This window comes from Oryctolagus cuniculus, chromosome 1 (assembly GCF_051225735.1).
Source record: "Oryctolagus cuniculus isolate XC-2025 breed Fujian yellow rabbit chromosome 1, ASM5122573v1, whole genome shotgun sequence".
Lineage (NCBI taxonomy): Eukaryota > Metazoa > Chordata > Mammalia > Lagomorpha > Leporidae > Oryctolagus > Oryctolagus cuniculus.
The window spans coordinates 190,106,556-190,178,644 of NC_142867.1; the positions used below are offsets into that span (position 1 = coordinate 190,106,556).

Genomic DNA, 72,089 nt, shown 5'->3' on the forward strand with positions numbered 1-72,089 from the left:
AAAAGGAATGGGATAACTGGAGAAGAGCTGGTTTGGGTGGTGGGAGAGATCAATCTTCCACCAAGACCACAGGTGTGTGTCTCACAGACAACAAGCATCTGTCTCAAAGTCAAACAGCTTCTTCTTTCACAGCCCCATTGAGTCATTTCATCTCTCCATCCTTGTCCAGCTGGATTTCATCTACATGAAATTCAGCAATGAGTTGGACAATCCACTAGGTTTGCCAGACCTAAGAAAACTGTGCAACACCAATAAGAAATGCATTCTCCCTTCATGAATCTTATTTATTGGTCCTACTTGACTTTTATGGCTAAGATGACTTCAATTTAAAATAGCCCAAGTTCCTCTTGACCATTCTTCCAAGATTACAAATATCCAACTGTCCTCTGATATTGCCTTGGCAAAGTGAGAGAGCTTGGTCAGTTACAACTGGGGGAGCTGCTTCTGCATTCTAAGCCAGTAACTGCCGCAAGGTCTGGCTAACATCTGCCTCAACCCCCACTAGTCACTAGGCATGCTCACTGCAGCTCACAAAGGTGATCCTTTAATTTATACTTCATGTAGATGAAAAAATAATGTATGCATTTCCCCTGACCTGCAATTCTAGAAACTTATCCAAAGGAAATAATCATAAGTGCATATGATGATTTGATTGCAAACTCATCTGTTAAGGCCTTTTAGACTGGGAGGAGAAAAGAACAAAAAATAGACGGACATTTTGAGTGCAAAACATTAAGGGAATATTTAAATAAATTGCCATATATGCACATAATGGAATATTAGACAGTCAATTAAAAAGTTATAAAGGCATTTTAACAGCATGGAGAAATATTTGAAAGACATTGTAATAAGTTTTAAAAAGTAACAGAAATGCATATGTTTTGTTCTCAGTTTTGCAACATCTATCACATATATTTACATACATATGTATATTTGTATACATGAACACAATTATAAAGACATGAACACATGCTCAGAGACAAATGACCTGGGAAGATATAAATATTGTTTTCTCTTAAGTAGAGAGATTAAATATATTTTTCATTTTCTTCTTTGTACTTTTCTATATTTTCTAATTATCTTTTGAAACTTTTGCAATCAGAAACAAAAAGAATGTTAAAGGGAAATTGGCCATAAAATAGATCATGGTTTGGGAGTAAGAAACTATTAGGGATGACAAGTCTGCTTTAGAACACTTACTTCATAGGGCCAGCGCTGTGGCACAGTGGGTTAAAGCCCTGGCCTGAAGCGCTGGCATCCCATATGGGCTCTGGTTCTAGTCCTGGCTATTCCTCTTCAATCCAGCTCTCTGCTAGGGCCTGGGAAAGCAGTTCCAGATGGCCCAAAGTCCTTGGGTCCCTACACCTGTGAGGGAGACCCAGAAGAAGCTCCTGGCTCCTGTCTTCGGATCACTCAGCTCCGGCCGTTGCAGCCATTCCAGCAGATGGAAGACCTCTCTCTCTCACTGCCTCTACCTCTCTCTGTCACTCTGTCTTTCAAATAAATAAAACAAATCTTTCAAATAAATAAAATAAATATTTTTTAAAAAGAACACTTACTCCTTCAGTACTAAAGGGCTACATTTTTTATTTGTTTGAACCATGAGATGGTCAATCTTTTCACCTCCTGCCACAAGATGCCCGATGGCTCACTCACCCAGTCCTCTCCCCACACATTACCACCTGCCCACATCCACAGAAACACAGACCCCAAGCTACAGATGCCTTCACGGAAACCCTATGTCTTGCTCATCTTGCTGTAAAGCCCTCATTGCCAACAAGTTGCTAGCATTTTGAGACTGAATTTATCAATTTTTAAAATTTATCCTTTGTCCACAAAAAACTACATCTGGATAATTGTAGTTGCACATTTTATGACCCACTCATTCCCTACCTCTACTATCATTTTTCTTGCACCACAATCCCTTAATTTTTTTTTAAATAAACCTCTTTTAACTCCATTTTCCATGAACTATTTTAAAGATTTATTTATTTGAAAGGGAAAGTGACAAAAAAAGAAGAGGCTGTGAGAGAGAGATGTCCTGTCTCTTGATTCACACCCCAAATAGCTTCGACAGCCAGGTCTGGGTTAGGCTGAAGCCAGGAGCCTAGAACTCCGTGTGGGTCTCCCAAGTGAGTGGCAGGGACTCAGCACTTGGGCAGCCAGGTCTGGGTTAGGCTGAAGCCAGGAGCCTAGAACTCCATGTGGGTCTCCCAAGTGAGTGGCAGGGACTCAGCACTTGGGCCATCCTCTGCTGTTTTGCCAGGCACCATAGCAGGAAACTAGACTGGAAGCAGAGCAGCCAGGATGCAAACCAGCCCTTGTATATGGGGTGCTGGCATCACAGAGGTTTCACCAGCTGCATCACAGCAACAGGCCCCTTCTATTCATTTTAATAGCTTCCAGGAAATATCTTTATGTTCTATGGGACAGTCATGATGAAGCGTCTAAGTTGTTTCAAGCTAAGACTCCAAGAGTAGACTTAATCTGAGAAAAGTTTGGGAAATCACTATTTATTCATTCTACGGTTCCCATTTAACTTTTCTGGGCTGAATATTCTCTGCTCTTTAAAAAATGTATTCACTTCTAAACAAGGGCAAGAATTTCATTTTCCTAGGTCACCTAGCCCAATTCAATATTCTTTGTTGTTATGCTCAATTATAAAATGAAAAATTGGAAGAAAACCCAATTTTATTATATAATATAGTCACATGAGCCAGGTTATAAAATGTTAGTCACCATTTCCTTCTGATCATGTTTTCAAGCTTTGTACAAAAGTAGCTTTGCAATACTAAATTTTGTTAGTAGAACAGAGTGTCTGGATTATTTCTTCCTTGAAATATAAGTGAATCTAGTAACTAAGAATTCTTAAAAGGTGAATATCGCATTGAAAGTCATACCACAGGAGCAGAGAACCATAATCTCTTTGATATAGGGCCCCATATTTCAGACATCACTACATATGGTTGGATGAGAATTTTAAAAGAAATAGCTTCTCTTTCTCTCTCTCTCTCTCTCTCTCTCACACACACACACACACACACACACATCTCTTTAGGTAAAGTGAGATTCTTTTCTCATTTGAGGATTAAGTATCGAATGCAAACTTTCAATTGTTTAGCCCATAATTTTCATTAATTACTGTCTGTAACACAGAGTGCTGCTGGGAAATTAAAACATAAAAGCAGTGCACTTTTTTTCCCCTTGTATTTATTGAGCAAGAAAAAGAAATGGAACAATAAGAGATACACTAAGGAAAAGCTCCCAGCTTGTAATATATTAAAGGCATTATTTTAAATGTGCTTCTTCATTCCTCTTGGGCCCGCCCTTTCCCTGAACACAGAATCAACACAGCCTACACGCCGCAAATGTTCTCCAGTTTCACAGCAGCCCTCCACACATCTAGACCTGCTTTTCCACAGCCTTTCTTTTTACATAGCTAAATTCATCAGGGACTCTGGGAGGAAATCATGTCATATTGAGACAATTAAGTTTTGGAATTCTAAAAATAAAACGAAATAAGGATAAATGTGTTGGCAACAGAAGAAGGGTTATTTGGAATATGAGTTTTCAAAGGTTCCTGTCTGAAAGCTATAAACTCTAATTAAAACTGATCTCCACCTAGGATAATCCATCTTTTCCCCCGGTGTTTCAGTTGCACTCTAAAACAGAAGTATAGATTAAATAAATCTGAGTTACGTGAATTAAAGGCATTATATATAATTAACAGCATCTGAAAATGACAAATATATCCTAACCTTCTCCAAAAGTACTCACAGCATTCCCCAAATTCCCCAAATATCACGCCCTTCTAAGCTCACATCATTTTTGCATCTTTGCAGTTACAGCTCACATCTCCCAAGCATCTCCGTCTAGTTTTCCTCCTTGTCAGATGACAAAGTCCCATGACTGATGTTATTTTTTCTCCCTGAGGAAAATATTCATTTTATATATTACTTCAAGCTTTTACACTATCTTTGTGCCCTGAATTTTTTTATCTGAACCTCCAGGTTTCTATTTTCTTTGTCCAATTACTACTTCTCCTTGGCTCTAAGATCTTTCCCAACTCCTCAGGGAAATGTGCCTTTTTCCTGAGCAGCTGCTTGTGCATTTGTTGTTGTCATTTGTTGGTATTGTTGTCCTTTGTTCTGTTTTCCTTGAAGCCTCCTTGTGAAGAGAATATATACAGAATCCAAACTCCCTCTTCGCAGATCACGCAAAGGTAATACAACGAATTCTTGAGAGTCTGAAAGATCTGGATTCAGAACACAGCTTTATGAGTAGGCAAATTAAATCGCCTCCCTTAACCTCAATACCCTCATTTGTAAAATGGGGATTCCAGTAACTACTTCCTAGTGTTGTTGCCAGGATTTGACGGGAGGACATGTGCAAAGACGCCAGGATGCCAGAACACTTCCAGGCATCCCGTAAGTGCTCCCTCTTCCCCTCTATTAATTCTCTTTTTGTTCTCATTAAATGTTAAATCAAGTATTATTTCTTTTGACTACAGATTTCAAGTAACTCATACTTCCTGTAACTCTCTTGAGATTTCTTGGCCTGTACCCTCTGCCTCCCCTAACTTCATCATTTATATATACTGCATACAGGTTTTACATCTATCTTAATTGCTGGTTAAGACATAAGATCTTACTCTATCCCTGCTAGAAAACATTCAAGAAACAGTAAAGAAACACCATCATGGTTTCTGAGTTTTGATTGTTGTCTTCTTTTTCTTCATTTCCAGAAGTCTGGCTAACTGAAATCATTTCAAACTTGAGTTCAGCACTTTTCCTGAGCAAGGTAATCAGTATTTACCAACACCAATTTGGCATACCCCTGCACAAATGTGATATTCAATATAAAAGTGGGTTACAAGAAGCAAATAATCAGAAATTGTAATAAAGTAGAAGAGGGGAAAAATTCTAATAGAGTTCAGGACCACAAATGAGCTGTCCAAATCTATTGTTTATACATGGGCTTAATTTCACCATAATTGCTTGCTCAGCTTAACATAAATCCAGGGGCAGTGTGGGAAAAGGGTGGAGGGAGCCACTTTCCCATGAAGAAATATAAACTGGAATTCAGAGATACAGTAAAAAAAAAAAAAGTTCAACTCTCATCTGACTACATGAGCAAAATTATTTCACTAATGTTCTTTCTGATGTATGTTTTCTCCTTTGTGACAGCTGTAGACAAAATCCACAAAAACTAAAAGGTATCTTTTGCAGCAGAACAAAACAAGCAGTTTGCTCTTCATAACAGGTTGAGAAATGGTGGCTGAATCACTGGTGTCATCAAAGACAGAATATTGCTGGGTTTGCCAGTCTGCCCCACACACTATCCCTCTTATTTGGATGTAACCAGTGTACTCACAGGCCTCTCCAGAGACAGCAGGGAACATGCAGCTTCTGTCTGAACAGTGCTGTGTATCTCTTTACTTCAGATCTTTGAGTTTCTCTCATTTCAGGTCATACAAATGTGACCCAGTGTGACAGGCATTCAAAACGGACGCTGGACATTATCCTCACCACACCCTGCCCTCCCCATTCCCCCACCCACCTTATAATAGCCCTCTAACTATAAAAAAGAAAAAAGAAAGTTGAGTAGTACACTTCTAATCCTGTGTTCCTTGAGTCTACATTTTCTTAGAGTGCAAACAGGATGCCTTGGACTACTGATATGCTTTCCCAGCTGCCAATGCACAGTGGCATCCTCGGGGGGAGGAGTAAGGTCCCTGTTTCCTTGTGGAGCAGCCCCTCCCTCAGATGCTGTAGCTAAACATCCTTTGTCACTGCGAGCCGCAGCCCAGCTACAGTTTGGGCTACCAGATTGGGTTTTGCCCTATTGGTTGTAGAGAAGCAGCATGTTTCTTCTCCATCCAGCTCTTTAAAGACTTGAACTTTCCTCTTAGGTTTCTATTGTTGTTAAATTTAACATCACTGGGGCCAGCGCTGTGGCGTAGTGGGAAAAGCTGCTGCCTGCAGTACCAGCATCCCGTATGGGCACCGGTCCTAGTCCTGGCTGCTCCACTTTCGATCCAGCTCTCTGCTATGGCCTGGGATAGCAGTGGAAGATGGCCCAAGTCCTTAGGCCTCTGCGCATGTGTGGGAGACCTGGAGGAAGATCCTGGTTCCTGGCTTTGGATCAGTGCAGCTCCAGCCATTGTGGCCAATTGCAGAGCGAACCAGCAGATGGAAGACGTCACTCTCACTCTCTCTCTCTCTCTCTCTCTCCCTCCCTCCCTCCCTCTCTCCATCTTTCTCTCTCTCTCTCTCTCTCTCCCTCCCTCCCTCCCTCCCTCCATCTTTCTCTCTCTCTCTCTCTCTCTCCTCTCTGTGTGTAACTGACTTTCAAATAAGTAAATAAATAAATCTTTAAAAAAAATTACACCGTCAATCTTTATAGCCAACACATTCAGAAGACATGAACCTTCTGCACCACAAAAATATTACATTGATTCCTTGAGTAATCCCAAGGAAATCTATATTTGGGAGATAAACAGCCCTAATCCTTTCTATCCTATAAATATTGCTTCCAGTGCAAGCTGAAATACAGACTCATTTGTGGATTTCCAACAAAAGAATCAGCTTTTGTAGAGCTGAGTTTTATCCCAATTACCAGATCTCCTTAAAGAGAGCTTCCTGACCTGAACAACCACACTTCGCATACATAAAGGTATTTCTTAAGTCAGATACATCCACAGGTTGATAACCGTTGAGTTAGATTCCTAAGTGGAGTCCATAAAGAATTCACTGTGGAAGAAGGCCTAGATCTAACAAAGATGAACTTAAACCACAGAGCTATATCTTCAATGCAACTGTTGTAAATTAATGGTTTCCCACCACAAATGATCAATTTTATTGAGTGGCATCATAGATTCTAAAGCCAGATGTGCTATGTATTCAGGTGATAACAGAAGATGAATGTTTTCTGCATGTATCTTCCTGAATTTGCTCTTTATGAAATATGGGACAACTTTTCCCTTTGCTTTTGAGCTTATCAAAACCAAAACCAAAATACATAATCCATTCTTTACATGAAGCACATTCTGAATTCACTGAATTTTTTTCTATATTATAAATGCCAGGCTTTACATTTCGTATTCTCTAAGTCAAGATTCTTTGTAGTCTGACCTAAGCTATAAAGGAGATAAAACCGAGATTTCAGATACTGACTTAACACTGCTAAAAGGGATGGGGGTGGGGAGGTACTTGCTTCTCGAAAACAATTTGGTGCCTTAATTTTCCACAAAGTTCCCATCAGATGTTATCAAATTCAACACACTGCACAGATGGGAAAGACTGACTATTGAAACAATTAACTATTGTGAGTCATTTCCTCAATCTGCTTTTGTTGTAGCCAATATGTCAAGTGGTGACAGACACTGTTAAATTTCACAAGCTCTCCTGTCTTCTTGGAAACAGCATAACACAATTGACATAGCTCAGCTGGATAAATCTGCCAGACTAATGGTGGGGCCTCTCTCCTGTTGATTTTCAGTGCCAAAACCCAAAGATACTATGTAGAGCCCATTCAACAAGAAGAATACAAAGTCCATTTTATTCTGTCTGAAGACTCCTGCCTGATCACTTGCTGGCTCCTAGAATCCCTTTGTATTGAGGCTAACATGAACAAAATAAAAATTTTTTATTCAGTCTCCACAGTCTCAGAAAAAGACCATTATGGGGCATGAGTTGTGAGTTTCAGCTCTCAGCGACCTGGTGGACCACTCACTACTTTAAACAACTTTCAGATGATCAAGAGCTACTGTTCCAAATAAAACTAAACCAGACCAGTCTTGGATATATAACTGTACTACTCACGCGCATCATGTCATTTGCATGTCTAAAGATGAGGAAGGTAAAAGCCATGAGGTTTCTGTCGCATGATGGTCTTATTCCAAACAGGAAAAAAACTCCTGGGCAGCCTCTCCAACACAATCTTCCAACTCACTAACCAGTCCCTTAACACTCCCATCGTGTGCATGGCACACAGTCTACTACCTTCTAGAACGCATTTCTAACCAACTCTGGAAGAAAGCACAACAACTCCTCAGGCACTCAGGTTAGCCAGGAGCCAGGCCAAGGCCCACTCTCCAAGAACAGAGACGGGTTAGAGGATCTGACCCAGCTGCAGCAGCCAGCTCCAGGCGGATGACGAATTACCATTGCAGACATACAACAGCAACACCCAAGCCAAGATTGGACAGTGAACCTAACAGCTGGCATGCCAGAAAAAAATCAATAGCAGGGATACTGGAACTCATCAGAGAGACTACACAAACACAGCAAGAAAAAAAAAAATCACACAATCACACTGACTGGTCTCACTTAAAATTCATGACCACTGCTCTCAAATGGGTCTTTAATGTTCCTGGGAATCATACTACAATTCTCTAGCTTATTTTCTCACCCACTCCCATAGATGTTTTTTCACAACTCCCCACTTCTCAAACTTCTCCAATTACACCTGTCCCCTCCATTCAGATGACTTCCTTTCCCTTTCATTAAAAAAAGTGAAGCAACGAAAAAAGAATCTGCACAGATTTCTACCACCCTCTCTACCTACCCACCAACATCCGTATTCAGATAGCCTGGTTGTCCACATGCAAACATACTCTCCAAACACCTGTCAAAGCTAATCCTCTTCTCTGAGCACTTTTTTGATCTTTTGTTGTTTGGAGGCAAAATGGACTGAAAAACAGTTTGTGTACACCCAAAATACATATTTAGATCTTAACCCCCATTATGGTGATATTAAGAGGTGCAGCCTTTGGGAATTCACTAGGTTGTGAGAAGAGCCCTCATGAATGATATTAATATCCTCGTAAAAGAAGCCTCAGAAAACCCTCTCCCTCTCTTTCTACCACACGAGGATATAGCAAGATGGGCATCTACATCACAGAAGTGGGCCCTCCCCAGACCCCAAGCATGTCAACACTCTAATCTCCAACTTCCAGCCTCCAAAACTGAGAAAAATGAATTTCTGTGGTTTATATGCCACCAGGTCTACAGTACCTTGTTACAGCAGCCTGAACTGACTCAATCACGAAGGTATGTATCCATCAACTCACCAGCCCCCTTCTCTACCATCAAATCCCCCTTTCCACTGGGCCTTTCCCTCTTCATACAAACGTGGTATTAACTCTCCTATCTTAAAAGAAAATCTCCTATGTGTATATGTACACACACACAATTCTAGAGATTAACAGATCTTTAGAGAGCATCAGCTCATGGATCTCAAGCCCGAATGCACGTTAGAATCTCCTGGGGAGCTCTAACAGGAACAGCAGTGCCAAGGCTCCTGTTTTGCAAGAGGTTCTGATTCAGCTTGTCTGGGGTGTGATCCGGACATGGGTATTTTGTGCATTTCACATGATTCCAATATGCATCCAAAGTTGAGAAGCACTCGTTTAGCCTATAATTCTTGTTAAATGAAGTAACAAAAGTCCAGAGAGGTAAAGATAATTCATCACACTGCAGTGACAGAGCCAAGAAAAAAACCAGTACAGCTGATTCCCAGTTCAGTTCTCTTTTGTCAACATCAGACAACATGTGTCTCTGCCCCTCTCTCTCTCTTTCTCTCTCTCTCTTGCTCTCTCTCTGCCACACACACACACACACACACACTTATTACCAAAGAGCTCTGAATATCTCCAATAGGAATTTCTCATCTCCACCAAGGATCCTGGCCTGTTCGTCTTCGGTCACAACAGGCGACCCTGAAACCAGGATGCTGAGAAGGTGAGTGTCACAAGGGACATGAAGGAAACTCTGCCCTGGTACCCACAGCAGATGTTCCCGAAGTTTTGAGATGGTGAGGGCCCTGGGGGAAGGAGCCGAGGAGCAGCATGAGGTACAGTGTGATAAATGAAGCCGTCTCTTTCCTATTACAGGAACATAGCAACTTTCAAGAAACAAATCAGAAACCTAAAGTGATTAATTGTGTGGTCTGCAATGAGCCTGTTGTGTTTGTGAATCCCTTTGCTCGGCAGACCAGACGTACTCGTTGCAGAGAAACACCTGGGTATGATGGACCACGTGACTTTCACAGTAGCCCAGTCAAAAAGGATGAAGAGTGGTTTTGTTCACAGGGAGAACATAGGAAGGGAACCAAAGCTAGTGACAAAATTAGAATGGTGGAATAAAAACAAAAGCATCCCTTTAACATCAAGCCACGCCTCTGGCTTTGCTTCCTCTTTAACCTATCTGACATCAATGAGGAACAAAATACTCCAGTCTTGCCTGTCCCCAACCATTAATTCAACTGAGTTGGCAAAGTTCTCCAGAAGGAAGTTGTAGCTAAGCATTCGCAGTGACTTGCATAGCAGTTGAGCTCACGGGCTCCTGAATCCAAATATCATGTTTCCCGCTTACTATCCATGTGATACTGAACAAGCTATCTAATGATTCTGTGCTTCTCCATTGATCCCACTTATAAAATAAGGCTAGTAACACCTACCTTGTATTTCTGTGATGACTAAATGCAACGCGGATGTAACGTATCTGCAACAAATAGCAGTTATTGTTGCTCAGCAAGATAGCAAGGGAGATGTCTGTTGTTTTTCCTTAAGATGTTACAAGCACTTTAACAATACTGTTTGCAGACAGATGAGTATGTCAGTTACCCATAGTCACTGACCCTGCCTTTAAGAAGATGAGGTACGCTAATATTTAGTTAGCTGATTTTGTTGAAATTTAGATGCCGCATGGGTTGGTAGGAAGACCTTGATTCAAATACCAGCTCTATTGTTTATTAATTCTAAGCCTTGAAAAAGTTATTTACTCCCCCTATGCTTCATCTACTTTTAAAAAATTGGAAGAAAAATATCTCACTTTGAAGGTTGTTACAAGAATTAAATGACATCAGGTAAATTCCTATTATATAATAAGTATCCATAATAAAGGATAATTGACATTACAGCACATATATATTTTCAGGTAATTTTGTTTTCTGTTTTCACTAATTCAGAACAGCATTTCTCCAGATTGGCTTGAATTCATTATGTTTTGCCATATTGTTCTCCAAGTGAAACTAGATGGCAAGTGACCATCTCAGAGCAGCTCTGGGGGACAGCATTATGTAAAACAGATACACTGGCCGGCGCCGTGGCTCACTAAGCTAATCCTCCGCCTTGCAGCGCCAGCACACCGGGTTCTAGTCCTGGTCGGGGCGCCGGATTCTGTCCCGGTTGTCCCTCTTCCAGGCCAGCTCTCTGCTGTGGCCCGGGAGTGCAGTGGAGGATGCCCCAAGTGCTTGGGCCCTGCACCCCATGGGAGACCAGGATAAGTACCTGGCTCCTGCCATCGGATCAGCGTGGTGCGCCGGTCGCAGTGCGTCGGTCGCAGTGCACTGGCCACGGCGGCCATTGGAGGGTGAACCAACGGCAAAAGGAAGACCTTTCTCTCTGTCTCTCTCTCTCACTGTCCACTCTGCCTGTCAAAAAAACAAACAAACAAACAAAGAAACAAAAAACCCAGATACACTGTAGATGCAGCTCTTCTAAAAATATCCAGGAAGAAAATCTGAAATCTCTTCTAGTCACACCTCAAACCCAGAGAGGGAGGAAGCTCTCACATTTCTCTTCTCTATGGGAAAACAATTGGGTTTAGCTAAATTGAAATCAAGGAAGAAAAAAAAAAGGCAGAGAGCTATGTAAAACAAACTATATACAGGTATGCCTGGATTTCAAAAATCTGGGGGCATCAAAATAAACATCTTGTAATTCTATTTTTCACAAACTTTTTCAGTTTATTTATTTAAAAGGCAGAATGATAGAGTGGGGGAGAGAGAGAAGGAGGGAGGGAGGGATTACCCATAGCAGCTGAAGCTGGGCCAGGTTCATGTCAAACCCAGGTCTCCTATATGGTTTTTAAGGACCCAGACGCTTGGGCCATCATCTGCTACCTCCCCAGGGCAATAGCAGGAAGCTAGACTGGAAGCAGAGTAGCTAGAACCCAAACCAGACACTCCCGTATGGAATGCAAGCATCCAAAGCAAGGACCTAATCCACTGCCTCACAACACCCACCCTCCACAAATTTTTTGAAATATCCCTTTACGTCAAGTGTTTCCAAATATGTGGGAGGAACACTGGTGAGGCTGGTGCAGTGACATACCTGTAAAGCCGTCAGCAAAGCAGTATAGCAGCGCAAGCATCCCATATGGGCTCTGGTGTAAGTCCCAGCAGCTCCACTTCTGATTCAGCTCCCTGCTAGTGCATCCGGGAAAACAGTGAAAGATGGCCCAACTTCTTGGGCCCCTACACCCACGCAGGAAACTTGAAAAAAGTGCTGGCTCCTGGCTTTGGACTAGCCAAACCCCCAGGGTTTTTGCTGCCATTTAGGGAGTGAATCAGCCAATGGAAGGTCTCTCTCTTTCTCTCTCTCTCTCTCTCTCTCTCTCTCTCTTTCTGTCTCTCCTTCTCTATAATTCTGACTTATAAATTAAATCTTAAAAAAAGAAAACTAGCACATTAAATGTCTCTAGTTTCTTTAGCTTCTAAAACAGCAAAGAAAGTTAAATTAGGTTGATTTCTTTCTTGAAGAGGTCATTACCAACAATGGGACCACACCATCTCTAAAAGCAAGACTTGAAACACATAAAACACATTAAGATGTTTTTACACAGCCTGCCATGCCTATTTCAAAAATACTCTAAATCTGACAGTGCCATAGGCCGGGTTCCCTGGAAGCAGACACTGAAACAAAAATTCTTGAGCAAGTGGTTAAGAAAAGACTCTCTCCCCATCCCCTGCCCCGCCCACCACCACATGGGATCAGGGACAGACCAGAGATGCCAAAGAGGGGAAGTACTGCCTGCTCCCTGGAGGGCAGCTCCGGCCTGCCCTCACCAGGTAACTCTGGAGAGCTCATTGCACCATACAGTGGTCCCAGTTGGATGCAAAGGAGCCAGGCCTTCGCTACAGATACCCAGTCACTCACAGGCCAGGGGCATCCTGGGGGGGAGACACAACCTCCCAGGCACTTCCTGCTCCCTGCAGCAATCGTCCCCTGAGTCTCACTGGCCCTCAGGAGTCAAAACACATACACACACTGGGAGGGAAGCCTACGGAAACAGGAAAAGGCAGCTTCATGGAGCAGGGTGAGGACAAGAGGGAAAAACAAAGAGATCAGACACTGTCGGTGTCCTCTCAAGTATTCTGAAGTAATTTCTCTCATTATACTCCAGTTTTTCAACCATGGATGTTATAAACAGAAAGCAGAAATAGTGAGACATACATTCCCTTCTGTGAGTACTGTTACTGTCAACCCAACCTAGATGAACATCAATTCAGCCAGGAGCAAGCGACTGTGTCCACACTGCAGACTTTCAACGTGCTTATGGTTCATTCAGTGTGCTCAGACAAGCTGTTTCATATGGAGACTCGCTGTTATTTAGGCTATGATAAGAAGAGATCACACAGTTCACAGGTGTAACAGCGATTCCTTACATTAAATTGCCTATACACACACTTTGAATAAGCAACTACACCGTGTTTCTAAGTCTTTTTTCCAATGTCACTTTGTTCCAGTTCTCTGTTAAAATGTCATTTTATGTCTGCTGAAACTAAAAAATTGGGTTTGTATGTCTTACTTTGTTTCTCTTGTTCTTTGTTTTTATTTCGTCTGATACAGTGGTCAGCCCTATCTATGACAGACTGGTAATTTTTAAAAAGTTGGTTCCGGCCACACAGCCAGTTTGAGAAGCACCGTCTACCCAAGAGGTCTTCTCTCCCCGGGGGAGGCAAGTTCAGCCGCAGGGGCAGGGGCAGAGAGCTGGAAGAAAGGCGGAAGGGAGACGCGAGCCCACATTAATAATAATGATACCATAATAATACCGACCCTGTCTGAAACACGGTAACACACGAATCCAGGTAGGATATGAAGTCAGCTTCATAAATTATGGAACCTAAGTCAAGATTGCATTTGTTCTGCAATGATTGGAACATGGTTTCCCAAGACCGCAACTAAAATCAAAGATGAAACAGTCGCGGCGCCACCTTGTGGCCAGATCCACCCATACCAGGTCTCACTGTGCCTGCATCCATCCTGTCCCAAAGAGCAAGCCTTTCCCTTCTCGCGCCCCTGGGTATTTGGAGGAACTCCAACACCCTTTCTTTCGAAAACTGGACTCTGCCTGCCCGTTTACCCTCCCAGCAGAGCTGTGGGTGGTGAGAAGGGCTTTCCATCGGCCTCTTCAATCATGGGACAGAAATATTCCACTCCTAAGGCTGAAAGGAACCTCTCTGGGGAGCAGAGGCTTTTGTTCCCGCATGCAGCTGTTTCTCTCCACAGGTCATGTGTCCAGAAAGTCGATGAGACAGGAAGAAGCCTGGGGGCCGGCCTAGGATTAGCTTCACCTTGTTCAGCAAGTGGATGGTGTGTGGGGAGGGCTTTTGCTGCAAGTGCTGCCGCATGGTGCTGTTTGAAGGAAATGTGGGTGGCCAGGACTTGAGGAAGTTATCTGTTCCTTGTTCTTGTTTTCAAGCTGCACTACACAAAGCAGGCTAGACACAGGAATGGCAATTCTTTTTTTTTTTTTTTTTTTTTTTTTTTTTTTTTTTTTTTTTGACAGGCAGAGTGGACAGTGAGAGAGAGACAGAGAGAAAGGTCTTCCTTTGCCGTTGGTTCACCCTCCAATGGCCGCTGCGGCCGGCACGCTGCAGCCGGCACACCGCGCTGATCCGATGGCAAGAGCCAGGTGCTTCTCCTGGTCTCCCATGGGGTGCAGGGCCCAAGCACTTGGGCCATCCTCCACTGCACTCCCTGGCCATAGCAGAGAGCTGGCCTGGAAGAGGGACAACCGGGACAGAATCCGGTGCCCCGACCGGGACTAGAACCCGGTGTGCCGGCGCTGCAAGGCGGAGGATTAGCCTAGTGAGCCGCGGCGCCGGCCGCAATTCATTTTCAATGTCTTTTTCCAACCTTTCCTGGAGACTTAAGTAAATTATCACTCATATCCAGAAAAATGAAAATAAAAACCATATAAAGAGACAATCTCTTTTTCAACTTTGAATGATACATTCATTTACTTTTTGCTGGATTTTTTTTTTTTTTTTGTAATTTTGGTCATCATTTAAGGCCACCGACAGATCTCTAGCTTTGGGTTGCAAGTGACAGAAATACAACCCAGGCACCCTGAGAACAGAGGTAAAAATGGAATGGATCCACTCACCTGACTTGAATTCTGCAGAGACTTCAGGCGCAGCTGGATCCAGTGGCTTAAGCAAAGCCCTGGGTATCTGCCTTTCTCTCTGTCTCATAAACTCCTTTTATACATAGCTTTGTTTTGAAGACAGGCTTTCTCCATCTGCAGAGGTAATGACACAGCAACAGAGTAGTCACATCTCCACCTCCAGCATCCTGACCTCAAAAAACCACAAAGTATTCTTCCATGGTCACTAAAGCAGAGTGGCCTGAGAGAAAACCATTCCCGGGAGCAGCGCTGTGGCACAGTAGGCTAAGCCGCTGCCTGCGGTGCCAGCTTCCCATATAGGCGTCAATTCGTGTCCCGGCTGCCCCTCTTCCAAAACGGCTCTCTGCTATGGCCTGGGAAAGCAGCAGAAAATGACCAAATGCTTGGGCCCCTGCACTCATGTGGAAGACCCAGAAGAAGCTCCTGGCTCCTGGCTTCAGATCAGCGCAGCTCCAGAGACCCGGAAGAAGCTCCTGGCTTTGGACTGGCTCAGCCCCAGCAGTTGCAACCATTTGAGGAGTGGAAGACCCTTCTCTCTGTCTCTCCCTCTCTCTGTCTGTAACTCTGCCTCTCAAATAAATAAATAAATAAATCATTTTTTTAGATTTTTTATTTATTTATTTGACAGGCAGAGTTACAGACAATGAGAGAGAGAGAGAGAGAAGGGTCTTCCTTCCATTGGTTCACTCCCCACATGGCCGCTACGGCTGGCGCTGCGCCAATGTGAAGCCAGGAGCCAGCTGCTTCTTCCTGGTCTCCCATGTAGGTGCAGGGCCCAAGGACTTGGGCCATCCTCCACTGCCTTCCCGGGCCACAGCAGAGAGCTGGACTGGAAGAGGAGCAACCAGGACTAGAACCCAGCACCCATATGGGATGACGGCGCCGCAGGCAGAGGATTAACCAAGTGAGCCATGGCGCCAGCCTAAATAAATCTTTTTTTTTTTTTAAAGGGGGAGGGAGGTTGGAGGGCTGGTATTGTGGCGTAGCCAGTTAAGCTGCCACCTGCAGTGCTGGCATCCCATATGAGAGCCAGTTTGAGTCCAGGCTGCTCCACTTCCAATCTAGCTCTCTGCTGTGGCCTGGGAAAGCAGCGAAGGATGGCCCAAGTCCTTGGGCCCATGCACGCATGTTGGAGACCTGTAAGAAGCTCCTGGCTCCTGGCTTCGGATCAGCTCAGTTCCAGAGACCCAGAAGAAGTTCCTGGCTTTGGATAGGCTCAGCTCTAGCCATTGTGGCTATTTGGAGAGTGAACCAGCAGATGCAAGATCTCTGTCTGTCTCTCCCTCTCTGTAACTCTTTTAAATAAATAAAATAAATCCTAAAACATAAAAAAGAAGAAATGGGCATAAAATGTCTTGATGCCCAGCTTTTAAAAAAGGAAAAGAAAGAAAGAGAGAGAGAGAGAGAGAGAGGGAAGAGAAGGGAAGGGAAGGGAAGGGAAGGGAAGGGAAGGGAAGGGAAGGGAAGGGAAGGGAAGGAAAGACATTCTCTTTTTAAGATTTATTTGTTTATTTGAAAGTCAGAATTACAGGGGCTGGTGCTGTGGCATAGGTTAATCCTCTGCCTGAAGCGCCTGCATCCCATATGGGTGCCGGTTCTAGTCCCAGCTGCTCCTCTTCCAGTCCAGCTCTCTGCTGTGGCCTGGGAAAGCAGTGGAGGATGGCCCAAGTCCTTGGGACTCTGCACCTGTGTGGGAGACCCGGAAGAAGCTCCTAGTTCCTGGCTTCAGATCAGCTCAGCTCCAGGGACCCAGAAGAAGCTCCTGGCTTTGGATAGGCTCAGCTCCAGCCATTGCGGCCATTTGGGGAGTGAACCAACGGAAGGAGGACCTTTCTCTGTCTCTCCCTCTCACTGTCTATAACTCTACCTCCCAAATAAATAAATAAATAAAATCTTTAAAAAAATAAAAAACAAAGAAGAAAAGAAAGAAAGAAAGAAAGAGGGAAAGACAGAGACAACAGATCTTCCATCTACTGGTTCACTTTCCAAAAGACCACAACAGATGGGGCTGAGCCAAGCCAAAGACAGGAGCCAGGAACTTCATTCCATTGCTTTTCCCAGCCATTAGCAAGGAGCTGGATCAGACGTGCAGCAGCGGGGCCGTAGCTGTGGCGTAGTGGGTTAAACTGCCGTCTACCGTACCTGCATCCCTCATGGGAGCCAGCTGCTCCATTTCGGATGCAGCTGCCTGCTAATGCATCTGGGAAAGCAACAGAGGACAGCTCCACTGCTTGGGTCCCTGCACCCATGTGGGAGACCCAGAAGAAGCCCCTTGCTCCTGCTTTTGGCCTAGCCAAGCCCCAGATGTTGCAGCCATTTGGGAAGTGAATCAGTGAATGAAATCTCTCTCTGTCTCTCTGAATCTCTCTCTGTCTCTCTCTCTGTCTCTCTCTCTCTTTCTCTCAGTATAACTCTGGCTTTCAAATATATAAAATAAGTCTTTTTTAAAAAGGAACATCTGTGGGCAAAATTCTTCCTGAATCAGGATATCAAAAAGGAATTTACTTTCCTATTGTCTCTATATGGTAATTAAGGCCCAAGCTGTGTAACAAAAAGAGCTATTTCCTCACATGCTGAAGAATATTCTCAGCTGTTGAGACCAACTATCCCTCCAGGGCGATCTGGAAGGCATAGAGACAGACCCAGCCCTGTGGCAACCACCAGCCCACCCTCCATTTAAAGAAGGCTGTAGGAGGGAACTCAGTTTGGTGGGGTATATGGGCCTGGGGTAAGAGATTTCTCTCTTCCCAAAGTCACAGCCCCACCTCCTCTCTGTCTGGACAGAGGAACCCAGAGGCAGGTCCCTCATTCCCAGGGGAAGGAGCTCAGCCTGCAGGAAGCAGGCTCAGGTAGCACTGGGCCACATGTGGGTTCAGCCCATAACATAAAGATTTGCTACTAAATGCATCATTGTTCACTTGTCCCAGCTCTGTACAATGATTTGCAGTCATTTAGGTCTTACAGAGAAAAATGGTTACAGACTTGTCCCCAAAGTCTAACCAAGAATGCTAAGAACTCCTGCCAAGAAGGATTTCACGTTGCTCAGTGACTTTCTGAGTGGAGTATACCATTCAAGGTTGACACTCTTCGAAGACACAATCAATGGCAGCACAGAACTCAGAGATTTACCTGAATCATGGTTTCTGTGCTATCCACTCAGTACATGCCAAACATGTCCTGTTATACATGTACATACACACACACACATCTTCCACACCTACTACTTAGCACACTATCTGGCCCATAATAACAATAGCCAATGTTTATCATTTACCAAACCCCATACCAAGCACTTTATAAGAAGTATACTATTTAACCCTGCCAACTACACTAGAACTATAATTATTCTCATTTAACAGATGAGAAAGAATTCACATGTTGATCTTTTTACTTATCTCTTATTTCACCACCATCTGTAAAGAAGCTATTACTATTCATATCTTTTAAACAAGGAAACTTGAGACAAAAGGAATTAAGTAATGAATCACCAAGGCCATCGTCTGGCAGGTGTCTAAGCATAGATTTGAAACCTGGGAGTGTCTAACTCTACAATCCATGCGTTCTCCTTTGCAAGCCACCTGCTTCCCAAAAGTAGCTTGCCAATACAAATCCAAAACCTAGTGACCAAAAAGACATTTAAAGGAAAGAGAAGTGTGATGCATCAGAAAGCTGAGATGAGTTAGTTGTTACAATTGAGTATTAACTTACCTATGAAACTCTGCAAGACAACTAGAGCAAAAATTACCAACACTGAACTAATCCTCTGAGTCAGTGAACAACAGCTTCATTGGAGAGTCAACTTTCTACAACCATAATATTTATTAGATACCTAAGAATAGATGTGCAATGTCCTATTCTGACACATCAGAAAGATGTATTTACTCTAAATACATGTATCCATGTGAAGTTCCCAGAACTAGTATAGAATAAACAAACAGATATCACAGGATTCACCCCACCACAGAGTTCACAATAGTGGAAAAGTGGCAGAGAAAGAGGAACAAGAGAAGGAACAAGAGGGAGGAGTGAACACTTCTAACATATCGCATCATCCTATCACATCCCCTCAGTAGCTTTGTGAAACAAGTGTGAATGAATACCATTTTACCCTTGAGAATGCCAAAGGTCAACTAATAACTTCAATAGGATTTGCCATAATAATAATTAGAGGAATACCATTTAGCCTAAATCTGTCACTCTTGTTTCTGAGAGGTCAGAAGACAGGCATGTGGACCCTGCTGTCCTTTTGCTGCTTGTGAGACTGATCTGAGACTAATCACAAAAGCTTTCTTGATATGGGAGTCGTTGTGGTAAAAGGACTCACTAGGAAGCATGGAGAGTGGAAATGAAATAATGGGTAGAAAACCTCTTTGAAAAACAGTCTTATTGCTTCCTATTCATCTTCCACAGCTTAGTTCAATGTCATTTCCTCAGGGAAGGCTTCCTAACCTTCTTGACGAGATTCGATCCCTATAGTGTACCTTGTCCTTTGCACACCTCATTAGAGTCACAACTTTACACCGATGTGCTTACTCAGTGGTCTTTCTGGCTCTCCAGCCAGTAGCTCCGTGAGGGCAGAAACGCACCTGCTTCTGCTTGCATTGTTAGAACTCCAGTGCACAGAGCAGAGTCTGGCTCTTAGTAGGCACAGAATATTTGTGGATTAAATTAATCCAGCTATTTGTGTTATCATAAAGTATATAATCATAATTTATAAAACATCACTATAAACAGAAAATTAACACCTTACTTATGACTTAGGTGTCACACTTTCTAGTACTTTCTAGTTATCCTCATCATCAGAAAAAAAAAATTCTTCCATGGGGAAAATGACCGTCATAAAGTCCACACACTTGACTCTTCAGGAGAGGTGGACCGACCCTTGAGCCATCATTCTGACAATTGGCACGAAATAAGGCAGTGGGCGACAGGGGCTACAGCACTTAACAACTGCCAAAGCAATAGCCAACAATCGTAGGAGGAGGCAGAGGGGAAAAGTGTAGGCTGGCCTTCCCTCCATCGTGGCGGTACAGACATTTAATGGGGGGCTATTGGCCCAAGCACCTGCAGGATCCCAAGACACCACTCAGTGCAGTGGCTGGTGTTCCAGAGGGCACCAAGTCTTCAATAAAGGAAAAATAACATCTGTGACACTCAGGGTATAAAAGAGACAGAGATCCCAGCAATGTCTGCCTGCCAGACAAGAACATGAAAACTGTATCAGCAGCAGATAAACTTGCTAAAATGGAAAAGATACATGTCACCCCATGATTGCTTTGCACAACCAGGGTGTTGGTGATACTTGTTTTCATCAGCCACAGGGGAGGACACTTCCTCTCTTACAAGTTTCACACCTGATACTAAGGTCTTAGAAGTGATTCCCCAAAATGAACTTCAGAATGCCACATTATTTTCTTACATAAGTGACTTAAGTAAGAGATAATTGAGTCTCTGTCTCTCCTTATCAGTTGGAAAAACATGGAATCCAATGCAAGCACACAATGCAGACAGGAGAGAGGCAGAGGAGAAAAGCAAGGTGATAAAGATGAAATCATTATCATTTGCAGATTCAAAGAAAATTTCATATATAGTAAAGAAAATATTTCTTTCCTCACACATTGCTTGCTTCACGGCTGAGACTTCTATAACAAAAGACAAATTAATGGGAGCAAAGTGAATGGAATAGTGTAAGTCTGACATAGCATGGGAGCCCTCCGAGTCGTAGACCCAGAGAGACAGGGGAATCTGTGTGTTTTTATACTAACTTGGATGAAGAAGTGGATAGTTGTGAAGAAATAGAAAAAGATATAATCTCATGGTAATAAACTGGGTGAAATCTAGAAATGTCTGCATGTTCATATTCCTCTTGGTGTCTCTGTGACTTCAAGGATAAAGATATTCCTTTCCAGGGCCGGCGCTGTGGCGTAGCAGGTAAAGTCACTGCCTGCAGTGCCGGCATCCCATGTGGGCACCAGTTCAAGTCCTGGCTGCTCCATTTCAGATCCAGCTGTCTGCGATGGCCTGTGAAAGCAGTAGAAGATGGTCCAAGTCCTTGGGCCCCTGTAACCATGAGGGAGACCTGAAAGAAGCTCCTGGCTCCTGGCTTCTGATTGGTCCTGCTCTGGCCCTTGAGTCCATTTGAGGAGTGAACTGGCAGATGGAAGACCTCTCTCTCTGTAACTCTGCCTTTCAAATAAATAAATTTAAAAAAAAAAAAAATGGGGGGGGGGGGGATGCTCCTTTCCTCCAGGTATAGGCAGAGTACTGCTGGAATCAAAGTCTTCTGACCTACTTCAAAGGGAGGACCTGGAGTTCTTACTGCCTGCTTCAGAGGGAAAACATGTGGAACGGCCAGAAAGAACGTCCGCCTCTACTGTTTTCCCACAGGCCAGGGTGCACGTTGTGAGCTTCATCATCTAATTGGTATGAAAGCAAGCAAGTCTCATTAAAAGTCAGTTTGGAAGAGAAGTTGGCTATCATGGCTAAAATGCACATGTCCATTCACCTGTGAGATTTCTATGATTCATATTCAGCTTATTAGCTGTCTGATATTGGGCAACTCATATAACTACCCTGCATCTACATTTCCGTATCTGTAAAATGGAAAAGTGGTAATGCCAACCTAACGGGATTTTGAGGAGGATTAAATAGCTTACATATCTAAATACAGCAGCTGGAATATAGTAGGAATGATTTAAGCTATTACCATTATTATTGTTATTAAGCTCCTTCTTTGTGGGTACCAAGCTAGGCATGGTAGCTAGGGCAAGAAAGCAGACAGACACGAGAAGACAGATGATAAACAAACAAAAACAGTAATTTTAGTGTTAGATAAGGGGTGAAAGAAAATAAAAAGGTTGCCTCGGTACAGAAAATGGTAGAGAGGGAGTTACCTTGGTTAGAATGAGCATGAAAAGCCTCCCGGGAGAATTCCTATCTGACAAGTCAGGAAGTTAGCTGGGCTGCTAGGACCACAAGGAAACTTCGTCCAGGCGTGATGAACAGTGAGGGCAAAGACCTCAGAGCAGAATGAAACCTGGGGGGTTCTAAGAACTAGTCAGAGACCTAGGATAACTGCCCCGAGTAACCTAAGTGATGGAGAGTCCAAGGGTATTGGAATGACAGCCTGAGACTGAAGCCCTCAGCTCAGTATCTCTGCACCCCAAGTTGCATTTCCTAAGGGATATAAGATGGTCATCTGGTGTCTGTGTCTCTCTTTCCCTCTGTCCTCCCATCCCTCTCTCCAATTGACACATCTACAAAATGGGATCCCAGTACATGACCATATTCAGAAGTGATTATTATACTTACTAACCTTCTCTCTGAATTATTTAAATAAATAATATATTCCCAAAGATGAATATTAAGAAATAGGCATTTATGACTATTTTGTGAATAGCATATTAAATCCTAATAAGGAAAAGAAGTTAGGGGACAGAATCACCATTCATTCCAGCCCCTTCTACCCATAAAGCACTGTTTCAGACACTTAACAGATATGTTCAATCATTGAATTCTCAGGGCAGCTGAGTGAAGAACTTATCAGTAACGTCCACTTCGCAGAAAAGATATTGAGCTTCATATCAGAGATGTTAAGTAACTTATCCAAGGTGACCCAGCTGATAATAAGGCAGAATGTAGATTTGCACGTAGCTCTCTCACTCCACCATTCACTTCAGCAACAGCTGATCATTCAACCTGAAGCATTTCCCAGGAGTCAGACTTCATTTAGTTAGTTCGTGTCCATTCCCCTTTGACATTTGACATTTTTACCTTCCTTGTGACCAGGAGCATAGCAACTAAAAGTCAAGACATTGGCAGACCTAGCTGAGAAAAGCAGTCATGTTGTAAATAATAAAAGGCACACAAAGATCTGTAGGCGCTCCTCCACCTGGGACTTCTTTAAGAATAAATGTTTTGCTATAAAAAGATAAGTTTAGAGCTCTTGAGCATCTTGCAAATAGAAAGCTAATTTGCCTTATCAATTTTTGTCCACTGTGCTTGATCCTTGAGATAATTTGTGAGCCACTGTATCAGCTTCATTTATATTGTAGTCTTTTATCATATGGATGCAAGATATATTTCTTGCTGTCAAAACTAATCAAAGCATCTAAGGAAACCCAAGCAACCTTATTTACTTCCTCAAAGATCACAGCAAATGTCTTCATGGTATTTTTTTTTAATATAAGTTGATTTTTATTTTGGCTGCACATCAAGGCACTTAAATTAAGGACAATATATCTTCATTTCAAATGTCGGTTGATATCCCTTAAATGTTTGCTTTTAAAAAATGAATTCAAGGCTAAAGCTAGCAATAATGGGCACTGTATTATTAACAATTTAAATCAAAGTTTAATGCTTTTGACATCACAAAGACATGGATACCACATTATAACAAGCTTTGGCAAATGAATAGTAAACTAAACATAAGCTTCTGAGACAGCTAATCCTAAAAGGTATGATACAGATGAGATTATTTAAATACAGCAATTATTGATATATACTCTCATTCCAATATAGGAGAGGGATAGGAGTTGTTTAATTTTAATGTCCCCAGAGGTTGACTTTGCTCATAACATTTATAAAATATTGAAAGACAAGAAATGGTACAGATGTGAATTCCGCAGTTGGTTTTTTCAGTTGCCCTTGAAAGCAGCTGCCATAAATCTTGGATGAAGCCAAATAAGGCTGATGATTTTGATCTTCAATTCATTCTTTTCTATCCTTCAAAAGGTAAATGATCCTGATGGAATTAGAGCTAAGCAGAATGGCTTTCTTCTGTGATCTGCATAGGCAATGATGCGCGCTGCCGTCATTAGCAGAGTGGAGTCAGTTCCCTCGTGTGGCTGTGCATGTGCACTGGGGCTTGAATGGCGTTTCCAGTGAGAAAGACACTTAAACGTTGAGCTCAGAAAACTTCCGCCTCCCCCCGCCAGCCCCCGCTGCCCCCCTTCCTCCTGCTTTTACTTCTCCCTTCTGTGCCGGCTCAGCAGAAAGCCAAAGTGTGAACGGAATGTATGAAAATCAAGTACAAAACTCTCCCACCAATTCCTCAATTGGCATTTGAAAATATCGCAGCAAAAGATTTTTTTTTCCTGAGTCTGACTCTGTGAAGAGCACCACAAAAAGTTGGAGGAGGAGGAGGAAGAGGAGGAGGAGGAGGAGGATATTGGACCATCCAAGGCTTCCCCTACAGAAAATACTGGGGCCTTCCCCGACTGAAACATGTAAACTAGATGAATCCTTTTCCATGCCTATGGTAAAGCATAATGTCACCTCCTTAAGTTCCACTCAGTCATACATAAGACATAGTATCCTGTCATTAGGGATGGCAATAAATGTATTTGTGTGGGTTTGCAACTCTACCTCAGACCATGAGGCAAACCCAGTTAAAACAAGCGGAGAGAGAATCATCTATCTTCATAAATTCAGTTGCAAAGAGAAATTCATCATGTTTACTGTCTTTAGGAAAGAAGCAAGTCTTATAATAAAACGTTCTCTGGTCCAGAGTCTTTGCATTTATAGGTCCTTTTCCTTCTGCCTTTCATAGAGCACGGCACATTCCAAACCTCTGGCAGTAGTAGCTTCATTAGCATAACGTCATAAATAAGTTACATGTCTGGGAATGAAGAACGTGCCTGGAGAGAGTGAGGAAGGGGTATTCCTTCCTGGCAAGTGACATCCTCCAAACGCTCCACATCTAAGACTCTGCAGAGCTGAGCATTTGGAATCAAAAACAAAGAAACTAGAAAGACAAAGTGATGAAGCAGCTCCTCATCCTCCCTCCTTCCTCACTCCTGAATTGCAAAGAACTGTGTGGGGATATCTTCCTTCATCCCATAGGCATTTATAGAGGGTTTCCATGTGTTGGGCATTACAATAAAGAATATTAAAATGATAAAAAGGTCCAGAAACTTTTTTTTTAATTTGTTTTACTTTAAAACATTTTGTGGTTGCATGCATGCAACATAGACATGGACTCTCACGATGGGAAACTGATCACCTACAAGAAAAACTACCCAAAATACCTCTTAAGGCTGACTGTGGCCTTGTATTCCCTCCCTAGGCCAGGAAAAAGGGAGGACAAGTACTGTAAGCCAATCTAAGGGCCTGAGAAGTTCAAGGGCTAGAAGAACTTCTCTGGGCCACAGTGGTCTGCAGGAAGCTTTAAGGATCATTTCTCAGATGCTCTGTGAAGTGTTCTGCAGCTTTGTCCTTCAGTCTCTGTAATCCCATCCATTCTTGCTAGCACCCCAGAAAATGTATATTGTCTTAACTCTACTGCCTGACTTTAAATGATTTTCTAGGAGGAGGGATATTTTTAGCTCAATTTCTTCATTTCTTTATTTTTCTTCTAGGCATCACATTTCAAATGGAGAAAAGAATCAATTCAGAACAAGAACTCTGGAGTCCAATTGCCTGAGTTTGAATTCTTTCTCACCTTATGTTAGATATGAGCCCTTCAAAAAGATTTTTTAACCTGTTATGGCTGCTTTCACTACTTAATATTATGGATACTCATCCTGACCTCACAGAGTTATGATGAAGATAAAATGAGATAAGATTGCTAAGACACTTGGATGAAGGCCTGGCATACAGTTAGAAAACAGTAAACAAAAACTATTATAACTGAATATGGGTAAATTTAAATTTAATTCCCAATAGAAAAAAAAAGGCCTGCAATGATTTACAAACATTTAGAAAAATGCATGAGCATGAATACTAATGCCAGGAACAATGCTCAAATTAAGAGCAACTTTGGAAAACAAATTTCATTTCTGTATTATTTAATTTTTATTTATTTGAAAGGCAGAGATACAGAGAGAGAAGGAGGGATGGAGGGAGGGAGAGAGAGGGAAGGAGGGGGGAGGGAGAGAGGGAGGGAGGCAGAGAGGGAGGAAGAGGGGAGAGATATTGATCTTCCATCTGCTAGTTCACTCCCCAAATGGCTACAATATCCAGGAGCTTCTTCCAGGTCTCCCACATGGGTACAGGGGCCCAAGCACTTGGGCCTTCTTCCACTGTTATCCCAGGTGCATAAGCAGGGAGCTCGATCAGAAGTGGCGAGGCCAGGACTCTAACCAGGTGGAGACTTAACTTTCTATGCCACAGTGCTAGACCTGAATCATGTTTGTAGAGTTCCTCCCAAGTCTTTCATGTGGTCTCTGATAATCAAGATAACTACAATGTTCTTCACAAAACCAGAATAGCTTGGAGAGTAAAAAAGACATGCTATTTAATTATGTCTAGATACCAGGTGTAAACCAGAACTTAACCACACAAACTGGGATGGATTCTCCCGAGAGAACCATATGGTCATCTTATCCACAACATCCTTTGGATAATAAGGCAATGAACTTGATTGATTTGTGTCTAGGTAAGGAAAAGTGTTCCAAAGGAGAAGACTCCTTTGTAAGACTCCCTGGAACTCTGTCTTCCCAACCTGCTCTCTTTAACATTGTCAACAATAACCTGGATAACGATATAGACAGCATTTTAATCAAGTTTATAGATGATGTAGACTAGGAAAGAATAGTTAATACAAGAGATGTCAGAATGCAGGTTTTAAGCTGTCTTTAAATTGGAACATTAAAGCAAAATCAAATCAAACTTTAAAGGAGTGAATGCAAAGTCCAACTTTTTAGATTCAAAACAATCAATTACACAAATAGGATGCAGAAGAGGTCTGAAAGCCTTCATATGAATTTAAAAAAACATGCCTAGGGTGTTTAGTTGACCAGAAGCCTAAAATGAACATTTAAAATGCTGTTGTATTAGAAAATGCATCAGTTTTGTTTGTGCTGGAGAGCTATAATAGAACCAACAGACAGATGGATGGAAGGGGCGGGGGGAGTCAGCCAACAGATTTATATTCCATAGTGAAACAAGCTGATTCATGAGGAAGTAAAGAAATGCAAGACAAGACCACTGTTAAAGTGGTTAGAGAAAGGATTCTTTAATTTTTTTTAAGATTTATTCATTTCTTTGAAAGGCAGAGTTACAAAGAGAGAGACAGAGAGAAAGAAATCTTCGATCTGCTGGTTCACTCCCCAAATGGCTACAACTGCTGGAGCTGGGCCAATTCAAAGCCAGAAGCCAGGAGCATCTTCCAGGTCTCCCGGTAACATGGGCCCAGGCACCTGAGCCATCTTCCACTGCTTTCCCAGTCACCTTAGCAGGGGCTGGATCAGATGTGGAGCAGCCAGGACTCCAGCTGGTGCCCATATGGAATGCCAATGCCACAGGTGGTAGCTTTACCCCTTTTGCCACAGCACTGATCCCACAGACAGGATTCTTGAGTTGAGGAGACTGGACTAGGGCCAATTCCAGTGAATTTCCACATCTCATTCATATTACATCTTACTGCCAAGAACACACAAAACACACAGATCTACTAAGACTGGCTAAATTTTAGGAGCTCATGAGAACAAAGTTCAGTATGTTGCTTCCCTGTATTAAGTATGCATTCTTCTCCAGGTAGTTCATCATATCCTCTCCTATGTTCCAGAAAACTATGAACCCTCCCCTTGTAGTATCACATGTCACACTGAATGGCAAACACTCATTCCCATTTTTTTTCTAAGACTTAATTATTTATTTGAAAGTCAGAGTTACAAAGAGAGAGGGAGAGAGCGGGGCAGAGAGAGATCTTCCACCCACTACTTCACTCCCCCAGATGACTACAACAGCCAGGACTGGGCCAGGCCAAAACCAGGAGATTCTTAGAAGTCTCCCACATGGGTAGCAGGGGCCCAAGGACTTGGGGCATCTTCCACTGCTTTCCCAGGCCTTTAGCAGGGAGCTATATCAGAAATGGAGCAGCCAAGACACAAACCCTTATGGGACACTGGAATTGCAGACGGAGGCTTCACCCACTAGACCACAGTGCCAGCCCCCATTCTGTCTTCTACCACCAAACCATGATCTCTCTGCAAGGCAGAGCCTGGCTTTTATGCATGCTTAACTGTTTGAGGAATAGTTAGAAAAACAAATTAATGAGTTTAGGAACATAAATCTATACTCTTAGATCTTTCTTAGGAAATATTTCTTCCACTACTTTTAGAAAAAGCCCTTTACAGAAAAATAGAAATATTAGAAGGGACTTAGGCAATGTTCTGCTTAAATGTCTTCCAAACCTGATATAATTCAATCTAAATGTTCTTCTCAGTGGAATCAAAAGTTCAATTCTCTTACAAATTACAAACCAATGCAACTATTTCCCCTCTATATAGAATCTCTTACCAAGTGAAACATAGGAAAGTTAATGTTTTTGTTGTATTGCTTTTTTAGAATTTAAAGCAATGATGATCAAATACACACTTCCCTTAGAATATCAGGAAAGGGTCACACATGCACTTCCCCAGTGAATTAGTTATTGTAGTTGTAAAAAACCAGACCCTCTGCAGCCTACAGTAACACTGATTTAAGGCCTAATTCTCAAGGCACACAATATAAATCCTTCCAGCCAAATGTCTACTGATCTGGAACTAGAATCCACAAGACAATCATCTTCAAAGAATCTTATAGTGCAACTAATGTAATGCAATAAATTAAAAGATCAGTTTTCTTTCCCCCTTCTTCTGCCACAATGGCAATAAAAAAAAGACAACTATAGAAAGACATGAACCAAGAACTTTGCAAAATGGAGCAGGAATAGTAATATACACATTTATTAAATCCAGCTAATTTGGATATCTGACTTTCATTTGTTTCTTCTCCAGTTGTTTTTCAAGAGTATTATAAAATTATGCAAGTTGCTAAGACACTCATATCTGTGGTCCTATCATGTATGAAACTATATTGATATTCAATAATATCCATGATCATATCATAATTTTTTGAGTTGCCTTACCATTAAACCACTGTTTAACTTTTCCACACACTTTACAGAAAAATGACTGATGTGATTCTAGTCCTTCAATTTTAACTGAGCATCAGTGCAGTCCTTTTTCTATCTGGTTTTCTTGTTTGCTTTCTTTCTTAATTTTTTGAAACTGTGGCCAAGAAGAAAGGCAAGTGCTTTAATCCCTCACTTATCTTTAAATAAAATGTTCTGTGATCTAAGGCAAACAATAAGTCATAAAGTAGACACAGTGATTCAGGCAGTAATCTATGGGCACATACATCATCCTGCAATGGTACATTAATCATCACCCTTAAAGACAGGGCAAGAGGAATGACGTTTTTTCAATTGCGTCTGTTGCAACTCAGTGACAGTCAAGAATTTTTAATCCAGACCATTTCTGCAAACAGAAATGACTGCTTTTTCATCTAGAAATATTTCCCAGCCACACCCCTGAACAGTATGAAAGCAATACCAGAAAAGTAAAACCGTTTCTGAATGCAAAAAGGTTATTTTAAATAGTTAAGAAGCCCACAGGATTGTCCCCCTTTCCAAAAAGATTCAATCCTAAAACTAAAAACACTCTATGACAAAATCCAAGGTCTTCCTCCTGCAAGCATATGATCTTGACGAAATCAGTTAACCTTCCTGCCTCAACCTACTCAGCTGCCAAAAAATTTGAAAAACTGTGCTAAACCTGTGGTATGATAGTAAGGATAACTCATCATCGAGGCAAAATCTTGCATAATCTGCATGGCACATTTTAGGCACTCAAAATATAGTCCCAAATGTTGTTGCTTCAAAAATTTTCACCTTGGGCATCCTTTGTGTTCTTACACTGATAGCAGTCGCTGGGTCAGCACTGGGCACTGTTTACAAGGCTAGCAGAAAGTGAAGAAGACCATCGTATCTGGATGTTCTGGATCCGTGTCATGTCCACGTCTAGAAGAAGAAAAATCAAAGTGCACACAGTAAAAATGAAGACATGTAAACAGAAAGTGAAAGAGGTAAGCAACAGACCACTGTTGAAGAATGCTCTAGATAAACACTGCCCAAGAGATGATCAAACAACTCCCTCCTTTGAGTTCCACAGTTCACAGTCACCTCAGAACATGAAAGAACCATTGTTAAACACATGGACATTTTGGCTCAACAATTAAAACTAAATTTCCTCCTCAAGTAAGATGAGTCTTCCTATATAAATCGAAAGGGGGTTTAAAAAGGGTGGAGTCTGCTTCCCCAAGTCAACAATGATGGCTGACAAACAAGGGAAGGAAAGATGCCCTGCATTGATCAACCCTGAATACCCTCCCTATTGTTAACAACAGTCACTAATGTTTTTTGAGGGCTGACTGTGTCCCAATTACTGTTATAGCTCAGCAATGCAACCAGATGGATGTTGGTACCCTCTTTTTACAAAAAAGGAAAATGGGGCTCAGCTCCTAAGTAGAAGAGTCACATTTAGACTCGGTCTGTGAAACTGCAGAGACAGGATCTTGATTATTATCATCAGCCAGCAGCCTGTTATTATTCCACAAGCCAATGTGCTCATAGATTCTACTACATACTTTAATTTCTGTACTTTTAAATAGGCACTGCCTCTGACCAAAGGTGTTTAAACTGGAACCAGGACTCCAGGAAAGCAATAGGTAACACAGAGAATCTTTGAGTTCCCTGAAACAGAAAGTAAAATGCAGGAGTATGTTGGTAGGTGCATTTTTCTATGTCTGTGAAGAGGAAGATTTATTGTGACAGCAATTCTTAAAGGAGTTTAGAGCCCAAGAAACATGTTAAGGACCAATGCATTAGATCATGCATTCAAGAACAAAGGACGCTTATTCTCTATCACCCTGTCATGAGAATGTCTCTCTGGAAATTAGTAAGGCTAGATAAATATGAAGTATGAGTGGAACAAAACTAATCTATTACCATGATCTTTCTATCCCTGGATTTAAAAGTACAGGTGAGGATGAGCAAACAAAAGGGTGGGGTAGAGGGGTTACGGTAAAAATAAATAAAGAGCTTTTCCAAGAGATGTTCTTCCAGGAAAGTCAATTCTGCTGGCTGTTTCTCAAGTATTGCTGTATTCTTACAAAACAAGAGTCCAGCCTAATAATTTTTTTAAAAGATTTATTTTATTTATTTGAAAGACAGAGTTACAGAGAGAAGTAGAGAGAGAGAGAGGTCTTCCATCCACTGGTTCACTCCCCAGAAGGCCACAATGGCCGGAACTGCACCAATCTGAAGCCAGGAGCTTCTTCCTGGTCTCCCTCGCAGGTGCAGGGGCCCAAGGACTTGGGCCATCTTCTACTGCCTTCCTAGGCCACAGCAGAGAGCTGGATCAGAAGAGCAGCAGCCGGGATTAGAACCAGCACCCATGTGAGATGCTGGCGCTTCAGGCCAGGGCTTTAACCCGCTGAGCCACAGCACTGGCCCCTAGCCTAATAATTAAGACACTCATCTCCCATATCAGAGTACCCATGTTGGATTCCCAACTCTAGCCCATGACTAACTCCAGGTTCCTGATAATACAGACCCAGGGAGAAAGATATAATGGCCCAAGCAATTGGGTTCCTGCTACCCTTGTGGGAGACCTGCATTGCTTTCCCAGCTCCTGGCTTCAGCCACAATTCAACCCCAGTCCTGGCCAGCCTGGCCCAGTCTCAGCCATTGTAGGCATTTGGAAAATGAATCAGCAGGTGGGATCTCTCTCTTTCAAATAAATAAACTTTAAAACATTGTTAATATTCTAACCAATAAAAGAAAGCAATTTCACTTGTTCATTTCAATGCCTATCATTCCCATTGATAGGAAGAACTACAAGGATACTTTCAAAAAGTTCACGGAAAATGGAGTTAAAGTATATTTTGGTGCAAAAAATAATTTTTTAAAATCTATGCACAGGTTTTTCATAATATGTCTTTTCCATGAACTTTTTGCAGACCCATCATACAAAGACAAGAGTGTTCTCTGGTGTTACACCCACATCTTGAATCCTGTCTATCAGCACAGAGCTCAAAGGGCCCAGCTCACAAGAGCTGGGAGACAGAGATGCTGGTCTATCAAATGCATCTATGCAGGGTTTCTACTGATGACATGAGTAGGGCAGTGGAGGACTGTGGCTAATGATGGCACCAGTCCTTTTAAAAAAGGATTTTATTTACTTAAAAGAGAGAAATTTATTGAAAGAGACAGAGAAAAAATAGATCTTCCATCCACTGATTCACTCCTCAAATGGCTGCAATAGCCAGATCCGAAGCCAGGAGCCAAGAGTTTCTTCCAGGTTTCCCACACTGGTGCAGGGGCCCAAGCACTTGGGCCATCTTCCACTGCTTTCTCCAGTCACAGGAGAGAGATGAATTGGAGTAGGAGCAGCCAAGACATGAGCCGGCACCCGTATGGGATGCCAACAGCGCAGGCGGAATTTAGCCTACTATGCCACAATGCTGTCCACCCCATCCTCCACCAGAAATCCTCTTTAAAAATCTACTCTTAGGACAGGCCTTTGGTGCAGTTAGGATACCTCTTGGGATGCCCACAAGGGCATAGGAGAACATACTTCAAGTCCTAGCTCTTCCACTCCCATTTCTGCTAATTCACACTCTGGCGTGAAGCAAATGATAGTTTATATAGGTCATTCTGAATCCCACTTGGGCGATACAGACTGAGTTCTGAGCTCCTGGCTTTGACTTGGCCCAGCCCTGGTTGTTGTGGGCACTTCAGGAGTGAACCCCCAGATAAAATCAATTGCTCTCTCCCTCTCCCTCTCCCTCTCCCTCTCCCTCTCCCTCTCCCTCTCCCTCTCCCTCTCCCTCTTCCTCTTTCTTTCCTCTCCTCCCCCTCTCCCTTCTCTCTCTCTGCCAAATAAAATGAAAATAAATATATTAAAAGCCTAGTCTCTTCTCAGTAGAAATCAATTACCCAATTGCTCAACTAGTTTCCTGAGATGTCCGAGTAGAGGCAAATTGTCGACATCTTTTTTCTCTCTGGACTTTTTGCGGTGTAGATGTAACACTTTTCTACATTTTCTACATTTTTCTTGCTGTTACTTTTTAACTTGCAGTTTCCCTTTGGTGAAAAGCCTTTTTGTATCCACATACAGTAGCAGCCACACATAAAGACCCACACACACTGGGAAGTGTGTGACTAGGGAGGATGCTCCCTTGGCAGTTTAAACAGCTTATCTAATCCAGCCTCCTCACAATACCTTGCCTCTCACTTGCTTTAGCACATTTGCCTCTGTAGAAGAATTATTTTCCTTTAAAGGAATCAGGAGTTTTCTCTGGAGGCATTTTAGTCAATTGCGTATTTTTTTCTCCTTATAATAAAAGGAAAAGTAAAAACTAGACATAACCATTTTAGTTCTTATTTGGGATGAGGGATTTTTTTTTCCCATTGAAAAAATAAGATAAAATGATTTGGCCTTTCCAATCTTACACGAACCCTGAGGTCCTGAGTTCAACCTTTCTCCAAAAAGAAAAATGTCAGAACTGAAATGTACGCAATTTCACCTAATTTCCTGTGCCTCACTCTTCAAGAAGATGGATTAAGATGGCTCACCACAGGAAATGGGCACAACTGACTTGAGAAAATAAGCAATATAAGTCTGTGGTTTAAGTAACTACACCATTCTAGGCAGGCTATAGGCCTCTCTGTGCAATTCACGTTTTATAGCTTACCAACGCCAATTGTGTAATTATACAGAGCACTCTTTCTATTGGCAAGATCCATCGATCCTTAAGTGTACACTTTCCAGCATCCAATAAACTAGGACGATGAGGGAGCAAGGCTTTCTGCTGCTGGAACAGTGAAGGGCTAATTAGTTGCATTTGCAGATTAATGACTTTCAACTAGAAAGGGCGAATGCAAAGGGATAAGCCACAACCACAGTGACAGAATGCAAATAAAAGTATTTATAAGGGCAGGAGGAGGGGGGTTGGCCAGGAAGGGCCATCGATCGCTTTTACCCTCTGCACTGGGACACATTCCAGTGAGGGCGGGCCTCCTGGCAGCCTGACAGCCTTCCCCCAAGCTAAGACACAAACAGAATCTGTGGATAGACACAAGCAAGGCCAGCAGGAGAAACAGAGAAAGAAATTCTCAACAGAAAGAGCAACAGGGATCAAGAAACCTCTCTTCTCACCTCAGCCAGTCCTTGTCTTTTGGCAGAGCAGCCTTAAATTTCAGTTCAAACTTGTGTCCTGCCTTTCACCCTCATCTCTAGAAAGATTGACTTGATAGCTTGCTAGGAAACTTCCCAACCAGTACACAAAATCCTATGTTTAAATTCTCTGTTTATGTTCATTTCCCGAAAGAGCACTATGCATCTGAGCTTGTCTAAATATTATTTTTAACCTTAGCTCCCAAATAAGTGCAAGAGTACAATGTCATTTCTTTGAGTTAACTAATGTGAGTGAAAAGATCTTTCCACCATTCATAAAATGAGAAGGAAGCAGGAGGGTGAGGCACACAACCAGCTAGAGATCACTAGTTACAGACTTTGGGATTTCACTAACAAAAATATCTCAAGGGGCAGGCATTTGGCACAGCAGTTAAGATTCCATTTGGGACATCCCACATTCTATATGGGAATGCCTGGGATCCAGTCCTGACTCTGTTCCCAAGTCTAGCTTCCTGCTAATACTCACCTTGAAAGACACAGCCGCAGATGATGGCTCTAGTACTTGGATCCCTGCCACCCATATGGGAGACCTAAACTGAGTTCTCAGCGCCCAGCCCAGCCCCCACTGTTGTAGTTGTGGGCATCTGGGAAATGAACCAGCAGATGGGAGATTGCTTTCTCTCCTTCTCTTTCCCTCTACTTTTTTTCTTTTTCTTTTTCTTTTTTTTTTTTTTTTTTTTTTTTTGGACAGGCAGAGTAGACAGTGAGAGAGAGAGAGACAGAGAGAAAGGTCATCCTTTTCCGTTGGTTCACCTCTCAATGGCCACTGTGGCCAGCGCACTGCGGCCTGCGCACTGTGCTGATCTGAAGCCAGGAGCCAGGTGCTTCTCCTGGTCTCCTATGCGGATGCAGGGCCCAAGGACTTGGCCCATCCTCCACTGCCTTTCCAGGCCACAGCAGAGAGCTGGACAGGAAGAGGAGCAACCGGGACAGAATCTGGCACCCTGACCGGGACTAGAACCCAGTGTGCCAGCGCCGCAGGCAGAGGATTAGCCTATTGAGCCACGGCGCCAGCCCCCTCTACTTTCAAATAGATAAATAAACATTTAAATATATATTTAAGATATATATATTCAATGTTTATTTAAAATATATATATTGGAGATATATATATCTTAAATGAAATTGGGAAATTGATACAGGATTTATAATTTTTATAACCACAAGTTCACTGGAGGGAAAAAATTCTTTACCATAATAATTATTGTATAAAAGAAAGGTTTTAAAGCCATGAAAAATAAAACACAATATCATCAAGTAAGGTAAATCTTTAAATCTTTTTAGCTTTATGAAAAACACACTTTCCTCTCATTGTGCTTGTCGTTTCTCCATGTGTGTGTATTTGACAGTTGTCACTTACTGAAGTTAGCTCCCTACCCTTTCACAGGGACTGGGAGATGGGAGCTATCTCCATGACTGCATTTCAAAGGAATGGCTCCTAGGCCCTTCAGAAGGATATTCCAGGGTTGTAGAAAATTTGTATCTCAAAGAGGCAGAGAACAGGTTTATAATTCAACTTTCCTAAGTAACTGATCTGAGAGGGCAAGGGCTTATGGTCAGGAGAAGGCTGTGTAGCTCAGCAGGCTGAGGGGAGTGGTCAGCGCACACAGAGCAGGGTACGGAGGACACCATGTAAGACACGCATGGCCCTTGCCCTCCTGAAACTTAGTCTCTTACTTCACGTTTTCCTCATGTCTCACACCAAAAATAATCATTGCAGAGATTTGGGGACTATCCTTCTCTACAGGAATTAGCCCTTATGATAATTCATCTGCATGATCTAAATGCCAGAATGTCTAAGCAAACATTCCCTTGCTTCTGTTGGCCAAGGTCTACCTCGGGGTCACTCATCTCTCTGGTGACATGTCTATTTTTCAATGACTGCCTCAAACTAACAGGGTTTGATGGGAAGGCTGGAGACAGAATTTCTGGTTTGGATTTAATCAAATGCTCAATCAGTAATAATACTTTCTCTTCTTCGAGTGCAGTTAAAAGTCATGTCTCTGTTTTGAACGGACACATCCTAACTTCAGGGTCTTCCGCATCATACTGACATCCTTCTGCACTTATTACTTATCTTTATGATTTGAAATGTTTGCCCACCAAAATCCCATCAATCATAGGAGAAACATGCTGTGTTAAATGTCAGCTTCCTTTGGTGCTTCTGTTTCTGTCACTTGCAAGCCCAGTGGTTCCCAGACTCTTGTTGGCCCTGCAGCCCTCCTCTCCCGCAACAGCACTCTCAGCTGCATTGTAAATACCCGCCCCCCCACTCCTTTCACTACATTGAATCGCATGGTGAATTTAAAAGATGAATCCAGATAAAGAAGGCTCGTTAACTTTAATGGGCCACTTTTTATATTTGGTGAAAGGCCTTAAACCCTTGTAAATTAGGCTGGGATTTATAAACCTTGATATACGTGATGACAAATACTGATTTCCTAGTAAAATCCTCCTACACTCTGTCTCTCCATCCATGATGAATTGGTGGTGTTTCTCTCTGTTATTATTTACACGAATGACTTTGGCATTGTCTTGATATGTGGGCAATATACTTAAACCTATGACAGATCCCACGGATAAGGGTGGAGTCATATTGGACTTCTAATAAAAAGAAGTCCTTATTGGACTTATAAAAAATCTGACTCTGGTACATGTGTGTACACATGCAATGAGAACTGAAAACATACTTTAGACCCTATTGAAAAAAATAAAAGCAGACTAAACTGAGAGGGACTCAGAATTTCCCACAAAACTACTCAAATTACTGAGACGGTGTGGTTCTATTTCACAAATTATACCTCTGTGCTAAGATTCCTCTCCAACAAAACTACAGAGATCAATCAGCTCCAGCCATAACATCCTTAATCCTGCTGTTAGACTTTTATAATTTTCTGCCGCCAGTGAGTTATAGCTTGATACGTGTTTAAATATTATACATTGTGAAGTTTAAATAAAGAAAGTATTTACACAGGAATTTTTTTAAAGTATATTACCAATTATATAGTTCCCTGACCACTTAATCATGCAACCAAGTGGAAAACGCTTCAGGAAGTCTGTCCTCCACTGATTCGCCATAATGAAGGGCACCTCGGGAAATACACATTTAATCTCTGCAGCCACATTTCAAGCATCTAATCTCACTCTGCAGTGCACTCTGCCACTGCTTGTCATCCAAACAAAATGCAGGTAAATGATGGAGCAGTTCAGCTTATCCCCTTTAAATATTTACCGGCTAGTCGCCTCTTAGTAATACACGCTGTAGTGTTAGACTCAATTTCATCCTCGAGTGGTCGGCAGACAATTTGGACAGGCTTACTGAGAAGTGGAGGATCTTTCCTTGTCTCGCCTTTGAGGAGAAGCCATTCCCCCTTATCTTAAGTGAAGTAGTTTAAGAACTTTCACCAACAGTCCAGTGTATCAACAAATCAGCCAGGCCTGCTGCGCTGACGACTCACTCAGGGGGAAGAGCCCGTACCGCAGGGTCCCCTCTGCACCGCCATGCCTGATGGATGTGGGTCCAGCCCACAAGGGATCCCTCTTTTCCCAAGTGACGAAAGGCAGCTTGATCAGTGTATCATTTTCTTTCACAAAGGGGAAGCGGAGGGGCTGACAAGAGGCGGCATGCCTCTCAGAACCACTTCCGTGCTCAGGTGGGTCAGAGTCAAACTCACTCACTGTAGGGGACTGCAGAAACAATGCCTTCTTTGCTTGTTGTCTGGGTTTTCACTGAAAGTCCAAAGGAGTTTAAATTCCACTCAAAGTGTGACTCTTACTCTTAAAAGATAACATACATCTATATATACGAACACAAAAATATTAAACGTGTAAAACTAGGGGCCAGCTCTGTGAGCGTAGTAGGTTAAACATCTGCCTGCAGCACCCAAATCCCATATGGGCGCCGGTTCAAGTTCCGGCTATTCCAGCTCCAATCCAGCCTGGGAAAGCAGTAGAAGACGGCCCAAGTGTTTGGGCCCATGTACCCATGTGGGAGACCTGGAAAAAACTCCTGGCTTCTGGATTCAGCCTGCCCCGCCCTGGCTATTGCAGCCATTTGGAGATAATTTAGCAGATGGAAGACCTCTCTCTCAGTCTCCCCTCTCTATGTAACTATGCCTCTCAAGTAAATAAATTTTTTTAAAAGTATAAAATTAAGTTTAGGCCAGCGCTGTAGCTCACTTGGCTAATCCTCCGCCTGCGGTGCCGGCACCCCGGGTTCTAGTCCCAGTTGGGGTGCCGATTCTGTCCCGGTTGCTCCTCTTCCAGTCCAGCTCTCTGCTGTAGTCCAGGAAAGCAATGGAGGATGGCCCAAGTGCTTGGGCCCTGCACCCATGTGGGAGACCAGGAAGAAGCACCTGGCTCCTGGCTTCAGATCAGTGCAGTGCGCCGGCCATAGCAGCCATTTGGGGGTTGAACCAACGGAAGGAAGACCTCTCTCTAATTCTGCCTGTCAAAAAAAAAAGTATAAAATTAAGTTTAAAAAACTCCACTTGTAATTTTAAACTATACATATTTGTATATACTCATACTAGTATATGTTCACCCATGCATTCAGCCCTCCATATCCACGAGTTCTATATCCATGGGTTCTGTGTCTGCAGATTCAACTAATTTCAGATAGAAAATATTTGAAAAAATTGCATCTGTACTGAATGTGTGCTTACTTTTCTTTTGTCCTTATTCTCTAAGTAATATAGTACAATAACTACTTACATAGCTCTTACATTTTATAAAGTATTATACAGAATCTAAAGATGGTTTAAATAATATGGGAGGATGTGTACAGGTTATATGCAAACACTATGCCATTTTATATAAGGGACATTTGAGCCTTCTCAGATTTTGGTATCTACAGGGGGTCCTGGTACCAATTCCTAGTGGAAACCAAGAAACAATTGTATTTATATGCCTGTGTGTACTTGGGATTATGTGCTTGTATGTATGTGTGTGCAGTGTGTGAGTATACAACCATGGACACCATCATGACTATTTGGTTAGCAAGGGACCACATTACAACAGTGCTCTCATAAGATTATATTACAGGGTCCAGAGTTGCAGGGCAGCAGGTTAAGCTACCACCTGTGAGCTGGCATCCCACATGAACATGGCTTCAAGCCTCAGCTGCTCCCCTTCCCATCCAGCTCTCTGCTAATGCACCTGGAGGAGCAGTGAAAGATGCCTCAAGTTATTGGTTCCCTGCAATCGACATGAGAGACTTGAATAGAGTTCCAGGCTCCCGGCTTCAGCCTGTCCCAGCCCTGGCCATTGCAATCATTTGGGGAATGAAGCAGTGGATGAAAGCTCTCTCTTTTTCTCTCTCTCCCTTCCTTCCTCCCCCCTCTCTAACTGCGCTTTTCAAATACAATAAATAGGGGCCAATGCTGTGGTGCAGTGGGTTAACACCCGGGCCTGAAGTGCCAGCATCCCATATGGGCACTGGTTCTAGTCCCGGTTGCTCTTCTTCCAATCCAGCTCTCTGCTGTGGCCCAGGAAAGCAGTAAGAAATGGCCCAAGTGCTTGGGCCCCTGCACCCACATGGGAGACCAGGAAGAAGCTCCTGGCTCCTGGCTTCAGATCGGTGCAGCTCTGGCCGTTGCAGCCATCTTGGGAGTGAACCAGCAGATGGAAGGCCTCTCTGTCTCTACCTCTCTCTGTAACTCTTTCAAATAAAATAAATCTTTAAAAAAAATTAACATAAAAAAATTAAAATGGAGCTGCAAATTTCAATCTCCTGGTGGTGTACAGCCACTTTTACCTCACAGTGCAAGGCATTACTCACACGTTTGTGGTGATGCTGCTGTAAACAAATCTACCAGGCTGTAAGCTGTGTGAAAGTATAGCACATACAATTATATATAGTGATTGACACCTGATGCAGACAAGAAGCGTCTGGGTTACTCATTTATGCATTTACTATGGTATATGACATTATTATGGAGTGTCCTCCTCTTCATCTAAAAAAGTTGATGTTAAACGACACGCAATGTGACGCCAGCAGAAGTCTCATATTCCACACGCTTACTGTGCCTCTTTATTGCATCAAAACGTTGTGTCACATATGCGGCCTACACCATCTTAGTTTGTGTACGTGCAGCAGATGATGTTCACACAATAACAAAATTGCCTAACCGTGAATTTTTGAGGACATACCCCCATGCAACACGTGGCTACATATCCTTATTTACTCAAGATAGAAGAAAGGTCTAGGTGGACCCACTCTCAAATACTACCAGTAGCTACCTCGAGGAATGAGATTCAGGCAACAGGAAGTCAGAAATTTTGCTGCAGACTTTTGTACTGTTGAGTGTTTACAACAGGTATATGTTGCCATCGTAACTTTTTAAATGTTAATAAAGAAGTTTCTTCCTGTTTGCTTAAGTTTTCATCGCATTGCCGTTCAATGTCGGACTGCAGATGGGCAGGCAGGGCTCCCTTCCTAACAGAAGCAGCTGCAGGACAGACGGCGGTCGAACAGGAGCCTCCACCCGGGTTCCTGAGAGCTCACTCCAGATCTTTCCCTGAGCGCTGCGGTATCATTACAAACATGGTGCTTCATGCTTTACGGCTACTGGAGGAAATGCTTTTCTATCTTATCATCCCTGCTTTCGAAGCATCTTTTCTCAAATACAACCCATTGTTCTCCTCACTATTTGCCCATCTGTGGTTTTGTGAAAATATTTGAGCAGTGTTCGGTTTGGTTTTCTCAAAGACATTAATGAATAGGAAAAGTATACGAAATCCTCCAGACACAATTTTGCCTGGGGGCTTCAACACACAAACCCTCTCGTTGGTAGAAACACACGGTCCTTGCTTTGCTGAAAGCAAAGGAAGGTTGGGCGTCCATAATCACTCTCTTGTGCAGATTGGCACACTATCAGAGCTAACGCAACAGAGTACATAAAAGACCAGGTTATAACATCTCTGCTGCTGTATATTGAAATAATAAACTTTGGCAAACACAGAGGACAGCAAATTCAATTTGACAGTCCTCTCAAAGCAGACTAAGAACAACAGAGGGAAGCTAACAAAATAGGATTGGAATCCATTTTATTTGATTATTACATCATTGGATGAGGCAATTTGTAATGCAATTCCCCCAAATCGTTAATTCAGTGTTCACAAAATAATGGTAAAATCAAATGATCATTATGTTCTACATTCCAAATCACTGATTTTCAAGCTAGAAGGGAATTTTCGAACTTCCTTTGGCTTCAAGGACTCTTGCTTTAAGTAAGCACTCATGTGAAAGTTTAGTATGTAAGACAGATAAACACAAGCTTACTCACTTCCATGGGAGAGGCATGGCTTTAGTTGTGCGCTCCCATCTTACTTCTGCCCATCTCTCACCTCTCTGGCCCCTCATGAAGACCCCATGAGGAGTCCATGGATCTCTACTATGTAGCATCATTTGGAAAATGACTGATCTTGGCCATCACCACACGAGTGAGGAACATCTGGCCCAGGAGCCATATAAGACCCATTAAATCATCTGGCCTGGCCCTACCAAGTCAATCACAGGTGGGACTCAAGATTCAATAAATCTATAGCAGGCTAATTTTTAAGTTGATAATGTTGTATGCCTGCAAATCATGTTATAAATATCCAAATGGAGCCGGCGCCGCGGCTCACTAGGCTAATCCTCCGCCTGCGGCGCCGGCACACCGGGTTCTAGTCCCGGTCGGGGCGCCGGATTCTGTCCCGGTTGCCCCTCTTCCAGGCCAGCTCTCTGCTGTGGCCAGGGAGTGCAGTGGAGGATGGCCCAAGTGCTTGAGCCCTGCACCCCATGGGAGACCAGGATAAGTACCTGGCTCCTGCCATCGGATCAGCGCGGTGCGCCAGCCGCGGCGGCCATTGGAGGGTGAACCAACGGCAAAGGAAGACCTTTCTCTCTGTCTCTCTCTCTCTCTCACTGTCCACTCTGCCTGTCAAAAAAAAAAAAATATATATATATATATAAAATATCCAATTGGCCCTTGGCAGATAAAAGGTTCCACATCCTTGAAAGATTCAAACTTTAACTCTGTTAAGGTTGCCAGCTGAAGAACTAGATAAGGAAGAAGCAAGGGAAACCACATTCAGAAAAGAATTCTTGTTGGGAAAATCAATAAATTCATCTTTCAAAGAGAGTAGTGATAACAGAAAACTTTTATTGAGCACTTACTACTTGCCAGAGGTAGTGCTGAGTGCTTTATACTAAGTGCTAAGTACAAGCATTAACACATTCAGCTTTATACAATCCCTATGAGGTGGATTCTAGTTCTGTCACTGTGAAACAGTTGAAAATGTTTAGGCTGGGAAATGTTCGATGACTAGCACACGGTCACACGGCTAAGAAGAGGCAGGACACAGTTCTAAGCCAGGCAGCCTGCTTTCAGCAGCCATGTGCCCACTATGGGGCTCACCTATCTGTGCTCGCCATAACTCTGGCCACTAACACTTGTATTTTGCTTTTTTTTAAAAAAAGATTTATGTATTTTTAACTGAAAAGCAGAGTTACAGAGAGGCAGAGGCAGAGAGAGAAAGAGGTTTTCTGTCCACTTGTTCACTCCCCTGATGTCCACAGCACCCGGAGCTTTGCCTAGCTGAAGCCAGGAGATTCTTCCAGGTCTCCCATGTGGGTGCAGGGGCCCAAGGACTTGGGCCGTCTTCTACTGCTTTTGCAGGTCATAGCAGAGAGCTGGATAGGAAGTGAAGCAGCCAGGACTCACACCAGCACCCATATGGGATGCCAGTACTACAGGCAGCAGCTTTACTGGCTACACCATAGCATCAGCCCCAGCTTGTTTCATCTTTAATCTAGTTGCTTTAGCAATAAAATTGGAGGAAGACAACATTTCACTGGTCCTACCACTCTCTGTGGACATGGCTAAACACATCTCCTGGAACTAAGTCCTATTCATTACCTTGTATAGAAACTGCCATGTCAACAATCCCTTTTCTTTTTTTTTTTAACTTTTATTTAATGAATATAAATTTCCAAAGTACAGCTTATGGATTACAATGGCTTCCCTCCCTCATAACTTCCCTCCCACCTGCAACCCTCCCCTTTCCCGCTCCCTCTCCCCTTCCATACACATCAAGATTCATTTTCAATTCTCTTTATATACAGAAGATCAGTTTAGTATATATTAAGTAAAGATTTCAACAGTTTGCACCCACATAAAAACACAAAGTGAAAAATACTGTTTGAGTACTTGTTATAGCATTAAATCACAATGTACAGCACACTAAGGACAGAGATCCTACATGAGGAGTAAGTGCACAGTGACTCCTGTTGTTGACTTAACAAATTGACACTCTTGTTTATGGCATCAGTAATCTCCTTAGGCTCCAGTCATGAGTTGCCAAGGCTATGGAAGCCTTTTGAGTTTGCCGACTCTTATCATATTTAGACAATGTCATAGTCAAAGTGGAAGTTCTCTCCTCCCTCCCTTCAGAGAAAGGTACCTCCTTCTTTGATGACCTGTTCTTTCCACTGGGATCTCACTCGCGGAGATCTGTCATTTAGGGTTTTGTGTTTTTTTTTGTTTGTTTGTTTTTTTGGTTTTTTTTGCCAGAGTGTCTTGGCTTTCCACGCCTGAAATACTCTCATGGGCTTTTCAGCCGGATCCAAATGCCTTAAGGGTTGAACAATCCCTTTTCTAATCAAGCCAGACAGAAATCAGACTATCTTCTTCTTCAAGTGTAAGCCCCCTGGGGCAGGCATTAAGTTAGAGGTTAAGATACACTCATCCATGTTAGAGTACTACTATGCCCAGCTCCAGCTCCTGATCAGCTCCCATCTAACACAGATCCAGGGAGGCAGTGATGATGGCTCAAGTAGTTGGTCCCTATCACCCATGTAGGAGACCTAGACTGAGTTCCTGGACCCTGGCTTCAGGCCCAGGATCCAGCCCTGGCCATTGCAGGCATTTGGGGAATGAGCCAGCAGATAGAAATTCCTTCCTTCCTTCCTTCCTTCCTTCCTTCCTTCCTTCCTTCCTTCCTTCCTTCCTTCCTTCCTTCCTCTCTCCCTGTTTTTCTCTCCCTTCTCTTTATTTCTCTAACAAATACATAAATAAAAATAAGCTCCTCAAATCCATTGCTGCAACCAAATGAGGCAGGCTTGCAGACACCCTGAAAGACAAGAAGAAAAACCAAAGCAGGCTCGATGACCAGGATACACACCCTCTAGGAGCAGGGGCCAAAATAAGGACAGATCATGCTGTGACAAAACTAGACATGGATGCATTGAGATGCGGAGAGATGACCAAGGACCAAGTTGCAAATAATCCTAGCGAAGGTCAGAGTGGATGAAATTGAATGAGTTGGCAATGAAGGACTGGCATCAAGAGAAAATAGAAAGCTATTGTGGAATGACTGGGAGGAGTGCGACTTGCAGACTCTGAGATAATCCTTCCATGGTCTATTCATCAGCCAACACCCGACATGGGTTCTGTGTCCGGTACTGACCGTTTCACTTTTTAAATAACTGAGAGCAAATAGGCAAAGGTCCACAAGCACAACAATGTTGACTGGAAAGAGAACAAAAAGTTACTGGAAGCAAGATTAAAATATTTAATGTTGTTTACCATGCATGAGATGATACAGAAAAGGAGAAAGGAAAACCTCAGTTACAGACAACATCCCTGCAACAGATGTTTTGACCATTAGTCCTTTGTTTACACCAAAGAAGTCTTTCGTTGTTGGTTCACTGCCCCAACATTTGTCATATACCTACTATGTGCTGGAGATGCAAACACAGGGAAAACTCCTGATCTGTGTCCTGAAAGGAATTGGGAGCCTGGTGAAGACCAGGCTTGTGAATGAATGACTAACATTGCAGTGTAACAGGGACACACAGAGAAGACAGTGGGTGTAATAGGACAACTGAGCAGAATCTTGGAAGAAGAAGGAGAGGTTTTTTCAGAAAGGCCAGACGGAGTAGGATATTTGGACTAGTGGTAAGACACTCCCACCCTAAATGAGGGGTTCAATATCCTCTCTGCTCCTTTTTTTAAAGATTTACTTACTTATTTATTTGAAAGTCAGAGTTACACAGAGAGAGGAGAGGTAGAGAGAGGTCTTCCATTCACTGGTTCACTCACCAATTGGCCGCAATAGCTGGAGCTGCGCTGATCCAAGGCCAGGAGCTTCTTCTGGGCCTCCCACGTGGGTGCAGGGGCCCAAGGACCTGGGCCATCTTCTACTGCTTTCCCAGGCCATAGCAGAGAGCTGGATCGGAAGTGGAGCAGCCGGGACCTGAACCAGCGCCTATATGGGATGCTGGCACTGCAGGCAGCCGCTTTACCCGCTGCTCCAGAGTCAGCCCCATCCTCTCAGCTTCTAATTCCAGTTCCCTGCTGTGGCAGCAGTGGTGACTCAAGTGAGTGGGTTCCTGCCACACATGGGGGAGCCCTGGATTTTGAATTCCCAGATCCTAGCATCTGCTAGTTCAGCCCCTTTTAGGGAGGGCACTTAGGGAGTAACCAGAAAATGGAAGTCCTCTCTTCTCTTTTCTCTCTCTCTCTCCCTCCTTCCCTCCCTCTCTTTCTTTCTCTCTCTTCTCTGAAATAGGAAAAACGCAAACAGAGGAAGGATATTCCAAGCAGAAGACATTGTTTGTGCATGCAAAGGCAGGAAGGCAGGAAACAGTTTAACCTGTATATTGACTCACAGTTCAACAAAGCTGGAGACTAGAGTATAAGAGAATGAAAGAAGGACGTTAGAGACATAAGCTGGAGGTAAATAATGGAGAATTTTTATGTTAGCTAATAAATTGGGCTTAAGTCCAGCTTGTATTGCCATAAAATCAAAATATTTCTACTTCACTAAAAATGAGCCCCTGGCGATAGCCTCCACTCCAGACATGCTTCCCTCCACCAAGACTCTCAGACAGCCTCACGATCCAGCAGTCAAAGGGGAATGTCTGTGACTTGTGCTTTCCAATCCCTTTCCAGTTCTAAACTATTTCAATGCCATGTTCGTTGCTAAGAATATTTGAGGTGGGTGTGTGGCACAGCAATTAAGTCACTGTTTTGGTTGCCCGCATCCCTTATCAGAGTATCTGGTTCAAATCCCTGGTCCTCTGCTTCCAACCCCAACTTCATGCTAATGCATACCCTGGAGGCAGCAGGTGATGGCTAAAACTTGGGCCTCTGCCTTCCACATGGCTGACCCAGAGGAGTTCTGGGCTCCTGGCATCAGCCTGGCCCAGATCTGGCTTTTGGGGCATTCGGAGAATGAACCAGAGGATGGAAGATGTCTCTGTCTCTCTCCGTTTTAAGTAAAATGAAAATAAACAATTTTTTAAATCTTTACTATCACCCCTGCTAACATTTGGGGACTTTATCCAGGGGTGAAACAGAACCACTAAAATATCTCCAGCAAAGATGTTACAAGGATAGAATGATTTTTTTTTTTAACAGAGCCCCTCCCCATGGAGATACTGAAAACGTACACAATCTCCTGTCCTACAGTTTGGACAGTTACAATGCTGCTTGGCCTATGGGTGGTTGGAGGAGATGACACCAAGCATGTTCTTAATTTATGAGGTAATTCCATGGTCAATTACCGTGGAGAGACTGGCTGGTTAAAGCTTCCTCTCACATCTGAAGGAGCTCAAGGTGAGAGAGCCGGCTGGGAGCAGGCCTCTCTGAGTCACAGTCTCTGTCTCATAAGATAAAGAGGCATAGGCGTGGTTTTGTGTTGAAATTCGTTTTACACCGGCATGGCAGGTAACCCCTCGCAGCAGTAACCCGTGCAGTGGCTTCTCCTCCCAGAGCTGTCCACACTGTTGCCCTCTCCTCTCCTCACCAGAGATGGCTGTGAGTCTAGAGCATGGTGCCAGCTTCACATTTCCAGTGAAAGCAAGAGAGAGGAGCCACCAAGGGGAAAGAAACCAAGTCAGCTGGCAAAGCCAGGAAGTGCAGGGACCAGAACCCACACTGCAGCTCTGCATCACACCCCTCAAGCTATATCCTTCAGATGCACTCTATTTCACCCAGATTCAATCGTTTCCAAATCATATTGTAAAAAATAAAGCCTCAGCTTTTTCTTTTAAAATATTTGCATTTCTTGGTAAATCATAACCCTAGTCCTAAATTTCCCCCTGCTCATTTTTTCTCATCTTTCACTTACCTGCTGATCTACCACTGTGCAAGCAGTTTTCTCCTCATTTACTGAGGATGCCACTCTCTTTTTTCTCTTTTCCATCTTCTTTTTTTCTCCTAATGCTCATCTAATTAACAGTCAAGCTGCTTTTCATACAAAATCTCCAAGCTTTAAAATTTTTCCTTCTGATTAGAAGTTTATAAAAAGGAGCTGCTGAGTTTCAAAAATACCTTTTTCAAGAGTTTTATGTGCTCAGCTATCGGATCACCCCCTCCCAGCTAAGCCTCTAAAACTCCCAGAGTTAGTGAGATCTGTGTCCCATGAGACGACTGCTGGATATTTGAGGGGTGTGCTGCTCAAGATCTCAAGTCACACACTGGAGCCATCTTTAGAAAAAGCCCAGTTTCTTTAATCACATTTTACTGTATTGTCCTTAAGAGAGAGGTCATGCTATCAAAGGATTATTAAGCCATTAAATAATCATTTAATGAACACCTACTGGGTGCCAGGCAATGAACTAAGAGCTAGAATATAATGAGAAGTAGAAGATAGAGTCCTCTCAATGTGTGTATACACTCAACAACAGCAATTCTTAATTTTGGTTGCCCGTTGGAATCCCAGGGAATGCTTACAAGTCCCAAGGCACATCCATCCATCCCAGACCAATTAAATCAAAATCTCCAAGGGTAACAGCTATATATATTCTCTAAAGGTCCTCAAGTAGTTCCAAAGTACAGCCAAGTTTGAGACTATATATACATTGAATAATTATAGAAATAGATATAAAATTGTAACATTAATAAAGACAAATAAATTGTTACACATTGAGGAAACTTCAGTGCCATTCGTTTATATGTGAAGCCAAGATTCGCTGAGCATCAGCTGCTCATCAGACATGACAAGAGTAGCATGACCGCAGGCCACAACCCAAGGAAACATTGGCAGTCCCTACCATCCTTCACTTTAATGGGTTGAAACCGAGCCCGGAGTACTTGGGAGTTTCTGGTGATGCACACCTTACTCACGCAGGCCAAGGTAAGAGTCTCACTCTCTAAAGGTTGACAGGATATTTGAACAATGCCACTTGATTGAAATTCAATGCTTAGGGACCAACTATAGTAGGGGGACGTGGTATGATAATTTGCTCTGACATGAGATATCCAAGGCAGGAGACAGAGGAAACCTGATCCACAAGGTCTGTTTGCAGATTTAAAGAGGAAAATAAATTCTGTAAGGCTCTAGGCAAGATTGTCTGGGATTTGCTAAGGGATATGTGCAGAATCCTTATATAATGAGCTTCTTTAAATAAACAAACAGCATTCTGACTTTATAAAAGCTTCTGGGTACTGGAGAGGTTATTAAAAAATGAGAGGTGGTGATTTAGCCTCACCATTGCTGTTGAGGATGGCCTTCCAGGTTTGAACCCCTTCTTGCACTCACTTATTTAAAGCCTGCCTCTCAAGAGGATGGAATTATTTTTCTTGTTTCATTTTGTTACTTTTTTAAAGTCCTCTGGCTCCATTCACTTGATTTAGACTTATCAGATGGTACCATACTGAAGAAAACTCTTATTTGTTCCTTATATTCTATTTTTCAACCTGCAATCTGTCTTTAAGTTATAAAGTTATAAAGACACATAGGTCTTCACATAGGTCACTACAGCTACCATCCAATTGTCGCAAAGCAGCCAATGTTCAATATTCAAGATCAACGATGCATATCTCTGAAGAGAAACCATTTGTTTAAATCCTTTACTACCCAATTTTTAAATTACATAATGATAATCTCGTATTTTTAAAACATGCACTCCAAAACATTTTAAGAAGCAAATGGGTTGGGAATTTCCTATGCTTCCTAAAATCCCCAGAAGAGAGGAGCTAAGACTGGATTTTATTCCAAAGGGGGGAAAGCCTTCATTTTTAATAAGTGCAGAAGCTTTGCATTTAATTTGAACAGAGCCAAAAATCCACCCTGTGAAGTCACCAGCGTTTCTCCTGATGATGCGTCATTTGTCTATCCGATGAAGGATTAGACTCCGACTTGCTGAGGTCTGACACGATGGAACCTGGAAGCAGTGTATGATCACACTGCTGGCCGGGACTTACCATACACGCAAATTCCTTCCAGGCTTCTAACTTGGTAAATAAATGTGGACTCTGGGGAAAAAGGAAAACAAAATGAGTCTGTGAGAAAAGTTAGTTCCCAAAGCTCATGCTCTAAGGTTTTATACTGCAGGTAGAGTCTTTGGTGCAGAGATGTCTAGGAAGAAGACAAGCCCCTAAGGGAATACTAGGCAGTTTCCTCAAGCCACTGAAGCCCGTTCTGCCCTACTGAAGACCCTGCAGAATTCTCCTGCCACCACAAGCTCAACTCTCGGTTCTGCCATCTTAAAAAAAAACAGCCCAGCTGATGCCATTCATTATACCATGTAGTCAGTCAAAATGTGAGCTGAAATTACAGCGTTGTTGCAGATCCCCATGGATACCAAAGTCCACAGCTCCTCATGACCCTTAAGTAATAGGCAGAATACTTGCATATAATGTATGCACATCCTCTTTATACTTTAGGTCATCTCTAAGTCACTTGTAATTCTTGATAAAATATAAATGTTGGGTAATTATTCACTATACCACAATGTATGTTGAATAACAAGAAAAAGAAATGTTCTGTACAGATGTAATTTTTCCACATATGTTATGTCTTCAGGAACCTAAATGTAGATCCCATGGATACAGAGGGCTAACTATATATATATATATATATATTATATATATACATATATATATTTATATATGTATATATATATATTATATATATACATATATATATTTATATATGTATATATATAATTTATATGTACTGTCATTTTTATCACAAATATTATACCAACTTTCCAACTCTTACATTGTAAAAGAACTCTATTCTCAGGATTTTTGATTGTATAAAAGGCATTTGCTCCTCAGGTATCTTTTGTAAAGCAGTATCTGACTAATGTATATAAATTTTTTTCTTTTATAAAATTTTTTCATTTTTTTTTTAATTTGAGGAAGAGAGAGAGAGAGGGAGGGAGAGAGAGAGCACTCATTTGCTGGTTCACTCCCGAAATGCCCAAGATGACTGGTGCTGGTCTGGGACCAGAGGCAGGAGCCAGGAATTCAATCCAGACCTCAACTATTGGTGGCAGGAGTCAAACTACTGGAGCTATCACCTGCTGCCTCCCAGAGTACACATTAGCAAGAACCAGGAGTGGAGCCAGGACTCAAATCCAGGCACTTCAATATGGAAAGTAGTCATCCCAACCGATAGCTTAACTGCTAGGACAAATACCCACTCCTATAGGTACAGAGTTTTAAGAAAAAAAGGACCTGGTTAGAATTTCAGAGGGTCATATCTCTCCAAAGTAGAAGAAATAAAGTATAATAAAGCAAACCAGTTTAATAGGACAAACTAGAGACGTTTAACTGACAACACAACAATCAAACTCCAAAAATATCATACAATAGATTTTCTGTTTTCCTGTCAAGGTTTTGCTGGCATGTGCTTGGCATGACTTGATCAAACTTAAATCTAACATTTTGCTTTCTTTTTTAGGCAGCACAACTTTGTTAAAATACAAGATCAAAACTGCTAACATACGCTTTTTTTTGCAAGAACAAGGAGTTCAGTAGTCAGCCTAAACACCCAAGTCATTAAAGTGAGATTTGGTGAGTTTAGGGCATAGCACCTGAGGAAAAAAAAAAAAAGTGCCACAAAACATTCCCATTTCTCAATTGTCTTCATCTTTGACTTACAGAAAACAAAACATGTTCTGCAAACTCTTAAACAAACTACCACATGGACGATTCTAACTCAATGACCCTGTCATAAATTCAGACTAAAACAAATACAAGGTAAAATAATGTTCATTAAGAACAGAGTTTTAAAAATCAAATTCAGTTTTAAAAGACAGAGTTAATTTTTGTGGAAGTTTGCAGACAAACGTGCCAGGCTTATTTGCCTAAAGATATACTTGAAACTTCTTGAACCTAAAAGAATCAGAAGAATGACAGTCAGCATTTCTCGGGCAGGAGAGGGACACATCACAGAGGTGATAACCCGCCCCTCTCTCAGGATCACAGAGAATGCTCTCTTCCTCCAAGTAACTTCCACTTTCCCAAACCCTAGGAGGGTCTTATACAGCAAAACAATCAGCTTGAGAGTGATTTTTCACAAAGACAGCTACTTGAAAAAGATGCTATGGCACTGACCCTCAGGAAGAGAAGTCAGTGGGTATAGATGGAGAAGCATAAAACTTCCCTTTTCAGAGTAGAGTCAAGGCCTGGATATCTGAATGTCTTCAGATAGTAATCAACATTTATTACATACTTGGAGAACTCTGGTCTTTTGAGAAACATTAACTAGAAAAAATATGGGAAAATAAATGTGCTTAGAATTCTGCACATGGAAGCAAGTGTGGACAAAGAGTCCAAAAAATAATCATCTCTACGTGCTGGTATTTTGCCAAGGTTTCAGTTATCTCCAGGTTTCTGTTTTTTTCAAAGACTTATTTATTTGAAAGGCAGAGTGACAGAGAGAGATGGAGAGACAGAGAGAGATCTCCTATCCACTAGTTCACTTACCCCTAAAATGGCCACAACAGCCAGGTTTGGGCCAGGCAGAAGACAGGATCCAAGAACTCCATTCCGATCTCCCATGTTGGGGCAAGGACCCAAGCATTTTGGATACATTCTGCTACCTTCCACGGCACTTTATCAGGGAGGTGGATCTGAAGAGGAGTAGCAGGGACTTGAAACAGTGCTCCACAGCTTAACCCACTGTGCCATACACCAATCCATATCCAAGCTTTCTACCCACCCTTTTCCAGCCTGCTCAGTGATCTCGGAGATTAACCCACACGGAATGCATCAAAGGGTGCCTTGCTCCCTGGCTTTCAACTGGTTTCCACTAGTAGAGTAAGATCCAGGAAGCTGGGGCCTGGAGGACAGTGCGTCTGCAAAAGTAGAAGAGGACATAAAATATAATAATAATGGTAGTAGGAACCAAATCAGAAAAGAACAAACAGAAAAATGGAGAGGCCAAATCAAAAAGACAACTTAAACATGATGCCAAAAACCCGAGCAAGGCAAAGAACAAAGGATAAAAAATCTAAAAGGGTAACCCTTGGCCTTCCAGGCAGGTGAGGCCAGGGAAAGAGGAAGAAACAGAACTGCTTCATCTGGGTTGCACCAGAGGCAAGACTCTCCATGTGGGCTTGTGGGCCTGAATATCACTCTGAGATTATGATCTCAAAAGCATATGGCTGAGGTGTCTCCATTTTATGCACGTCTGAGAGCTGCTTCATATATAACCTAGGAAGCCATGGTGTAGGCCACAGCTGAAGAAAAGTGTTTATCTCCAGGGGCAAAAGAGAATAAGAATAAATGGTCCATGAATTTACTGCAATGCCATATGTCAAATATCTCATATTAATAAACAACACTTAGAGAAGAGATTAAGGAATCAGTAAGTCACATGGCCAGAAATATCTTAATGTATCATAATTGGAGACATAAATCTATATCAAATTCCCAGATCTCTCCCATTCACCCAAAACCCTTATTATTCAAAAGTGCTCCTCAAATTCTGCCACATGAAGGAAAATATCTTAGTGTAAAGAACTATTACATATTTCCATCATATTCCTCCAAAGTTGAATGATAAGCAGTTGTGTTCCTACCGGATGTGCATATAAAGTCTAGCAAATAAGAACATAAAATAATGACAGGAAGAAAACAAACCAAAAGCTAAAATTATCAGTGGAGCTGATTAGCATATGTATAAGAGACACTTGTACAGATGTGGGATGCTTTCTTTAGAATGTAAGTTCTCAGAGCTGTGATTCTTAATCATTTTTGGAGTTGTGACATCTTATCATGTATTTGCTTTTTATGATCATCACCAACCTCCTCCCAAGAGCATATTTTTAAATGAGAAAGAATAATTTTATTCTCAAGCATTTGGTTTTATTTTTATTCTAAGAATTACCCTGGAGGATCATACCATTTGAAACACCAACCACGATTCAAAATCCAAAATTCCAAAATTTAAATTGTCCCTTTGCCTTTTGCCTTTCCTGGAAGGGTTATGTAATAATCCACTGCCCCAGGAAAGCTAATGAGCAGAGGGGAAAAAGCTGGACTGACTTGTTTCTAAAAGCATCTTTCAAAGTTTGATGGATTTTTAAAGGAAGCAGTCATTTAATGAAAGGTAGAACATCAGTGGGGGCTGTATAGAAAGAAAAAGAGAAATCTTCTACCCTGGTTCACACCCCATATAGTCACAACAGCCAGGGCTAGGCCAGGCTGAAGACAGGATCCAGGAACTGCATCCTGATCTCCTACATGGGTGGAAGGAGTCCAAGTGCCTGGGCCATCATCTACTGCCTCCAAGGCCCGTTAGCAGAAAGGCGAATTGCAAGTGGAGCAAATGGGACTCAAACCAGCACTCCAATGTGGGATAGCAGCATTGCAAGGAGTGGCTGAACCCACGGCACCACTATGCCAGCCTGGTCTTTCAAAGTTTGCATAGAACATTTTTGAAAGAAACCCAAAAGAGGAAGAGATAGATTGGCATGATTTTTCCAAATATACTTGTGTATCATTCCATTTAGGTAAATATTATGGGTGCTGAGAACCAGTTTGCACAGAACCTCTTAGCTAACTCCACTGGGTAAGCCATTTTCACCAGCTTCATTATTTGTATAAATGAGAAAGAAAAGTAGCCATTTCTAGAGCCCTTGATTTTGTCATTTGTTTTAAGCCAAGGTTTAAATCCTCCCGTAAGATTTTATTAGATGCTCCCTGTATGGGTCAAAATGTAGGAAATAGTACATTTCCTCTTCTAGGAGAAAGCACATAATCTTTTAAATTGTTTTCTTCGAATCAGAGTTGGAAGGGATCTTTTCTATTGCATAGGAATAGGGCACACATAAAGGTAACTTGAGAGTACATACTACACTATATTACTGCCAACAAGTTCTAAATGTCATAACTCTTTCTGACTCTTTTACCAGGGATGCAGTCACCACATGTTAATTGGTAACAAAGGCACAGGAGGGAAAAAAAATCAAAGTTCAGATTATGTCTCAAGTTAAAACAGACATCAGATAGTTTTTATCTATGCTTTCTGGTGATTCTTTTTTTTTTTTAAATTAACCAATTAAAACTCAATCTTGACTTCCCACATTGGTAGTATGGACCCAAATATTTGAGTCATCTCCTGCTCCTCCCGGAGTCTGCATTAGCAGGAAGTTTGAATGGGGAGCAGAGACAGGACTTGAACTCAGGCACTCTGGTATGGGATGGGGGTATCCCCAGCAACATCTTAACCACCGTGCTAAGCGTCCTCCTCTCAGTAATTCTTTTCTTTCAGTAAGAGACTCACAGGTCTCCAAAGGGGCCAAGGCATAGCAATGAAGAAATCAACCGCGAGATCATTGCTGGAGCTAAAGAGGGAGCAAGAAGTCTCTACATATCACTAACCTATGACTTAGCATATCCTAATGCAAAGACTGAGATACACTGTCAACACATTCCAAAGTGAGGACTCTGGCCCATTTAGGAGAAGAGAACATTTGAATCACCTGGTTGTTTGCATAAACTGGCTGGCTACCCACTCCAGTCCAAACTGTTGACTTTGTAATTCCAAACAGAATAAAATCAGTTCTGGCTTTTATCTACAGAATTATGCAACCAACACATCTGCTTCTCTCCTCAGGAAAAAAAAAAAGAAAACTTTAAATCCGTTAAAAATAAATGTGGTGTTTTAGTTATAAGAAAATGCACAAACAGACAAGGCATTATAATGCCATTGCCAAGCAAATGATTAAATTCCATTTAGAGGAAATGTCATAGCGGCACTCACATTTCTGGTGAGGGCCACGTCGGCGTAGTCTTCAGATGCCAGAAGACAAAGAACAAGGGGAAGGGTGGGGCCAAAAGACAGGGGAGGAAGCTCAAGCCAATATAATGAAAGATGGAATAACCTTACAGCTAAACAGTTTACTTTTCAAAGGCAGCACAAGGGCAAAATGCTTTGTGCAAAGAGAAAATTAGTTTCCAAAGTGTATGCCTTCTACAAAGAGCCAAGTTAATTATTCAAAGCAGAGGCCCATGAATTCCCACAATTTAGTCATTCTATTCTGACACATTCAGGCCCAGCGAGCTGCTTCTTATCACTAAGACTTTGATAATTGGCTTAGACATATCAAATAAACTTTCTGGAGAATTTAGTAGTAAGCAGGTATGACATCCTAATAGGGGTTTTATTAGGCCTTGCTCTGTGCGGTAATGTATTAGCAATCACTGTGACATTCTCTGCTCTGGGGGGTTTTGGCCTTGCTCATTTTTTACACTTGCTAGAAAATAAATTTATTCATGGTAGAGATCTAATCCAATACACTGCTCTGTTTACCCTGGTTTCTAAAGGAACAGGTCTCTCAGAATTAATGAAAAGTGACACATACATCATAGAAGAAAATGCACTGTCTTCAGCCAGGCATAACTGAATAGCAAGAATCCCTTTTGATTCTACAAACTTGGGAATTCAGTAAGTACAGCCTTGGTACTTTCCCTGATCACATATTTGCCTCCTGTACCATTGAAGAAAGAAGAACACATAGCCAATAGTACATATGGATTAGATGTCTCCTCTTTAGCAGCTTAGTAGTAGTTTAAAAAAGTAACTTCCCTAAGAATATATGGCTAAGATAATACTAATGTACTTTCATCACAGGACAAAGAAGTATGAATAAAGGTCAGCCATGTGAAATCTCTGTCATTCAATGCTTGTTGTATAACCAACTTCCTACTTTCCATGTTAATGAAGACAAAGTTAATATGAAAAACTACATAGGAAATCTATTGGTTTTCTATGTCCTTGTGTAACCCTTTTTAGCCTCATGTATGAGGCTAAATTCAGAAGCAAGACCAAGAAATAATGTTCTCTCAAAATACTTCAACTACCTGCTGCATGATGCCTGCAACTTTCTAGTTAACCCTACAGGGTAATAGTTGGTTAAATGTTAATTTTTTTTAACTTTTATTTAATGAATATAAATTTCCAAAGTACAGCTTATGCATTACAATGGCTTCCCCCCCATAACGTCCCTCCAACCCGCAACCCTCCCCTTATCCACTCCCTCTCCCCTTCCATTCACATCAAGATTCATTTTCGATTCTCTTTATATACAGAAGATCAGTTTAGCATACATTAAGTAAAGATTTCAACAGTTTGCTCCCACACAGAAACATAAAGTGAAAAATACTGTTTGAGTACTAGTTATAGCATTAAATCTCAATGTACGGCACACTAAGGACAGAGATCCTACATGAGGAGTAAGTGCACAGTGACTCCTGTTGTTGACTTAACAAATTGACACTCTTGTCTATGGCATCAGTAATCACCCTAGGCTCTCGTCATGAGCTGCCAAGGTTATGGAAGCCCCCTGAGTTCACTGACTCTGATCATATTTAGACAAGGCCATGGTCAAAGTGGAAGTTCTCTCCTCCCTTCAGAGAAAGGTACCTCCTTCTTTGATGACCCATTCTTTCCACTGGGATCTCACTCACAGAGATCTTTCATTTTGTTTTTTTTTTTTCCCCCAGAGTGTCTTGGCTTTCCATGCCTGAAATACTCTCATGGGCATTTCAGCCAGATCCGCATGCTTTAAGGGCTGATTATGAGGCCAGAGTGCTGTTTAGGACATTTGCCATTCTATGGGTCTGCTGTGTATCTCACTTCCCATGTTGGATCATTCTCTCCCTTTTTGATTCTATCAGCTAGTATTTGCAGACACTATTCTTGTTTATGTGATCCCTTTGGTTCTTAGTCCTATCATTATGATCAATTGTGAACAGAAATTGATCACTTGGACTAGTGAAATGGCATTGGTACATGCCACCTCGATGGGATTGAATTCGAATCCCCTGGTATGTTTCTAACTCTACCGTTTGAGGTAAGTCAGCTTGAGCATGTCCCGAATTGCACATCTCTTCCCTCTCTTATTCCCACTCTTATATTTAACAGCAATCACTTTTCAGTTAAGTTTCAGCACTTAAGAAGAATTGTGTATTGATTACAGCATTCAACCAAAAGTATTAAGTAGAACAAACAAAAAAAATATTGAGAGGGATAACATATTAAGCTGCTCATTAACAGTCAGGGTGAGGGCTGATCAAGTCACCGTTTCTCATAGAGTTCATTTCACTTTAACAGGTTTCCTTTTTGGTGATCAGTTAGTTGTCACCTATCAAGGAGAACAAGTGGTATTTGTCCCTTTGGGATTGGCTTATTTCACTCAACATAATGTTTTCCAAATTCCTAACAGGTATCACTTTTCAGTTAAAATTTAAACACCTAAGAATAATTGTGTGTTAATTACAGAGTTCAACCAATGGTACTAGAACAAAAAAAAAAAATACTAAAATGGATAAAGTATTACATTGTACATCAACCGTCAGGATAAGAGCTGATCAAGTCACTGTTTCTCATAGTGTCCATTTCACTTCAACAAGTTTCCCCTTTGGTGCTCAGTTAGTTGTCAGAGATCAGGGAGAACATATGATATTTGTCCCTTTGGGACTGGCTTAATTCACTCAGCATGATGTTTTCCAAATTCCTCCATCTTGTTGCAAATGACCAGGTTGTGTTGTTTTTGACCGCTGTATAGTATTCTATAGAGTACATGTCCCATAATTTCTTTATCCAGTCTACTGTTGATGGGCATTTGGGTTGGTTCCAGGTCTTAGCTATTGTGAATTGAGCTGCAATAAACATTAAGGTGCAGACAGCTTTTTTGTTTGCCAATTTAATTTCCTTTGGGTAAATTCCAAGGAGTGGGATGACTGGGTTGTATGGTAGGGTTATATTCAGGTTTCTGAGGAATCTCCAGACTGACTTCCATAGTAGTTTTACCAGTTTGCATTCCCACCAACAGTGGGTTAGTGTCCCTTTTTCCCCTCATCCTCTCCAGCATCTATTGTTGGTAGATTTCTGAATGTGAGCCATTCTAACTGGGGTGAGGTGAAACCTCATTGTGGTTTTGATTTGCATTTCCCTGATTGCTAATGATCTTGAACATTTTTTCATGTATCTGTCGGCCATTTGGATTTCCTCTTTTGAAAAATGTCTATTGAGGTCCTTGGCCCATCTCTTAATTGGGTTGTTGGTTTTGATCTTGTGGAATTTCTTGATTTCTTTGTAGATTCTGGTTATCAAACCTTTATCAGTTGCATAGTTTGCAAATATATTTTCCCATTCTGTCGGTTGTCTCTTCACTTTCCTGACTGTTTCTTTTGCAGTACAGAAACTTCTCGATCTGATGCAATCCCAAATGTTAATTTTGGCTTTGACTGCCTGTGCTTCTGGGGTGTTTTCCAAGAAGTCATTGCTGGTACCTATATCTTGCAGGGTTTTTCCAATGCTCTCTAATAATTTGATGGTGTCAGGTCATAGATTTAAGTCTTTAATCCATGTTGAGTGGATTTTTGTGTAAGGTGAAAGGTAGGGGTCTTACTTCATGATTCTGCACGTGGAAATCCAATTTTCCCAGCACCATTTATTGAATAGACTGTCCTTACTCCAGGGATTGGTTTTGGATCTTTTATCAAATATGAGTTGGCTGTAGATGTTTGAATTGATTTCTGGTGTTTCTATTCTGTTCCATTGGTCTATCCATCTGTTTCTGTACCAGTACCATGCTGTTTTGATTACAACTGCCCTGTAGTATGTCCTGAAATCTGGTATTGTGATGCCTCCAGCTTTGTTTTTGTTGTACAAGATTTCTTTAGCTATTCGAGGTCTCCTGTGTCTCCATATGAATTTCAGCATCATTTTTTCCAGATCTGAGAAGAAGGTGTTCGGTATCTTGATTGGTATTGCATTGAATCTATAAATTGCTTTTGGGAGAATGGACATTTTGATGATATTGATTCTTCCAATCCATGAGCATGGAAGATTTTTCCATTTCTTGGTATCCTCTTCTATTTCTTTCTTTAAGGTTTTGTAATTTTCATCATAGAGATCTTTAACGTCCTTGGTTAAGTTTATTCCAAGGTATTTGATTGTTTTTGTAGCTATTGTGAATAGAATTGATCTTAGAAGTTCTTCCTCAGCCATGGCATTGCCTGTGTACACAAAGGCTGTTGATTTTTGTGCATTGATTTTATACCCTGCTACTTTGCCAAACTCTTCTATGAGTTCCAATAGTCTCTTAGTAGAGTTCTTTGGGTCCCCTAAATAAAGAATCATATCATCTGCAAAGAGGGCTGTTTGAGTTCTTCCTTCCCAATTTGTATCCCTTTAATTTCTTTTTCTTGCCTAATAGCTCTGGCTAGAACTTCCAGAACTATATTGAATAGCAGTGGTGAGAGTGGGCATCCCTGTCTGGTACCAGATCTCAGTGGAAATGCTTCCAACTTTTCCCCATTCAATAGGATGTTGGCTGTGGGTTTTTCATAGATTGCTTTGATTGTATTGAGGAATGTTCCTTCCATACCCAGTTTGCTTAGAGTTTTCATCATGAACGGGTGTTGTATTTTATCAAATGCTTTCTCGGCATCTATTGAGATAATCATATGGTTTTTCTTCTGCAGTCTGTTAATGTGGTGTATCACATTGATTGTCTTGCGCACATTAAACCATCCCTGCATACCAGGGATAAATCCCACTTGGTCTGGGTGGATGATCTTTCTGATGTGTTGTTGCATTCTATTGGCGAGAATTTTATTGAGGATTTTTGCGTCTATGTTCATCAGGGATATTGGTCTGTAATTCTCTTTCAATGCTGCATCGTTTTCCGGCTTAGGAATTAAGGTGATGCTGGCTTCATAGAAAGAATTTGGGAGGACTCCCTCTCTTTCGATTGCTCTGAATAGTTTGAGAAGAATTGGAGTTAGTTCTTCTTTAAATGTCTGGTAGAATTCAGCAGTGAATCCATCTGGTCCTGGGCTTTTCTTTGTTGGGAGGGCCTTTATTACTGTTTCAATTTCTGTCTCAGTTATGGGTCTGTTTAGGTTTTCTATGTCTTCCTGGTTCAATTTAGGTAGGTTGCATGTGTCCAGGAATCTATCCATTTCTGATAGGTTTCCCTGTTTGCTGGCATACAAGTCCTTGTAGTAATTTCTGATGATTCTTTTTATTTCTGTGGTGTCTGTTGTTACGTTTCCTTTTTCATCTCTGATTTTATTGATGTGGGTCTTTTCTCTTTTTCTTTTAGTGAATGATGCTATGCTAAAGTTTGATGTAGCATTTACCAAACACTAGAAAGAGGGTTTCAGTATTCTCATTTTACAGATGAGATAATTTAATCCCAGGAAAATTTAATAACCATCTAATGCTTATACTGTTACAGCAGAACACAAACATCTATTAACAGAAGCTATGATTACATCCTAATCATGCACTTTCAGCGACGAAAGGAATGGTGATGATGGCCTCTTAGTGAATCCATTCTTTCAGGTCTCCTTTGTAGGTGGTGGGAGCGCAGGCATGTGGGCCATCTTTCGCTGCTTTCCCAGGCCATTAACAGGGAGCTGGATCTGAAGTGGAGCAGCCGGGACACAAACCAGCACCCATATGGGATGCCTACATTGCTGGTGGCAGCTTTACCCACCACACCACAATGCCGACCCCTACATGTGACATTTAATTCTTACTTTATAAATATCTTACAATAACATTAGCAGTAATATTGGATGGAATAGGGGGAAGAAAGTAAAGTATCTTTCAAGTTGAAGTATGGGCCTTGGATAAAAAGTTCAATAAAAGCATCATGCTTTTACCACAGAGCTTTTTTTTTTTTTTTTCCCAAAGAAAACTTTTATTTAATGAGTACAAATTTCATTAAGTACAACTTTAGGAATATAGTGATTCTTCCCGCCACACCCAGCCTCCCACCCACACTGCCACCCTACCACCTCCTCCTCCCTCTTCCAGTCCCAGTCACATTCTCCATTAAGATTCATTTTCGCTGGCGCCGCGGCTCACTAGGCTAATCCTCCGCCTTGCGGCGCCAGCACACCGGGTTCTCGTCCCGGTCGGGGCGCCAGATTCTGTCCCGGTTGCCCCTCTTCCAGGCCAGCTCTCTGCTATGGCCTGGGAGTGCAGTGGAGGATGGCCCAAGTGCTTGGGCCCTGCACCCCATGGGAGACCAGGATAAGCACCTGGCTCCTGGCTTCGGATCAGCGCGGTGCGCCAGCTGTAGTGCGCCAGCCATTGGAGGGCGAACCAACGGCCAAAAGGAAGACCTTTCTCTCTGTCTCTCTCTCTCTCTCACTGTCCACTCTGCCTGACCAAAAAAAAAAAAAAAAAAAGATTCATTTTCAATTAACTTTATATACAGAAGACCAACTCTATACTAAATAAAGATTTCAACAATTTGCACACACAAAAAACTTACAAAACTGAGAACAAATTTCACAGTTAATTCTTATAGTACAACTCATTGAGAACAGAGGTCCTGCATGGGGATTAAGTGCACAGTGACTCCTGCTGTTAATTTAACAATTAACACTCTTATAGGGGGCCGATGCTGTGGCGCAATGGTTTGATACTCCGCCTGCAGCACCAGCATCCCATATGGGTACCAGTTCTAGTCCTAGCTGCTCCTCTTCCATTCCAGCTCTCTGCTATGGCTTGGGAAAGCAGTAGAAGATGGCCCAAGTGCTTGGGCTCCTGCACCCACATGGGAGACCCAAAGGAAACTCCTGGCTCCTAGCTTAGGATTCGAGCAGCTCTGGCCATTGCAGCCATTTGGGGAGTGAACCAGCAGAAGGAAGACCTTTCTTTCTGTCTCTCCCTCTGTCTGTAACTCTACCTCTCAAATAAATAAATAAAATATTTAAAAAAAACAATTAACACTCTTATATATGACATCAGTGATCACCCAAGGCTCTTAACATGAGCTGCCTAGGCTGTGGAAGCCTTTTGAATCCACAATCTCCGTCAGTATTCAGACAAGACCATAAGCAAAGTGGAAGTTCTCTCCTCCCTTCAGAGAAAAGTACATCCTTCTTTGATGGCCACTTCTTTCCACTGGGGTCTCACTCACAGAGATCCTTCACGTAGGAGTTTTGTTTTGTTTTGTTTTGTTTTTGCCACAGTGTCTTGGCTTTCCATGCCTGAAATGCTCTCATGGGCTCTTCAGCCAGACCAGAATGCCTTAAGAGCTGACTACCACAGAGCTCTTAAAAAGAGATGCACAACAAAGACAAAGGCAACTCTAAGTTTGAAGAAAGCCACTGGTGACAGAGAACAAGCCCTGTATCCAGCTTGACACACAAAGAACAGGAGGCAATGCAGATACTACACAGTTAAGCAGTTGAAGAGTTGACTCTCCTTGACTCCACTGTTTTTTATTCATACTATTTGTTGAACTCATTATTTAGTGTAGGGTTAATTTTATGAGTATAAAGTAACTTAAGTAGATCATTGTACAAATTAAGAGAGGGAATAGGAGAGGAACGAGAAGGAAGGGTGGGAGTGGGGCAGGAGGGAAAGTAGTGTGGGAAGTATCACTATGTTCCTGAATCTGTATATATGAAATACATGAAATTTGTTTGCCTTAAATAAAAATTTTTTTAAAAAGAGCTGACTCTCCAAAATTTATTTGTGGCAAACATCCTTGTTTTCTCATTTCTCCTCTATTCCTTTGCTTTACAGAAATTCAATTCAGGGACCAGCTCTGAGGCATAGCAGGAAAAGTTGCCATCTACAGTGCTAGCATCCCATATGACTTCCAATTCAGCTCCCTACTAATGCACCTGGGAAAGTAGCAGAAATTGGCTCAAATCCTTGGGCCCCTACATCCACATGGGAGATCTGGACAAAGCCCTTGGCTCCTGGCTTTGTCCTGGCCCAGCCCCAGCCATTGTGGCCATTTGGGGAGTGAACTAGTGGATAGAAGATCTCTCCTTGTATGTCTCCTTCTCTAACTCTGCCTTTCAAATAATTTTTAAAAAGAAAGAAATAAACACAATTCAGGTTGGTTCTCAAGAAGCCAAGTACTTCAGGAAGCATGGCCATCCCCAGTGATCAGTGGTTGACTCTTGATTAATATCAACAAATGGATTAGTTCCATTCTACCAATCAGCAAGCAGCTTAGCAGACAGCATGCAACCCAATCCCACATGAAGCAGGATGCAGTGTCTACAGGGAGGCTTTTGGAAAATCTTCTCTTATTCTTCAAAACAGCCAGAGGAAGAGCTGCTTTCTCTTTTGGCTTAGGATACTGGTCTTTGCTCAGAACAGCTGCAGAAACTGAGTCAAGCCGGAAAACTAAGGACATACCCTATGAATTGCAGATAGAAAAATGGGAATAATCTAGATCCTGATTATGTTACTGAGCCACTGAACTAATAGGAACCCTGGAACTTGCCTAGTTCTGAACTTTTTTATGAGATAATAAATGGACCGTGTTGTTTAGTTAGTCGAGTTGAGATTCTCAATACTAGCAAAAGAAAGAATTATAAATGATACAATGGAAGATAAATTAGCCATTTGTCTTTGTGCAATATTTACTATGATGTGATTTGATTGCCTTTCTTGTCCTGGTCAACTGTGACTCCAAGGTATTCCCAGTGACAGGAACTATCATTATATTGTCCTCATGAAAAGATGATGCATCAGGAGCAGGCATTTAGCCTACTGGTTAACAGTACCATATCAGAGTGCCTGGGTTCAACTCCTGGCTCTGGCTCCTGACCCCATACTCCTGCCAAACCAGATCCTTGGTTCCAGTGGTAATGGTTCTAGTAGTGGGGTTCCTACCCAATCACCTGGTAGGTGTGGATTGAGTTCTTTGCTCCTGGCTCTTGTCCCAGGCCAACCCCAGACAATTGAGGATTGAGCCAATTATGCAAGAGATGATTGCATTCTCTCTCTCCCTTTCTCACTCTTCTCTCCTCTCTCAAATAAGTTTTTTAAAGATTTGCTTATCTGTTTGAAAGGCAGAGTTACAGAGAGAGAGAGAGAGAAAGAGAGAGAGAGATCTTTCATCCACTAATTTACTACCCAAAAGCCCCAATGGCCTGGACTGGACCAGGCCAAAGTTAGGAAACAGGAGCTTCACCTGGATCTCCCATGTGCACTCAGGGGCCCAACTGCTGCTTTCCAAGGTGCCTTATCAAGGAACTGGATTGAAAGCAGAGGCCGCCGCCGTGGCTCAATAGGCTAATCCTCCGCCTTGCGGCGCCGGCACACTGGGTTCTAGTCCTGGTTGGGGTGCCAGATTCTGTCCCGGTTGCCCCTCTCCAGGCCAGCTCTCTGCTGTGGCCAGGGAGTGCAGTGGAGGATGGCCCAAGTGCTTGGGCCCTGCACCTGCATGGGAGACCAGGAGAAGCACCTGGCTCCTGCCATCGGATCAGCGCAATGTGGCGGCCATTGGAGGGTGAACCAACGGCAAAAAGGAAGACCTTTCTCTCTGTCTCTTTCACTGTCCACTCTGCCTGTCAAAAAAAAAAAAAAAAAGAAAGCAGAGCAGCCGGGACGAAAACCAGTGCCCATATGGGATGCCAATGCTACAGGCAGCTGCTTAATCCCCTGTGCTACAGTGCTTGCCCATTAAATAAATTTTTAAAAAAGATGATGCATCAGTATGTTACAACTATTTAACTCTTGAGTTAAAAAGAGTTAAAGCTTCATCCCTAAGATTTTCTATCCTTAAATATTTGGATTTGTTCAGTAATTGTAGAAACAAAACTCCCATTGCAATTGGTATCTATCAGAGGTAAGGGTGATATTTGGGTATGATTAAATGATATCTAGCCAAGGGATAAGAATACGTATTTTACCCTGTGCTCATGCAGCAAGGGCAAGGAACAGCAGACCCATTTTTATTCACTGGGCTTGCGCCCCAACCCCCAGCAGAAAACTCTTTGATAAACAAGCAGGAAGCCCTTGGCTTAGGTATAGGGTCCTCAGGGGAGTCTACAAATCAAACCTCACCTCCAGTCTTCTGTTTGTGGGAAAAAGAAAATTGAAGAGATCAGTGCTCCCAGGTTTGCATAAATAAGAGATTTGGAAAAAGTAAATATTGAGTGACTTGGGCTTATGTAACTTGGCCATATTGTTTGAAAGCCACATTAAAAGAAAACAGGAGTGAGTCATGCCTATGTAAGTGATTTTTAAATGAAGAGACACCAATCAGACTCAATAAACATAGCATCTTCAGTGTCATGAAATCAAACCAATAAGATTAGCAACCCCTCCTCCAAGGGACCAGCAAATATAGAATGAGAATGTGGAAGAGAGGTGTAAGAAAAGTTCCTTCTCAGAAGGCCTCTGTATCTAGTCTTTAAAACTTCCAAGGCTTCCCTTTTATAAGATGGTCAATATTGCACTACTCTCAGAACTTAATGCAAGCTTCATTCATAACTGATTTTTACTTTCCCCCATGGCTTGATCTTCTCTTATGAACTATTATATTTATAATCACTTATTTCCCACGGCTCTGCTAAAAAGTGAAAAATCATAATTACAACCAAGTCCAGAAAACATGCAGAATAATAATGCAGTTAAAAATCCTTACTAGAGTGCTACCTCATTATACACAGATGGTGTCTATATGATGGCTAGCATACTCATGGGATAAAACAGCTGGTCTTGCTGATTCTTTTGGCAAAACTTCACTTTAGGGAATTTGGAGGAGATATTTTGGCCTCTGTATGTACCACAGTTGGCCAGCATGCAGTTTGAGCCCAATCCTAAAGTGCAAAATAGGCCAAGACTATCTGCTCCAAAAACATCTGGACTCCTCCCTCAGATCTCATCGGCCATGCCAGGCTCCTTTACCAATGCTCATGAAAGTTCATTTTCTTATTTCCACTTTTCTTTTCATTATAGTCTTTTCATGGGTTAGCAGCTAAAATGAAAATCCACCACATTTCCATGCAGGTCCTTCCTCAATCTTGTTCTAACATACTTTTCTAGATTTAGATCATACTCCTGAAGTTTGTTCAGCTAATGATTTTTCTGAATATAGCCTATTGTATCTTATAAATAGCTCCTGTGTTCCCACCTCTGCGCTTTTGTTCATTCTAGTTTTTTCAATGCTTAGCACATCAGCAATGGAAACATCCCAGCAGATCGTCCAGTTCCAACTATTTGTTTTCTTCTGAGGAAACTTAGTTCCAGAATTATTGGGACTACAGAACATACTGTATCAATCAGCCTTTGAAGCATAACCAATCACCCCAAAGCTAATCCCGGAGTATTTTTTATTTTGTGCTCTGTGGGGTGGCTCAACGGTCCGTTGGCTTGTGGTCTCTTATGCAGACACACACAACTGGAGGGTCCAGGAGACCAGAAGGTCTAAGGTGACCATATTTACATTTATTAAAGTCGATGCTGTTAAGGACAGGATGTCTGGGTCTTCCCCTGTGAGTTGTCCTCCCGAAGGCTTCCTTACATAGTGTTCTCTGGGCAGTGGCCCAATAAGATAAAAGACACAAGCTACAAGACCTCTTGTGACCTAGACTGTGGAGTTCACCACAAAGCAAGTGACAAAGCCAGAAACAGAGAAACAGACTCCAAAGTCCTGTTGCTAAGTGGAGTGCATACCAAAACAGGAGGGATTGTAGCCATCCAACAATCTCTCAGAAAACAAGCCAGGGACTTCTTGTCAGGTTTCACTGATACACAATCAATGAACTTCTGAACAAAGCCTCCTTAGACTGCTTCTGCCCAGGGACAGAATGGGACCCAGGGCCCATCTCTGTATCAAAAGGAAGCCTTGGCATTGCTGAGCATGGTCCTGGTACAGTTTGAAAGGACATGACCACATGGATGCCCCTGTGTAAGGTTGGCAGGAAGGAGGAGCAGTCTCCAAGTTCCTGGGTCTGGTCATCTCATTTTTACACCACCAAACTCAATTGTCAGCATACTAGGATCCAGCTGATGTCCTGAAGACTGGACTATGCTAACCAAACACCTGTGTAAAAACCATTGCCCAAGTTTGCAAAGAACAGAACCCATTAGAGGGCTTGGACGCTTGAATGTCTGTGTAAGCAGCATGAAGGTTCACCATATTCCAAAAGCAATCTGGAAAGAACAGGGTTGAGTCAGGGGAGCCAGCTGGGGGATTGAAAAGAACATGGGCTGGATTTAAATCCTGTCCTTGTCAACTACTACCTCTGAGACCTTTAACAACCTCTGTTTGGAGAAAGCTTTCTCTCCTTCTAGTTCCTCAGTTTTCTCATCTGTAAAATCAGTATAATTATATTTGCCTGTAAGAATTTCTATAACAATTATAAAAGTTTCTGGAAATATAGTAGTATGTAATAGATAGAAATTAGCTTTTAAATTATACAGTGCTGGCCGGCACCTTGGCTCACTAGGCTAATCCTCTGCCTGCAGCACCAGCACTCCGGGTTCTAGTCCCGGTTGGGGCGCCAGTTCTGTCCCGGTTGCTCCTCTTCCAGTCCAGCTCTCTGCTGTGGCCCGGGAAGGCAGTGGAGGATGGCCCAAGTGCTTGGGCCCTGCACCCATGTGGGAGACCAGGAGGAAGCACCTGGCTCCTGGCTTCAGATCGGCACAGCATGACGGCCGTAGTGGCCATTTGGGGGTTGAACCAACAGAAGGAAGACCTTTCTCTCTGTCTTTCTCTCTCACTATCTATCTCTGCCTGTCAAAAAAAATTATACAGTGCTAACTACTACTGTAAGTCATTAGGATCCAAGAACACCAAGTTCCAACTGCTAAGTCAAATAGTGAGGACACCCTGTGCCCTGGACTCTGATAGAACACTATTAGCCTGCCTAGACAAATCTAGCTTAGCCTTTAAAACTGCATGCAGCCCTTTCTATCAAACCTCCCTGGCATCCGCTTTGCTTCCATTCTCAGATTATGATACATGTGTTTGCAGAGGACTTGGGAGCACAGGCAGAAATGCACTATAAGTGCAAATCCGTCTCATAACTTTCTATGACCTGGATGGAAGTACCTACCGAGGTGTGAGAAACAATTCAGTTGATCTCCTGAGGATGAAGATGTCACTAATGAGGTTTTATTATATAGTTATAATGACAGTCCTAATAACAACCATATCCGAGGCAATTTACCCACACTAACACTAACACACCGCAATTAAAAGTTTAATCTCCCACCATGATTTCAGACAGTGAAAAATGTTCTATTGGGGGGGGGAGGGCAATATAAAGCTACGATGGGGTGCAGCATAAACAATTTTATTTTTTAACATTTTACTTCAGGATAGTTTTAAATTTATGAAGCAAAAATTGTGAAGTAGTAATACAAAGAATTCCCATTTCTCCTGTTAACATCTCATATTAGTACCTTTGTTACAATTAATGAACCACGCCCACCCAGCTGCCCTTTTTTTTTTTTTAATCTAAACTCCTTTTATCCCTCCCACCTCTCCCAGTCTCTAGTAATCAACATTCTGTGGTCAGACTGAGGTGTTAGAGAACTGCAGGACATCATTTGAGTGAAAGACAAGTACCACATGTGTTCACTTATATACAGGAGCTAAGATTTTAAAAATACATAATTTTCTTAAAAAGGAAAATGTGCTTAAAATGTTACTTCAACTATAGTTAACTTCATTCTTGTCTTTTTTCCAAAAATACTTGATTAGAAAATGTACTATTCTTTCTTTCACTCTCTCAGCAAATCCCCTTACTCTATACTCTTGCTGAAATAACAAACCCTGCCAATCATTTTGATGATCACTTTAGCTATTAATCTCCACACTTACTAGCATAAAAATTGGTCTTTTGCAGTTTGGATTTTTCTGCTCAACAGGTACCTTCCATCACATCTTCATACCTTGCTTTCAGGGAAACGTCCCATAATTCCGGAGACAGTGATATACATGAGCCTCCTCTGAGACACCCTGCGAGTCCTCCAGTAGGAGAACTCCCCTGAAGGAGATCAGCCAAAGCCATAGCTTTTGCAGAATCAACAATGAAGGTATTTGTGCTCCTTTTAGACCAAAATCTCTAGCCACTCTAGGGGCTCATCTTAGTCTGCCTAAGTCGCCATAACAAAATATCACAGGTTGGATGATTTAAACAACAGAAATCTATTTTCTCACTATTCTGGAGGCTAGAAGTTCCGGATTAGGGAGACAGCAGGGGTGGGTTTCCGCTGAGGGCTCTTCTCCTGGCTTACAGAGACTCACATTTTTGCTGTATTCTCACAGGGCCTTTCCCCAGGGCTTGCATTTAAGAGAGAAAGCAATCTCACTTCCTCTTCTTTTAAGGGTGCCAACCCTTTCAGACTCAGACCCACCCTTATAACCTCATTTGACCTTAATTTCTTTCTTAAACTATTTCCTGGGCCAGCGCTGTGGAGCAGCGGGTTAACACCCTGGCCTGAAGCGCCGGCATCCCATATGGGCGCCAGTTCTAGTCCCAGCTGCTCCTCTTCTGATCCGGCTCTCTGCTATGCCCTGGGAAAGCAGTAGAAGATGGCCCAGGTCATTGGGCCCCTGAAGCCACATGGGAGACCCGGAGGAAGCTCCTGGCTCCAGATCAGCGCAGCTCCAGCCATTGTGGCCAGTTGGGGAGTGAACCAATGGATGGAAGACCTCTCTCTCTCTCTCTCTCTCTCTCTCTCTCTGCCTCTCCTCTCTCTGTGTAACTCTGACTTTCAAATAAATAAATAAATCTTTCTTTTTAAAAAAGAACTATTTCCAAATTCAGTCACATTGAGGGTTAAGAATTTAACATCTTCAGTCCACAGCAGTGTTCAGTAAATCCTGAAGTAATTAACCAGAGATTCGAGATGTGAAGGCAAAGAATTGTGGGCTGACAACTAATTCTGTGTAACTGCTATAGAGGCTACTTAAAGTGGAGTGCTGAGAGAGATGACTGGAAAGCAAGGCTGGACCAAATGAGAAAGGACCTTGAATACCAAGGTAAACACGTTCACTTTACTCCATAGGGAATGGGTTAGATAAACCAGGTTATTGAGAGGAGAAGAGAACTGTGGTTAATGCTGGAGACAGCTTTGCAAGGAGGAGATCAGAGGAAGGGAGACCAGTGAAGAGATCACTACAGCGGTCCATTAAGTTGCGTAGAGTGCTGAGTCTCTGCAGATGTTTCCGTCTCAGAGGGGTACTGCAGAGTCTCTCTCTATTTAGCAGATGAGGAAGCGGAGCCTCTGAGCCCCGCAGCCTCCAGGGATGAAGAGCCTGCATCATGATCACAGGGCTAGGAAGTTACAGAACAAGAACCAGCAGTTGGGACTTCTGTATCTTCACTTAAATAAATAGTTCACAAGTCAAGAGAAAATGGATTATTTCCATATGGCTTCTACTTCTCCAAAAAGAAAATCCTTACTTTTTTCCAAAAAATCCAGAATTTTTAAAAAGAATGCATGCACCTAGTTTTCCAAGTTGAAAGTGAAGAGTAAAGCTAAATTCCACACTGGCAGAAATCCTACAGGAAGCATGCCATCATGGATGAGACTGTAGATTAAAGTAGGCATCCAGGGAGCCGGCGCTGTGGCACAGCAGGTTAAAGCCCTGGCCTGAAGCATCGGCATCCCATATGGGCACCGGTTCTATGCCCGGCTGCTCCTCTTCCAATCCAGCTCTCAGCTAGGGCCTGGGAAAGCAGTAAGAAATGGCTCAAGTGCTTGGGCCCCTGCACCCACGTGGGAGACCCAGAAGAAGCTCCTGTCTCCTGACTTCAGATCAGCTCAGCTCTGGCCGTTGCAGCCATCTGGGGAGTGAACCAGCAGATGGAAGACTTCTCTCTCTGTCTCTACCTCTCTCTGTAACTCTGTCTTTCAAATAAATAAAATCAATCTTAAAAAGTAGGCATCCAGGTGCAAATCCTGCCTGTGTCATGTCCTAGTGTGACTCTCTAAGCCTCATTCTTCCCATCTGTGAGATGGAGAGAACATGGCATGAAATCATGTATGAGATGCAAACATTCAATAAATATAAAGCACTGTTATTAAATGTATACCTCTTTATATTTCACATTCTTAACTACCTGAAATAGAAAAACACATTTCAGTGGTTTAAGCAACATAAGCAGAGTTCACGCTGGTCTTTAGAATCAAATGTGGTTGTCATGGCTGGAACTATAAGTCACCTGTTACCAGGGAGAAAACAGGAGGCTTACTTTAAAAACTCGAAAGGGGAAATGTTATTCTTAGCATTTTTGTTTAACTTCAAATATGCAGAGAAGCAAAGAAAATACTTGTACCTTGACAAAAAAAATCACATATTATATCTGCTAGAAGGTCAAGCTTGTAGGTTCAGTCTATCAGTGGTATATGTTTATGCTAATTCATGAAGGTACATTCTGTCGATTACAAATGAAATTATTATGCTTGGCAGTCAAGTGCAGGAAGACAAATATCAAATCTCAGTAGCTACACTTCCAGCTGTTTTGCAAACCAAGATAAAAGATAATCCCTGACTAAATAGCATTACTTTCAAGATAAAAATCAACTTTCAAGTGCACTGTGTTGAATAGGAGAAGCCAAATTTGCTCCAAGTTTCCAATAATCTGGGATGAATAATATTTATTAGAAGAACTTGTGCACGAGGTTGAAATTGACAGGAGTAGTGCTTTTTGGCTCAGCATGATGCTAATATCTGTAATTAAGGAAAAACTTAAAGGAGCATCTGAAAAGTGAGTATTTAGTTTGACAAATCCCTTTGCAAGTAAATTTACTAAGCTTCATTATTTGTTTCCAAAGACACGTTTAACAATTTTATATGGGGCATATAGCCACATTTCACTTCATAAAGCTTTGTGAC

At 42.2% G+C, this 72,089-nt stretch overlaps 2 long non-coding RNA genes across 3 annotated transcripts; one reads left to right on the top strand and one right to left on the bottom strand.

Annotated features, from left to right (window-relative positions):
• The first annotated feature begins 4,100 nt into the window (after positions 1–4,100).
• LOC103346073 (uncharacterized) lies at positions 4,101–6,384 on the top strand. Of its 2 annotated transcripts, none has more exons than XR_007919289.3 (3): positions 4,101–4,427; positions 4,745–4,800; positions 5,912–6,384. It is a non-coding gene; the product is annotated as an uncharacterized LOC103346073 (long non-coding RNA). The 2 variants fall into 2 exon arrangements; XR_016224076.1 differs by having other exon boundaries at positions 4,188–4,427; positions 6,042–6,384.
• A 23,466-nt stretch (positions 6,385–29,850) lies between these two features.
• On the bottom strand, positions 29,851–52,059 carry LOC103346061 (uncharacterized). The gene is made up of 3 exons (XR_016224077.1): positions 51,934–52,059; positions 49,420–49,470; positions 29,851–29,982 (listed from the first exon to the last, which is right to left on the bottom strand). It is a non-coding gene; the product is annotated as an uncharacterized LOC103346061 (long non-coding RNA).
• Between the last annotated feature and the right edge of the window lie 20,030 nt (positions 52,060–72,089).